The sequence below is a fragment of the Dama dama genome, chromosome 14, assembly GCF_033118175.1.
Source record: "Dama dama isolate Ldn47 chromosome 14, ASM3311817v1, whole genome shotgun sequence".
Lineage (NCBI taxonomy): Eukaryota > Metazoa > Chordata > Mammalia > Artiodactyla > Cervidae > Dama > Dama dama.
The window spans coordinates 48459713-48525955 of NC_083694.1; the positions used below are offsets into that span (position 1 = coordinate 48459713).

Below are 66243 nucleotides of genomic sequence, written 5' to 3' on the forward strand. Positions count from 1 at the left end.
TGAACAGAAAACACCCACCTTGAGGAGGGAAACTTCTCCTGGGGATGAGGAGCCCTGCGTTTTAGTAAACTTCACTGACTCTAATGCAGGACTGTAGCAACATGTCCTTGTAACGTTACCATTTGCGCTCAATTTGGAAGCAGGGAAAGCAGGAGTTTTGGATGCTCCAACTCCAGGAAACAGCACAGCTTCTCTCTGGACTCTGTTTGTTCTGCTCTCTTTCAGGACAGAAATGGAGGGCTGGCCTCTGGGCCACGGAAACCCGAGGGGGCAGGTGGGGTGGTGGCAGTGAGTGCGGGCCGGGGCCCTGGGCCTGGGTCTGTGAAGAACCTGGTCTGTGGCTCACGTGCCTCTGCTGACCCAGAATGGAGAACTTCCAGTACAGCGTCCAGCTGAGCGACCAGGACTGGGCTGAGTTTTCAGCTGCCGCCGAGGAGTGTGGCCTCCTGCAGGCCGGTCTGGCCTCTGGGGATGAACCCTTGTCTAGCGACACTGACCAAAGGGACAGCAGTGGCAGCAGCCCCCCAGGACCCTCACCCCTTCTCGAGGGGCAGCTGGCTCATGCAGGAAGTAGCTGGCCCAGCTTTGAGGAGGAGGACAAGGCCGCCACCCGGCAGCTGGTCAGCAGGTCTTGGCATGAGCCCATGCTGGCCCCAGAGGCCGGTCAGCAGACGCCCAGCACGTCCGCACGGTCAGAAGCTCGGCTGTCCCTCAGCTCTGGTGCCGCCCCTCTCATCCAGGGCTCATCCCTCCCGGGGCCAGTGTCTTCCAGAGACGAGATGCAGAGGATTCTGCAGGGGCCAGCCCCCCGGGGCCCTGCCCCTACTCCTGTTGGTGAGCCCGCTGGGAGTCCTGAGTCCCCTGGCCGCAGTGCTGCCCCCCAGAGGTCCCCTGGCAGCCCTGGAGCCCCGCCAAGAAGCCCTGGCCGAAAGAAGAGGCGCACTGCAGGCACCAAAGCGGGTGGGCGCTCGGGTGGCCCAGGCCCTGCTGCCACCCAGCTGGGTTCCCCACTGCTCACAGAGGCCAGGCCTGAGGACAGCCTCGGCCCTGCTGGGTCCAGGGGGAAGGGTCTCCCAGCAGGAGCAGCAAAGCAGACAGCAGGAACTGGGCAGATTGAGCTGGGGCCAGAATCTGCAGGAGCCCCCGAGCAGGTGGCCAGACAAGGGCCAGGTGTGGATCTGTCTATGTCTGTCCCCACTACTGAGCAGGGAACAGACCGACTTGGAATGAGCCCCAGAGCTGAGCCATGCTCTGTGTCCATGTCTGACCCAGAGGCTCCTCTAGATGTCACGATTAAGTCAGACGTGGCTCTATCCACACCTGCCTCCGAACCTCTACCCGCTGAGTCTCAGTCTACACCTGCCTTCAAGCTTCAACCCGATGAACTTCAGTCTACACCTGCCTTCAAGCCTCAACCCGATGAACCTCAGTCTACACCCGCCTTCAACGCTCAACCCGATGAACTTCAGTCTACACCTGCCTTCAAGCCTCAACCCGATGAGCCTCAGTCCACACCCACCTTCAGTCCTCAACCCGATGAGCCTCAGTCTACACCCACCTCTGAACCTCAACCTGATGAGCCTCAGTCTACAGCCACCTTCAAGCCTAGACTGGATGTGGACCTGCTTGTGCCGGGGCCAGTGGTCCAGCCAGAGGTGGATTCATCTATGCCTGCCTCAAAGGCTATACCATGCACAGCTCTGCCTCATCTTGTGCTCGAGGCTGGATCTGATGTGGGTGTGTCTACACCACGTGCTCCCACACCCCAGGCTGGGCCTGACATGGTGGAAGCAGAGGTTGTTCCCGTGGCCAAGCTGGGTTTGAGCCCTGTTCGGTCTCTAGAGGGGTGCCAACAGAAGCCCAGAGGGGAGCCCTCAATAGATGCCCCTGGACACCACACTGGGGAGCCCCCTCTAGGCCCCATCCAAGCACCCAAGAAGAAGAAAGTGCGATTCTCCGTGGCTGTGCCCAGCTCCGAAGAGCCAGGGTCAGGAGAGGCCTCAGGCCCACCCTCTCCAGCCACAGCCCCCAGGATGGCAGCTGGGGGCCACAGAGGCTCTGGAGCTTGGGACTCTGTGGCAGTTGGGCCCCGGAGCCCCCAGCCTCGGATTCTGAAGCACCTGCCCCCCCCTGCCCCCTCTGCCTCTGTGGGGACAGGGCCCAGGAGCTACTTTGCGGTGACCCTCCCGGAAGCTTATGACTTCTTCTTTTGTGACACCATTGAGGAGGAAGACGAAGAGAATGAGGGGGCAGCAGAGGCTGCCCAGGCTCCAGCCGAAGTCCAGTGGCCGGATGTGTGTGAGTTCTTCTTCCAAGACAGCCAAGTCCAGAGGTCGAAGCACCAGGAGGGCCGCTCCGAGGCCCCACCCCTACAGGCTGGGCCTGTGCCGGCCCCTCCACCTGGAGACCCCATGCCAATCTCCATCCCTGAGGCCTATGAACACTTCCTTGAGGAGGACAGGTCCGGGGGCACGCTGGGGCCAGCCGCCCTTCTCCAGGTGCAGGCCACAGAGCCCCCCAGGTCAGTCCTCTGGGGAGTGGGGACTGGCGCCCCACCGGAGTCCAGCCCAGCCACAGTGGAACAGCTTACCCTGGCCATCAGGGAAGCAGGTGTGTGTTGCGGGGGCCTCCTGGTCTGTCTAGGACCTGGGAACACACTGTCCAGGGAGTTCAGCCAAGAGGGCCATCGGGGAGGGACAGGCCAGGATCCTGGGTTGTGAGCTGGTGGGGGGGCCTCAGGGATGATCTCTCAGGAGGGGCTCCTCCCCCTGCCCCTCCCCCACTCCCAGGAGACAGTCCAGGTGGGGCAGCCCTAGCCGGGCAGGGGTTGGCTCCTAAGTGGCTGTCACCTTGGGTTCAGCCCCAGACAACTTGGGGCAGCCCCAGCTCCATCTGCACTGCCTGCAGGTCAGGCTCACATTCCCTGTAGAAGATATTTTACAAACCAGGAAACAGCGTGCCAGATGCACTCGCCCAAGTCAGCCTGACTCAACTATGCCACACACTACCCTGGGTCTTGGGACAGAGGTGTCACAGGAAGGACATGACTCAGGATAGATGTGACCAGGGCAGGTGTGTCTGAGTGGGGCAGCAGGAGCTCAGGCCATGCTTCTCTTTCCCAGTGGCGCCCCGGGGTCCCCTCACCTCGTTCACCTTCAGCCAGAAAGACATGTGCATGGTGTTCGTAGCCTTTGCTACCTGGGCTGTGAGAACATCAGACCTGCATGCCCCAGACGCCTGGAAAACAGGTTTGTGGGGCCGGGGTGGGGTGGGCTGTTGTCCAGAAGTCCAGTGGAGGGGCAGTGGTGTCCAGTCCCAGCTTCTGGGCTAGCAGGGATGAGAGGCCATGGGGAGGTGCGGGTTTCTCCCCTGACTGATTTCCTGCGTTGTGGACCCACCCTCGCTCTGCCAGCCTGCCCTCATCCTTCGAGAGTCAGCCTGTGTGGATGGAGGGTGGTGACCAGGCCAGAACAGAGCCGGCACTCAGGAGGTCTGTGCTTCTCTTGCAGTTCTGCTGGCCAACATTGGCACCATCTCTGCCATCCGATATTTCCGCCGGCAGGTGGAGCGGGGGCGCCACAGCCGCAGTCGCAGCCCCAGCCCCAGCTCCAGCCCCAGCCCCTAGGACCCAGGCTTGGCCCAGGAAGACGCAGGACAAGGAAATGTCCACAGGTGCTCAGGACAAGGCACTGCCCTTAGGCCTTGCCCTCTGACTGTTTGCGTTCTGCAGTGTCTAAGAAGGAGACTGCGTCCTTGGTCCCGGCTCCCCTGGACTCCACTGAGGGTCTGACCAGTGGCCGAGGCCAAGGCTGTGCTCCACACTTGGGAGCGGGGAGATTCTGGAAGGCTGGGTAGGTAGGGGCTGAGCAGGAAGCTGGTTAGTAAGGTGGCCAGGTTAGCAATAAAAAACACAAGGCGTCCAATGAAACTTGAATCTGAGACACTCAGGATGAGTCCCACTTATGCTAAGGAACTGTTTGTGGTTTATCTGAAACCGGAATTAACTGGAATCCTCATCCTATGTGGTTATGCTTCTGGAGGGAGGGCCACGACAAGGCACTGGAAGTTAGAGGGGTTCAGAGAAGCAGAAAGGCCCCAGCAGGAGATCCGGGCAGGGGGAAAGGGCAAGGAGGCAGAGGGCCTCAAGGCTGGGGGGTGGGGCGGTGTCCCAGCCTCTGCACTATTTACAAGAGGCTGGGCCGGTGGTGGCCTCTGAGGCTTCTCCGACCCTGGAGTCCCAAGCGTCTGGTCAAGGCCTCCTTGGCTCCTGCCCGAGACGGTGAGCAGGTACCCAGAGGGATAGGGGTCTGTAGGCAGGGCCTGGAGCCCCACCTCTGGGGCGCCCTGGAGGAGCTACAGAGACAGAAGGCAAGGGTATTGGGTGGAGGGACTGGACACCTGGCTTCGCCCAGGGCTGAGAGGAGCTGGAGACGGGACAGGAAAGCAGGCGGGGCACAGGCAGTGGTGGAGCAAGGGGGGCTGGGTGGGTGTCCAGCCCTGGAAGCAGCACATGCAGGGTCCCCAGGACGCAGGAGACTACTGGCTGCTGAGGACAGGACGCATGGACACACAGCACCAATAAAACCTCCTCTTTCCTTCCTGTTTGGTCTCTTGCCAGTTTCTCCTGACCAGTTCATCCCACTCACACGCACCCAGGCCACCCTCCTCCCTCTGCTCATCATGTCTCAGACCTTGCTGACCTCCGACCCTTGTGCCCTCTGATTTCACATACTCTGACCCTCGCTAACCTGACTTTCTCAGCCCTCCAACTTTTATGCTTGTGCCATCCTTCTTCTTCCAGGTGAAGCTGCTGCCCCACGTCCCCTCCCTCATTCCTTCCCTGAGAGGCAGGCTGAGGTGTGGCCCCTCTGGGTGTCCAGTCACCTCGGCCAAGGTGTCCAGAGCCCAGGGTAACTCAGGGTTCTTGAGGATCCCTCCACCTGCTGGGGTCAGACCCAGACTCAACACTGCCTGTGGCCCCACAGACAAGTCCCAGGTCCTATTGCGGCCCCTCCTCCAGGGTCAATGCAGGCAGGTGGTCCCCAGAAGCAGCTGCTGGGGGCCATCAGATCCACTGGATGAGCCCCCGTTCAGGCTCTGGTGTTCCTTGAGGCCCCTGCCACTGGGAGGGTGACAGAGCTTCATCCTGGACACTGCTGTAGCCCCTGGGGGGGCCGCCATCTGGTGGGGAGGGCAGACATGCATGTGTCTTCAGGAGGTGACACCCCAAACTCTCCCAGAAGGGGGCAGGGCCCTCACTCACCTGGAGGAGGTGGTGAGGGGTCAGGCGAAGCTTCTTTCTCAGGGGAGACCTGGGGACCCCAACCACAGGTCTGAGAGATGGGCCCCAGGAAAGGGGGCTTGGAGACCAGTCCACAAATCTGCCTGACCCCACCCCCTCCTTTTCCTTTTGGCCCCCACTTCTTCCCTACTGCTCCCTTCCTCCCACCAAGCCCAGTCCCTGGTTTCCACCCACCCCCCTCTTCCCCTGTTTCCATCTCTCCTGCTCCCTCAGGGTCCCAGAAGGCTCCGTGCGGTTTCCTCTCCCCCACAGAACCCCATGCCCAGGGTGGGAGCTGCTACTCACACGCTGAGGGGGGTCTGGGGGCCGGGGCCCCCAGCCCTTGCTGGAGGCACGATGGTGCCGAGAAGCTCGGGCCCGCGGAGCTGCCTTCTCGGAGAGGAAGTGGGGGCCGGAGAGTCCACAGCTGGAGTCAGAGACAGGCATGGACACGGGGACCGAGCGGAACGGGCTGGAGGGCTCAGGTCCAAGCGAGCTCTGCATCACGCTGAGGAACTGTGGGGAGAGCACTGGTGACCAAGGCCCCCGAGAGGCCCCTGCCCCAGAACCCCCTCAGCCTCCCACAGTGGCCTGAGCAGACCTCAGGCTTCGGGTACCCTCTCAGCCTCAGGCTGTGGGCACACCAGCTCTTTCTGTCACCCATTAGGGGACTGACCTCATCCAGGCTCTGGACGTCTGTGATCTTGCGGTGGGAAGTGGCAGGTGGCGTGTAGGGGTCAGCGTAGAGCGGGGAGTGGGGTGTCTCCAGAGAATGGTCTGGGGCCTCAGGGCTGCTGTCCAGGCTCAACTACCGGCAAGAGACAGGAGACACAGCTTCCTGGGGCTGGAAGCAGCCAGGCCCTTCCTTCTCTGTGCCAGAGGCCTCTGGTGGTTTCAGGACTGAGGAGGCCAGGGAAGTGGAGGGTGGGAGGGAGTGGAGGGTCATGCCCAGAGCTGGGGTCAACATGCTGGCCCACCTTGGTCAGGTCCAGGCGTAGCAGGGCGGCTGGGCCAGGCTTCTCAGCCCGGGGCTTGTTCCTGGGTGATCGGCTGCTGCCGCCCCGTCTCAGCTTTGCCCTGTGCCCACCGACGCTGGTGCAGCCAGGGTTGGCTTGCTCCTGTGGGGACCAAGGACCTTCCAGAAGGTTTCCTGGGGCCCTCTCCCACACAACGGTCTGAAGCTACACAGAGTCCCTTCCCCTGAGGAACTAGGGTCCTACTTGCCATGAGGTTCCCAACACAAATTTGCCTCATGGTCCCCTGCCCCCTCTGCCCATTACCCGCCCCCCCCCGACCCAGATACTCACCGATGGGGGCTGGGCCGGGCAGCCTGCAGTGGATGCTGCTGAGGACTCAGGGAGGGAGTGGGTGGTGCAAGTGGAGGGGGGCGCCGGGCACCCTGAGTCCCAGCTGGTCCGTGCATCAGAGGAGAGTGAGCCTCGGCCACTGACCACAACCTGGGCAGCCGGTGAGGGGTAGGGGTGAGCCAGGTGGCAGGAACCCCTTCCCACCTCCCCGTGCCCAGGCCCACCCATCTGTTTTACTGCGGCCCGGCAGCACCTGCCCTGCTGACTCCTTACCTGTGTGGATGCCCGCAGCCCTGGGAGGCTCTCAGGGCCGGGTGGTGGGGAGGCCCTGTCCCCGTGGCAGACTGTCTGCAGGCAGAGGAGCCAGTGGCTGTAGTCCTCATAGCTGGCACACACCACACGGATGGTGTTGATGAGACGGCCTGGTGCATGGATGCTGTGAGGGGGCCTGGCAGGCAGGGTGCTCCCTGCAAGGCCCTGGTGCAGAGCTGGGTGCCCACCCGGGGGCCACAGCCCCTCTCCCAGGCCTGGCTCTCACCCACCTTCAATCAGGAAAGAGCGGATCTGCTTCTCCCTCTCTTCCAGGTTGATGTGGATGGCGCTGAGCGGGAGCTCCCCCTGCAGGGCGTCAGCGGGACAGGGCCTGACCCACCACCCTGGCGAGCCCTCCCGAGTTGGGTGGGCAAGTGGACGCCAGGCAGAGGGCAAAGCAGGGCTGAGGCCAACACCTTGAGGGAGGCCAGGCACATCCTGTCTGTCCTAGAGGGGTGTCTTCACACAGGCTCCAGGTGGGGCTTTCTCCAGCCAATGTCTGACTCAGGACTGGTCGGGGACTGGTCCCCTGGGCCACCCACTAAGATGGGGGTGGGTGGGAAGGGATCACGAGGAAGCCCCCTGTGTTTCTCGATGACTGAAGGCCAGGATCACCTCCAGAGTAGGAGGTACCCTAATGCACAGGATAGACCCTCACGCCATGCCCACACCCACGCACGCACACACACAGAAACTTCAGGCACCAGGAAGATGCCTCCTCAGAGGTACAGGCCTTCCTCCTGGAAGTGCCCCCTTCCTCATGGGGCACTGTGGGCCCCATGCCACCCCCAGGTGACTGGCCTGCTGGTGGCTGTGGATTTGCTAGCATGATACAGGGTGCTGAGGCAAGGTGCCCACCCTCCTTGCCCACATCAGGCTGAGACCAGACTGACCAGGACAGCAGGCTGGGTGGGTGGGGCCACCTGTTCCAGCAGGCCCCGACATACAGGTTCCTCCTGAGCTGCTGCCCCCTCCCACCCCCACGTGCAGGGCGCCTCCCTGGGGCGGGTTGCAGTGGGGAGGGACCTACCTTAAAGCAAAGCCCATCTGCTTCCTCGGAGAAGATGGCCAGGGAAGTTGGGTACAGGACAAGAAGCCGGTCCCACTGCTCCTGTAGGGAGGTCACAGGGCACAGTGGGGTCTCCGCTGGCATGCGCCCAGGGCCTGGCCCCCCCTGGAGCCTGCACCCCGCCCCCACCTCCTCCCACCTCTGTGCCCCCACCTGTAAGGGCAGATGCTGCAGTTTGACCCTTGAGGCACAGATGGCACTGCCCATCACCTGGTGCCCTGATGCTGTCCGCAGCCGGGTTAGCCTGTGCTGCAGAGTCCGGGGGAGTGCGTCCTCAGTGGGGCCCTGGGAGGAAAGGGTCAGGGGCAGGTGGAGGAGGTGGAAGGGGAAAGGGGTGCAGGCTTCCCAGCACTGACCTGCAGGGGCTCTGGGGAGCAGCGAGGCACCCCTCCCACAAGGGCTATCTGCTTCTCCAGGTGGTAGAGCCAGTGGTCCAGCTCGGCCTGGCTGGGGCAGAGCACGAGAAGTGGGGCGGGCAGTGGGCCTGTGGGGGAGGGACAGAGCTTAGGGCTTAGCCCACTGAGCCAGGGGCCCACAGGAGAGGCCCCTCAAGGGTTGGCAGGAGCCACTGATGACCACATGCACAGCTCTGGAGGCCCCCAGTCTACTGTCTTCCACCTCAGCCTGGCACCGCACATGTACCCATCAGAGGAAAAGCCAGGACCCCGCAACGTGCTCAGAGTCCCGCCAAGGTCCCAGGCTGGGTCAACAGCCAGGCTCACTGAGGAGTCTTAGAGCTGTCGCCTTGTCCCAAGGGCAAGGTCAGCACAAGGCAGTACCACCCGTGCCCCCACACACCTGTGATCTGGAAGGCGTGCTCTCTAGACCCCTCGAGGGGGCAGACACTCAGCTCCATCAGTGGTAACAGCCCCTGCCAGAGCAGAGTGGGAGAGAAGGGCTAGGGCCCCTCTGCCTCCCAAGGGTCTGCTCTCCCCTTCCCCCAGCAGCTCCCTCTGCCCATCTCCCCGCACCTGGAAAGTGAGTCCTTCGGGACCATGGGCCTGGAAGTAGAGGTGGGAGGGGAACAGCTCCAGGTAGCAGTCGCTGACATTCTAGGGGAGAGAGGGGCCAGCGTCTGAGGACTCGGTGGCAGGCTCCAGGGTGGCGCCCCCCCAAAGCACGCCCTCCTCCAGCCCGGCCCCCACCTGGCTGTGCTGGAAACGCAGCTGGACCTTGGCGTAGTGCACAACCTTGCCCAGACTCCTCACTGCTGCCCTTCGCCGCCCCTCCTTGAACACACTCAGGAAAGGCTGCTCCAGGATTTCTTGCTGGCTCTGCAAGCCTGGGATGTTCTAGGGTGGGGGAAGAGCTCAGAGGAGGGGGCCTGACTGGTGACCAGCAGCCTTGGCCCACAGTCTCACCATACATAGGTTAAGAACACACACACAGCATCACATGTGTGCAGAGCCCTGTACACACACAGTCTCTTCACGTGACAACAGTGCAGAACACACACACACACACACAGCCTCTGCTGGTGACAGAACTCTGTGGTCTAGTGATGGAGCCAGCAACCTTTCAACTCATCGGAAATTCAACTCTTAGCTTCACTATTTCCTAACTGTGTTCCCTTATTTTGGTTACTGTGCTATTAAAAGTCCCTTCAGTCATGTCTGACTCTTTGCGACCCTATGGATTGTAGCCTGCCAGGCTCCTCTGTCTATGGGATTCTCCAGGCAAGAATACTAGAGTGGGTTGCCATGCCATCCTCCAGGCGGTCTTCCCAGCCCAGGGATCCAACCCGCATCTCCTACAGCTCCTGCATTGCAGATGGATTCTTTACTGCTGAGCCACCAGGGAAGTCTTATTTTGGTTACTCAACCTTCCAAATCCTGTTGGTCAGAGGGGTTTTCAGGTGTTCGAGTGAGACAATGCTCAAAACCCACTCACACCTCAGCATCAGCAGGTACTGGCTTAAAACTTGGCTCTACGGAGTAAGGTTAGGGTTCATGGGGTCACAAAGAGTTCGACACAACTGAGTGACTGAACAACAAACTGAGAAGGGGGTGCTGATTTGCAGTATTTGCATTTGCCTGGTGTAAGTATTCTCATCACAGCCTGCTAAGCGCCACACTGCCGCATCCTCCATCTCCCTCTCCGCAGAGGCCAAGGTCCTGGCAATGGCCAAGGGGTCCTCTCTCCTCACTTCAGGCATCCACTTATCTCAGGATCTTTGCTCCTGCTGCCCTCTCTGACTGGACCACTCAGCCCAGCCCCTTCTCTCCTAGCCCAGCGCTTGGCTCAGGCCCCTTCTTTTGAGCTCCTGTCTGGGTGCTCTTCCAACACTCCAGCCTCACTGACCCCTGCCCCTTGGTCCTCCTTTACATTTCGCCTTAGTGCTAGCCACATCTGATGTACTGTCTTGTCCTTCTTTATCTTGTCATCTGGCTTTGTCATGGATGCGAATGACATGAGAACAGGGCCTTTGTCTATTTGCCCCTTTGCTGGACCAGGACCAAGGACAGTACTGCTGTACTAGGTGTAAGCCCTCAGTGTACTAGGGCTTCAACGCCTGTCTGCTGAAGGGAGGGAGGGTCAGCGCCCACCAACAGCTGACTCTGGCATGTAGAGAATCCTCTATAGGAAGGGGTTTGATGATCAGAAAGGGAGCCAGATCAGGACAGGTGCCCAACTGGGGCTCGAGGGGCTGAAGTCTGGGGATCAGGGCACACTGGGGAGCTGGCAGGGGCTGCTGTGCCTTGGCCCAGCTGAGCCACCCCTTGGGCAAGCCCAGGAATGTGAACAGACAGACTCAGAGCTTCCGGGCCTCTCTGTCTCTGGGTGGGGCCTCCTGTACCCACACCCAGTGTGGGGAACGATGCTGGGATGGGACCCATGAAAAACAGGCCACGGAGCAGGACGGGCCACACCGCTGGCCGGTGGCCTGGGCTCAGGCTTGGGGCCATGGGAGCAGAGCCCACCTCCTGACAGGGAAGGGGCGTGCCGGCTCCTCCCCTGGCCCCACCCCCCGAGGTTCAGCAAGCCCAGTCCCCTCTCTAGCGGCCATGTCCTGGCACATCTGAGATGTGGCCACATGGAGGGATTCCGGCCAGGGCCTTGTCAGAAGCGCCCTGTCCACTTCTCTGAGGTAGCCTGGTTTCTGAAGGCAGCACAGGGAGCCCAGGGAACCCCAGGGAGCAGGAGAGGGGACCGGCCCAGGCTTCCCAGCCTGACAGGAACACTTGGAAAGGTTGCCTGGGAGCTGACACCAGCAGCTGTGAGGATGGGTGCTGGCCAGTGCGTGCTTGGGAGCCCTCCTTGCTGTGTGGCGTGGGGGTACAGGATGACGCAGTGGTGGACCCCAAGGGGACGTCTCTTGGAGAAACCAGGGCCAAGGGTAGTGGAGAGGCTGGCTCATTGATTACAAGAAGTCCCTTACTCTCTTGGAGCGACAGTGGGGGGTGGTGATTCACAGCCCCATTGCCCGCCTGACACCCATGCCCACACGGCTGCACAGACACACGTGCTTGTCCAGCTTCAACGTGCCCACACACGCTGTCCTGCACCAGGGCATGGGGTGGGGGCTGGACACCAGGGCCCCAGGCAGGGCTGGCACGTGGCTGGGCACGGAGGCCCCGCCCTGCCGCTCCACTGACTCAGTGCCGGGGCTCAGTTTCGCTCTCCGCTCAGACTCTCGGCCTATGAGCTCCCCAGGGCGGGGCTGCACCTACTTCCTCGCTGTGCTCTGGACTTGACTCTCCTGGGACCGACAGGGAAGACCCTGGGCCCAGTACAGATGGGACACACACGCAGTCACACGCAGACCACCGCTACCACACCCCTCCAAGCCAGGGCACGCTACCCAGTTGCTCACCGTCCCTGGGATGTAGTGGAAGATCTTGTCAGCAGTGGTGTTCCCGTCCGCACCAGCCTCGGTGCCAAACAGGCCAGCCAGCTTCCGTGCGCCATCCTCTCTGGGGACAAGGGAGGGGGGCGCTCACAGCCTGGCCCCTGAGGCAGATTGAGGGAGACCCTGTGACCAAGGGGCCATGGCCATACCCCGCCCCCCTCACCTATTTCCCTTCAGCGAGGGCTTTCTGGAAAAGGAGGCCCGGAGCCTCCTAGGGGCCTGAGGGACGCAGTGGCTGTTCCCCATGGGTGGCAGTGGCAGCTGACCTGAGTAGAGCAGGTAGACAGGTCTGGGTCCTTCAGTCCCCAGCCTCCTGCCCCACCCCCGGGGCGGGGCTCTGGGCCAGCCAGCCCTGCACCTAAGGGCTGGGGAGGCGGAGTCTTTCTAGGAGGGAACTGGCCCCTACCAGAGGCTGAGCTGAGCCTTTCAGCTCCCTGCCCAGGGTCCTCCACACATCAGCCAGCCTGGGGCATAGGGAAGGGGAGGAGAGATTCCCCCCACTCACAGCCCAGTCAAAAGCCCCCAGTCTGTACAGGACAGGGCTCAAAGGCCATTGCATCAGACTGGAGGTTGCCTAGGGTCAGAGAGCCGGAATGGAGTTCCCTGAGTCCAGCGACCCCCCTCCAGACATGTGAGCGCACATCCTGTTTCCACGTAAATGCCAGCCTCTGAGTCACCAGTGACTGTACGGGACGTGTGCTCACTCTCAGCTGTTGAAGCGGGACTCTGCAACTGGGGAAGGAGGAACTAGGACCCTCCTGCAGCCTCCTTTCTGCCTCCATCCAACCCTAACCCCAGGTCAAGATAAATGGTCCTGAGGCTTAACCAGAATCCAGATTCCAAGAGAGGGCATAACCCTCCCAGGTGTACCTGGGACGGGTGAGATCAGGGGGTATGCCATGCAGAGCCTGGGTAAGACATGGGCCAGCACAGCCCTGCCCCTGGACGTGATGGCGCTGTCTCAAAGCCCCAGATGCCAACACGGAGCCTCGGCTCGGGCACACAGCCACCCCAGGCCCCTCCAGTCACCCCAGACATGACCCTGAGAAGCAGAGATGGACACTCAGCCACAGGCCCGCAGAGCCCAAGAAACATGTTTATTGTTCAAGTGGCTCATATTGCTGTGTGGGGTTGGCAGCGGACAGTGCCCAGCTCAGTGCAGGATCCAGAAATGACACCACAGCCATGGGAAGGAAGCCCAATTTGTGCCCTCCCTGGGAGAGTGTCTGGCTGGGCGAGGCAAGGGTGGTGTGCAAAGCACAGGCTGGGGGGTCTGCACCTGACTCAGAAAGCCCCCCCCATAACTGCTCTGCATCACCCCTAGGTCCCTCCAGGTCTGCAGAGTCCAAGTTGGCTCCTCACCCACGGGGAATGCCAGTGTCCACCCCATTGCTCCCCCAGGGCCCTCAGTAGGGTGGGAGGACACCCAGGAGAGCAGCTTGGCCCCAGAGATAGGACACTTCAAGAGTAAACAAAGAAACGGGTAGCTGCAGCCTGCTCAACATCAATCAATAAATTAATGAGTGAATAAATAAATGGCACACACAAACACTGAGAAAGAAACACAGTAACACCCGGGCTAGACGCACGGTGGACAGACGGCGCCGGATGTCCCTGGTGGGGGCCAAGCCCCGCCCCACGAGCAGGGGAGGGAGGTGCTGGGCCCTGGGGGCTTAAGGCACGAGGGAGGCCGCCGGCTGGCCTCTGTGCAGCCGTGCCACTGGGTCAGAGGCTGGTGGACGACACGGACAGCGTGGGCGAAGAGGGCGGAGGGAAGTTGAGCAGCTCCAGCACCGCCACGCCCACGCTGCTACGCCGCGTGAACATGCAGGACGCGGCCACCCACTTGTTGGTCCTCGGGTTGTACTTCTCGATGGAGTTGAGGCTGGAACTGCCGTCGTTGCCCCCCACAGCGTACAGCCATCCATCCATGGCCACCAGGTCGTGTGTGCTCCTGGGGGCAGGGTGGAAGGAGAGGAGCAGGAGGTGAGGGTGGGGGGCTGAACAGGGGGCAGGGCCAGGGCTGTGGCCACTGGAGAAGCCTGGGGGTGCTGCCTGGGGAGGCGTCTTTGGGGCGGGGCCTTGGTGATGCGGGGTGCGGGGCCCTGAAAGGGGAGACTCAGGAGAGACGTGGGGGACAAGCTGTGCAGGGGTGAGGCCCTGTCAGTTGGGGGAACAGAGGACAATGGTGGTGACAGTTCTGGGGGCCCATGCACCTTCTGATGTTCATGGGCGCCACACTCTCCCAGGCGCCTGCCTTGGGGCTGTATCTCTCCACAGAGTTGAGGCAGCTGGTTCCATCATTGCCACCAGCCACGTAGAGGGCCCCCTCCAGCACCGCCACACCTGCTGAGCTGCGCCGGCTCAGCATGGAGGCCACGGGCGTCCAGGAGTTCACCTGAGGTGGAGGGATGGGCTGGGGGCAGACCCACCACCAGCCTCCCTCCACCTCCACCTGCAGACCTCTACCCCAGGGTGGGGAGTCTGTGAGACAACGTGGACATCGAGGGATGACCCTCTAGGTGGTAGGGGTGGCCAGAGTGTTGACCTCAAACACCTCTGGGGAACGGGGACATGTGATTGGGGAATTTCACACCTGGGGCTCATACTTCTCCACGGTGGCCAGGTGTGATGAGCTGTCATAACCACCCACAGCATACAGGTTTCCATCTGCAGGGAATCAACACACTCATGGCGCACCTGTTATGTGTGCGAGTCCCTGGGGCTGGGTGCTACACAATGCAGTCACCCACCAAGCATGGCCACGCGCACGTATCGCCTCCGTGTGCTCATGGCGGCGATGGATGTCCATGTTCCCGTCAGGGGGTCATAGCGCTCAGCACTGCAGACACCAGGACTGCGGCTGACCTTGAGCAGTGGAGGAAAGGCAGTCCCGGCCCCAGGACCTGCCCTCCCTTGAAGAATGACTAAAATTCCGTGCTAGGCAGTCATGGAGGCTGACCCCACAATCCCACTGGAGCTGGAAGCAGGGCCATGCTGGGTGGACATGGGCCACAGGCTGCCTGGACAATGCTGGGCAGCCCCTGCCCTGGGGGAAGGACCCCAGAGGAAAGAACATGCCACTGGGCTGGCCAAGGTATTGGGGACCCTGGTGACCTCAGGCAGGGTGCCCCTTGTCTCCTCTCAGGCAGGACCCCTGCAGTCCTGATGCAGCCACAGCTGCTGAGCCAACTCTGAAAGGCCACCCGGCCCTGACCCCAGCCACTACCTGTTGAGGCAAGAGGCCCCATCGTAGCCACCAGCTGCGTACAGGAGCCCGTGCAGGGCAGCCACACCCAGGCAGCTGCGCCTCGTGCCCATGGACACCTCTGGCTGCCAGGTGTTGGTCACGGGGTCGTAGGACTCTACGGTGGCCAGATCTGAAGTCCCATCGTAACTAGGGGAGGGTCCATTGCTGGTCAGGGCTGGCCCAGTGGGCACACGCCAAACCCCTGACCTGAGACCAGCCTCTAGTCTTACCCGCCCACAGCATACAGCCGGTTCCCCACTGCCGCCACGCCCACCCGGGCTCGGCGTGTGGACATGGAGGCCACCACATGCCAGCGGTCAGTGCGCGTGTCGTATGCTTCACAGTCCCCGTGGATGGCGAACAGGCTCCCACCACCTAGGGATGGGGAGGTGACGGGGCAGGACGAGGGCCCAGGGAGGTAGTTGGCTAGAAGGCTCTATCACATCTCAAGATTGAGGGCCTGGAGGCTCCCAGGGCGAGTGGGGCGGGGACTGGTGAGTGGGTCACACCATGGGGGATGGAAGAGCAGATGTGGGGTGAGTGCAGGATGGAACTGGCACAGGGTTGGGGAGTAGGGCTTGTGCTGGGCTCATGGGTAGGGACAAGGGGCAGGGCTTGGGGGACAGGATAGGATGGGACAGGTGGGCATACCCACAGCAAAGAGCACAGGGCCAGCGCCTTCACAGCGCCGGGGCCGGGTGCGGCTTGTGCCCAGGACGCCCCTCTGCTCGGGCAGCAGGTGGAACTTGAGGGCCTCGATGAGTAGGTCTTTGCAGTCTGGGTGGTGCCGCACCAGGCTCTCAGCGTCCACATGGCCCAGCAGGAAGTCCCGGCTCAGCAGGGGCAGGCGGACACACTTCATCAGCTGGGGTGTGGATGCTATAGTCAGGTAGCAGGCCCTGCCCTGAGACCCTCTCAGGTACCCTGGAACCTTCTTGAGACACATGCCTGCATCACTCCTGTGGGGTTTGTGGGCACAGAAGAGCCCAGGCACAGCTGGGTCCTCAGCCATTGCATCCCCTCCTGAGCACCGGGGGCCCTGCCCCCCCCACCCCTCGGGCCTGGCCTCACCCGAGGAACGTGCTGCCTCCGGGCATCCACATCATGCTTGACCCAGCTCAGGACGGCACGGTAGACGTCCTCCTCTGAAGGCACGTTCAGGCTGTCGCTAGAGACCAGTTCCAGCACCTGGGGGTGGGGACCCTCAGACCTGAGATCTGGGGAGGATCTTAGGGCCCATGGAGCCCTGAAGGTGCCTGGGAGGGAGAGTCCAAGGGGCCCAGTGTTCCTATGAGGACGGGCCAAGCAGGGTCAGGAGCCACAGGTCCAGTTCCTGGGGACCAATTCCAGGGTCGTTCTGGGGATGTGGAACCAGGGACTACTGGGGTAGTAGGTAGAATGTGATCAAGACGAGAGAGCGTCAGGAATCAATGGTGAGTGCTTGGGTGGAGTTAGATAATGGTGGTTGTGCCCAAGGGACAGTGGTTGGGTTGGAATGTGGGTCAGAAACTGGGGATAAAGGTTGAGAGACAAAGGACCAGGTCTTTAGGGTGCAGATGATGGAGCCAGGGACCAAGGCTGGCTCTGGGGTCCAGGAACTGGGTCAGGGTCAGAATCTGGGTCAAGGTCCAGGCTGTTCCCCAGCTACCACGTTACCTGCTTCAGCGGCAACAGCATGAACTCCTCGGTCTTGGCCACGTCCACGAAGTGCTGCAGCACGTACCTGTGTGCCGCCTTGAGCAGGTCACCGCAGGAGTGCGTGTCGGCGAAGCCCCGGATGCCCAGGCAGTTGGAGGGGTCCAGCTGGCTCAGCAGGAACTTGCAGCAGGCGTCTCGGACGCCATTCAGCTGCAGGAGGCTGGCGGCTGGGAGCAGAGTCTGTGAGGCAAGGTGAGAGAGAGGGCCAGGGGAACAGGGGCAGAGAAACAGACGTGAAGACTGAAGGAGTGGCCACACTACAAGAGGAGGCTGGGGGTATGGGGTGAGCGGAGGCACCGGCACCGCGGCGGCACGGGCCGTGAGGCTGAGGCCGCCACACCTGCACGTTGCCTTCTCCCACCACAATTTCGGCTGTATATGCAAACTGCACCAGCTGGTCCAGGGCCTGAGGGTCGATGTCGTGCAGTGTCACGTGTGTTTGACGGCTCTCACTCATCTCATCTGGGGAAGGGGGTGGGTATGGGACAGCGAGTCAGGCTGAGGCCCACTCCAGAGCTGCAGAGCCCCCCAGCACCCGGACCTGATGGGCTGTACTTGCTTGTGAACATGGCGTGGAAGTAGGGACTGCAGGAGGCTAGCACCACCTTGTGTGCCCGGATCTCCTTGGCGGCTACATGCAGGACGATGTCACACAGGAGGCCGCGCTGTCGCATGCGGCTCATGGCCACGAAGGCATCGTGGTAGTGCCGCTTGGAGTTGTGGGACACAGCGTGGCCCTCACGGCTCAGCAGCTGCATTGTGCCTTCCATGGGGGCTGTGGGCCGGGCCTGCCGGGGCCGGGCACGCTCTGCCTCAGGGCTGCGTGTGAGCAGTGACCCGTCAGGGTGCACTCTGCATAGAACTGCTCACCCACCCTAGAGACTTTGGTCAGGGCCTGGGTGCCCAGGAGGCCCCCTTCTCCCCAAGAAGCCCAAACCAAGTTTCCATGAAGGACCCATGCCCCTGGGGACCCCATGTGCTCTCCAGGCAGCCACCCACTCTGCTGCCTCACGGCCAGGGAGCCTCCTCGGAGTCCAGCCAGACTCTGCTCCAACCTGCTCCCCGCTGGAGATCGGCTCCCACGCCAGACCCGGGTCGTTGAACCTGTACAGCTTCCTCTAACACGATCCCTGCTCAGGCACATACTTCCCTCCCGCCAGCAGCACCCCCAGCTCCCTAGGCCCTCCTTTGGGACTAGGCTGTCTGTCCATTGCTGGCCGCCCTTCCCGCGCCCCGGTCGGAGTCCGGTGTCCTCAGCACGGGCTGCGGGAAGTGCACGAGTTGAACTGATGCGTTCTGGCCGGTGGCCCTGAAGCGGACCCCTACACCGACAGGCAATGTAACCTCTTTGACCCTTAACCCCTCATCCTGCAGACAGGCCGCGCGAGTCTTTGAGCGGCACAGCCGGAATTCAAGGGCGGCGGGTGGGGTCAGACCTCCGGGAGCAGCCACCTCGGGATGCCCTGCCCCGCGCCGGCTGTGTGCGCGGATAACGCAGGGGCCCTGGACCCTCCGCGGTCCGACGAACCGGCAGGGCGCCAGGCCGCCCCCTCCCAGCAGCCTGCCAGGTTGGGCGCGCCCCTCCTTCCCTCCTACTCGGCCCAGGCCAGTCACTAACCCTAACCCCTGGCCCACTCACGCTGGCGGCTGCGGCGGCGGCGGCGGCGGCGGAGCCTCCGGCGCGGGCCCGGGGCTGCCGTGCTCCGGACTTTGCGTCCTGCCGGCCGGGCGCTCGCTGCGCGGCTGCATGGGCTCGGCCGCTGGCCCGCCGCCGATCCGCGGAGGACGCACAGACCAGCCGATGCCGGGAGGCTGAAGGGCTGCTCCGCGGTGGCGACCGGCTCGGCGTCCCTCGATCCCGCCGCTTGCCCGCAGCCGCTGTTTCTCGGCGCCGCCCGCCCGGCCTCCCGAGCTCTCCCGCGGTTTCGGGGACGATGCCTAGAGGGCGAATCCTCTCAATGTTTTGGGGCTCCGTCCGCCTCCTCTTCCAGGAAGCCCCCCGGGCCGCGCCCGTCGCCTATATCTGAGAAGCCTCCAAGATCTGCCCGCGTCACCTCGTTCAAGCCTTCCCGTCCCCGGAATCTTCTGGGGGCCGAAAGGCCCAACGTGATTGCCCACGCTGCGTCTGCTTGCCTCTCTCCAACGCCACGCAGGCCCCTTTGCCCGTCTGGCCTCGACTGGACGCTGGCTGAGGAGTGGGAGAGCGGGTGGGGTGCACGCCCTTAGGGCTGTGAGGTCCCCTGTCTTGGGCTCTGGCTGTCCAGGCCCGCGGACCTCTGCCATTAGACGGGTGGAGGGAGGGGAGGGCATAGGTTAAGTTTTCCATCGCCTTCCTTCCCTAAGGCGACCTTCCAGCCTCAGGGTCTTTGCACTGGCAGGCTGTTCCACAGACCAGGCAGAGGAAAAGTGACTGTCCCTGCCCGGGCGGGCCTGGAGACTTAGGCAGATGCCTTAGTAACTGGGGTCCCAGGAGCGGACTCGCTGGACTGAAGTATCAGGCATCCTCTTTCAGGGAGATTTGGCCAAACTGGCTTCAATAACGATGCTTGAATCTTTCCGCTGTCTGCCCGTTCCCGCCCTTCAGTCCCGCCCAGCGCAGGTGCTACGGGACTATCCAGTGAAGTGGTTTCGCAAACTGCTCATCCATAGCATCTCCATTTCTGTTTTCGTTTGTTTTCCGATCTGCGGAAAACTAGATTGTTGGTTTTTTTGTTTTTTTTTTTTTCCATTATTATTGATTTGGAAAAGCTCTTTGTATAAGAGTCCTCTCTGACGCATGGTTCCCCTCACCCTCATGCATTTTTTCCCGCGGTCGATGTACTGACATCCTCACTGGCATGTGTTCACAGAGCTCTGGGAGGCTGTGGGCAGGGCTGGGCGAGGGCGACGCGGGCCCCAATCCCACCTTCCGCCAGGTCGATGTCGTTATTAGTGCCTTTTTTGGAGAAAAAGGTTTGTAAGTGGAACAGCGGGATTCCGCCCTATGCAGTTCTGCCGGGTCCTGGAGCTCTGCAGTCCGTCCCTCAACAGAAGCGTGCGGGAGCCGTGACAGAACCAGGCCTGAGCCGGAAGCTCGAGTCCCGCTTGCCACCCTGGGAGTAGGGGCGCCGCCCGCCTAAAAAAAGAGGTGAACGCGCCCTCCCGCCTAGATGCCGCCACAGCCACCGTTGTAGAACCCTAAAGCCACCTGAAGGGGCGGGGCCAGGGGCGGGGTCGGCCTGCAGGAAGTTCTCCTGGCGCAAGAGCTGCTGGGACCGGAAGTAAGGCGCACGTTGAGGTCCGGCAGTCATGGCGGCGGCGCTGAGCCGCAAGCGGTGAGTTGAGCCTCCTATGTAGCCTCCCGGAGGGTGCTTACGTCCAAAGGGGCTCCCCTTGCGCCTCTCTGTGTCCCTGGGGAGGCCGGACTGGGCACACCGGGCTGGCGGGGAGTCGTGACTCCAACGGCATGGCCCGCAGGCGCCTTGAGGAGCTGACGGTGGATGAGTTTCTGGCCTCGGGCTTTGATTCCGAGTCCGAATCGGAGCCCGAAGGAACCCCAGAGGCGGAGACGCAGGCGGTGCGCGCGGCAGCCCGGGGCCCGGATGGACCAGGTGGGAGTCCCTTGGCCAGGTGAGTGGGAGCATCCTTCATGGGCTGTGTGTAAGCCGACTCCCCTTAATCTTCCTGGCCCGTCCTACCGAGAAGTGTGATAACCCCTCTTGGCGCCTCATAACCGAGGCCTAGGGACTTCTGACTCCTCCCCCAGACCCTTCGGCTTATTTATTCCTCCATCGGTATTTATGGGGCGTCTGTTTTGTGCCAAATCATCCAGATGATGAGCCAACGTTAGAGGATAGTCTTCTTTTCTGGCCTCGGAGAGCTTACCCGGCCTTGGATAAACGACAGTGTGTAGGGTGGTAGAAGCGAAAAGTGCTGCAGACAAGAAGGAAAAGCAGAAGGGGTTAAAAAGAGAAAAGAATAGGAATCCTAGCTGGGAGCGCCTGCGGCAGCGTTCAGTAAAATAGATAAAACTGTTAAGGAGGTGTTAATTTAGCAAAACCTGAGGGAGTAAACTGCAGCGGTAGGGGAAGAATGGCAGCAGGAACAGAAAAGGTCCTGCGGTCAGAGTGCTCACTCAGAGGTGAGCACGGCTGTGGTAGAAATGAGGGGGAAAGTAGAGCAGGAGGTGTATCTGGAGACATGATGATGACGGGGTCTTGCAGACTTTACTTGCCTTTCAGTACAGCTGGAAGTTATCTCAGGGTTTTGAGTAGTGATGTAATGTCATGTAACTGGTAACAGAATAGGTCCTTTAGGTTGCTGTGCTAAGAGCAGCTGTAAAGGGCAGGGATGGACAAGGAAATTGAGAGATGTTGCTGGCTGGAGAGGAGTCATGAGAATTTTGAAAGTATTGATGGTGAGGTCTCATGACAGATTGCATGCTCGATGTGAGAGTCAGAGAGGGTTTACTTTTCACCTAAGTACCTGAAAAGGGGGAGTTTTCAACAACTGAGGTGTTGCTGTTCAGTCGCTAATTCATGTCTGATTCTTCTGCCACCCTGTGGACTGTAGCCCACCAGACTCCTCGGTCCATGAGATTTGCCAGGCAAGAATACTGGAGTGGGTTCTCCAAGAGCAGGGTGTGGGCAGAGCAAGTTTGGAGGAAATCCAAGTTCAGCGTCATATGTGTTGGGATTGAAACAAGTGCATTGAAACATGTAGAGAGACTGTTGAGTGTATGAGTTTGGGTTTTGGAGGGAGAGAGATCTACTGAAAACCTAGTCTGTGGAAATCCCCCTGCCTTGGTTGTTGGCATCTGCTATGGAGGGAGCAGACTAAACCTTGTAGATTCTCTGAGGAAGACAGGAAGCCTCATTTCCCCCCCACTCATTTCCCCTCGGCCTTGGCTGTGGCTGCCAATCAGACTTGAAGACCCCCACCTTCTCAGTCGGCGTAAAGGTGGTGCATCTGAGCACAAGGACCAGCTCTCTCGGCTGAAGGACAAAGACCCTGAGTTCTACAAGTTCCTGCAGGAGAATGACCAGAGCCTGCTGAACTTCAGCGATTCAGACAGCTCTGAGGATGAAGAGGAGCAGCTCCACTCCCTGCCGAACATGCTGGAAGTGAGGCCCTACGCAAAGTTGGTGGGGGACAGGGACATATTTGTGGCCTCTGCATCCCATGCAGCCTGACCCCCTGTGTTTGGCGCAGGAAGCAAGTGAAGAGGAGGAAGAGGAGGAGGAGGAGGAGGACGGGGTCCCCAGAGGACCTGAGGGGAAGAGGAGGGATTCTGTCCCTGTGACCCTCACCATGGTTGAGAAATGGAAGCAGGCAGCAAAGGTGAGAAGTGGCGGGGGTGGGGGGCAGCTGACCCCCCCTTCTCTGAGTCTGCCCTTGCTTCATTTCAGTAATTTGGTGCTGTGCAGGCTCAGGACTTCATTCTCTCATTCAGAGACTAGGGCTTCTGCCTGTACCCTTCTTCTCAGTTTTTCTCCAGGGCTCCCTGAAGTCCACTGTGGAGAGGATGTGGTCTCTCTGTGTCTTTGCTAGTTGGTGGAGGCAGGGCCATTTTGAGGGCCTTGCAGTGGTTTCTGCAGGGAAAATAAAGGACAGAAAGGGAGAACTCCAGATACCACTTGGAGTGGGTCATTGTTCAGATCCGGGACCATCCACCCCTCCCCTGTGGCCCTTCCAGGAGGATTCTGGACTCTCTTTGTTCCCTACATGTGGCTGAGTAACACTGCTCCCACTTTTGCTCTTGGTCTGAAGACATGGGTGAGGGGTGCCTTTCTTTCAAGGCAATTCCTGGAGCTCTAGCTAGCTGCCTTTTGCTTTGCCAAGCACAACTGACGGCACCCCCAACATCTGGGTCCTTCTGCCCCTTTAGCAGCACCTTACACCAAAGTTGTTCCGTGAAGTTGTGCAGGCATTCCGAGCGGCTGTGGCCACCACCCAAGGAGAGGAGGAAGGCGCTGAGACCAGTAAATTCCAGGTCACGGACAGTGCTGGTGAGCTGGGGCAAGGGGACCAGGCAAACAGGCTCTCTATTTGATCCTCTGTTCTGAGAATGTTATTTCTGGACCCCTTGTTGCAGTGTTCAATGCTCTGGTCACCTTCTGCATCAGAGATCTTTTTGGCTGTCTCCAGAAGCTGTTGTTCGGAAAAGCCCCAAAAGACAGCAGCAGGTAAGAGAAAAGAGGACGGCACTGGGACATGGTCAGGGGCCTGCCCTGTGAACAGTAGTGGCACTGGGATCTAGTGGCCCCACCTGACCCAGAAGGATGTTGAGGACAGAGCCAGGCTCTTTGCAGGGCTCTTGGCAGAGGCTGGACACTTGGGGCCCTGTGGGGGTAGCTCTGTCCTTCCTCCTCCCAGCCCAGATTCCTTAAGAGCTACAGAGTGTGTGCTTGACTCTGGTCCACTATCTTCTTGGGTCAGGATTCTCTCTTTTCTTCTTTGGACTAATCAGTCTCGCCTACTCTCCTTGGTTTTTGCTCTGTGGCATGTGTGTGCGTGCGTGTGTGTGCGTGTCTGGCTAAGCAGGGGCCTCATCCATGCGGGTTCCAGGCCTTGACTTCCATATTAGAGGTTGCTTGTGCAGAGAATGCTGTGGAAGGGCTTCAGAGGGCAGAGATGAGTAGCTGACATGACAGGTTGTGGGTTATATTGGGGCTCAGAGGAGTCTGGGAAGCTCCAAGGAGAGGTCTTGCTGTGACCATCTGAACGGGAGGTGGGGGAGGCCAGGATTCGGGGATGGGAATACCTGGGTCTCGTGGTGGTGGTGGGGGCTGGACTGATGGGTCAGGAAGTTGTGGCCGTGTGGAGATGGCTCTGTCTGAGGGGACCAGGGAAGCTGATAGACCCGTGAAGGTGGAGGGAGCCAGGCAGCGAGTGAATGGGCAGCAAATATGCAGTACAGGTGGTGCTGGGTGTGGGCTCCCATGGGGGCCGCTACTCTACGCAGAGCAGTCTCCTTGGAGGATGGTGGGTCTTGGAGGAGGTGGCGCCACCTCCTGGGTTGTGGCTTTAGGTGCCCAGTAGCTGGCATCAGCCAGCAGACTTTTAGGGGCCCCTGTCCTTTATTCTTTCGCATGCTTTAGCAGATAGAATGAACACCTACGTCCTGAGTTCTGTGAGTGTTGAGGGATGATGTCTTTGAGAAACTTGCAGAAGTATCTGCCACTGTTGCTGAAATTAATTTGTAAGTGGCTTGGTTTCTCTAAAGTGTATGTGACCCAGAGAGTTTCCTAGTGGCCTAAGGGGTTAGGATTCTGTACTTTCACTGCCATGGCTCAGGTTCAGTCTCTGGTCAGACCAAAATCCTGTAAGCCAGTGGTCCCAACCTTTTTGACACCAGGGATGGGTTTCATGGAAGACAATTTTTCCACGGAGTGGGGTGGGAGTATGGTTCAGGCAAGAATTTAAGCAATGGGGAGCACAGATGAAGCTTAGATCACTCACCCCTGCTTACCTGCTATGAGGCCTGGTTCCTAACAGGCCATGGACCAGTACTGGTCCATTGCCCAGGGATTGAGGAACCCTCCCAAAAGCCATGAGGCATGGCCAACAACATGACAAAGTAGTAACCCAAAGGAACCCAGCTTGTGGTTCTGGTTTGTGATGCCTGGATCAGACCTGGGACTGCAGAATGGATGCTTGAGCGTGTGGGAGATAGAGGCCAGAGGTCCATCTGGAGATTCTGGGGGAAGTGGCTGGCCCCAGCTCAGACAGGGAGGACGTTTAACCCTCTGGCCATGTGGTGGGGGTTTGAGGCTTGATGGTACCCCACCTGAAGCGTAGCTAGGGGCTACCCTTGAGAGAGTCCTAGTGTGTCTCTTGTGTCTGTCTAGCTGGAGAAGCCCCTGAACGTCTCATGGGGAGGATGGGGGGGTGGGGGCGGTGTCTGTCTCTACAGGGTCCACGTGCCCTTGTGCTTTGGACACTGGCCTCTGCCTCCTAGTGGCCTCCTGAGCTGGGGGATGCCGTTTCTACAGGGTGCTGCAGCCGTCCAGTAGCCCGCTGTGGCCCAAGCTCCGGCTGGATGTCAAGGCTTACCTGAGCTCCGTCATCCAGGTGCAGTTCTGGGAGGTGGGGCCTACCAGTCACGTGGGGGCCTGGCTCCTCACATCCTGGGCCTCGCTGACCTCTCTTTCCTCCCCAGCTGGTGGCCTGTGTGACAGAGGCGACAGTGGCAGTAGCTGTCCTCCAGCACGTGGGCAGCTCTGTGCCCTACTACCTGACCTTTCCCAAGCAGTGCCGCATGCTGCTAAAGGTGCGCTGGGGTGGGCACTGCTGGGCGGTGTGCCACCCCATGGGCTTCTGTGTGAGCACACTCGGGGTAGCAGAGTTACTCAAGGATGGGCTGCCTTGGTGGTGGGCCAGCTTTCTGTCATCCTGTGCATACATGTGTGGATGACAGGTCCGTTTTCACTGTGTGGTCTTCAGGAGGGGTGGCGTGCTGTGTTTTTGCTCCTCCCTGATGGAGCTCTATCTTGTGGCTCCCCCTGGGCGCTGTGGGAAGGGCTGCCTGTGGCTGGGCTCTGGGGGGCCGGGGCAGGTGATGACAGCTTGCCTCCGCAGAGGATGGTGGTCCTGTGGAGCACTGGTGAGGAGACACTGCGGGTGCTGGCCTTCGTGGTCCTCATCAAGGTCTGCCGGCACAGGAAGGATGTCTTCCTGAGCCCCGTCCTCAAGGTAGCGGTGCCCCCAGGTCTTCCCTTGGGGTCTGGGTTGAAAGTCTTGACCTGAGGGCTGGGCAGGCTGCCTTTGTGGTCGGGGCTCATCACAAGCCAAGGGCACTGTGACTCCTTGCCTGACCCCACGGTTATTCATGCTGCAGCTCTCTCCTTCCTGGGTCCCAGGCCTCCCAGTGAGACCCTTCCCCTCTGCGCTGCAGACCCTTCCCAGGGCTGGTGGACTCGAGGAGCAGGACCATGCTGAGGAGAGGGGTCTGCAGCAGACGTGTCTGGGCTGTGGTTCCTGCTGAGGCCAGCTCTGAGGGAAAGGCCCTGGTGTCTGGAGGGGGCTTAGAGCTGCGTGTTGGGAGCGCAGGGCACCAGGAGTTCAGAGGTAGCTCTGACTGAGGTGTTTCCGGCAGCAAATGTATATCACGTACGTGAGGAACTGCAAGTTCACCTCTCCCAGCACCCTGCCCCTCATCAGCTTCATGCAGCGGACCCTGACGGAGCTGCTGGCTCTGGACACCGGCGTGGCCTACCAGCACGCCTTCCTCTACATCCGCCAGCTCGCCATCCACTTGCGCAACGCCATGACAACACGCAGGAAGGTGTGCAGGAGTGGGCCCTGAGCCTCGTGGGAGAGACAGCTCAGCCCCTTGGCGGGGCAGGGGCCGTGCCGGTGGGGGCTGTGGAGTAGATGGAGGGGACCCAGGGACTGACCGCGTGGGTTTCTCTGGCAGGAGACATACCAGTCAGTGTACAACTGGCAGTTCGTGCACTGCCTCTACCTGTGGTGCCGTGCCCTCAGCACCATCTGCCCCAGTGAGGCTCTGCAGCCCTTGATCTACCCGCTCTCCCAGGTTGTCGTCGGCTGCATCAAGTGAGTCGGGGATGGGGCAGGCTACCCTGGGGCCGAAGGAGGGAGGAGCCAGGGTTACGTAGGTGTCCTGGGTGGGTCAAGGCTAGGGTTACACAGGGCCTTCTGGGAACAAGGATACAGGAGGCTGTCCTGGAGGTCAGGATAGGGTCAGGTCACCCAAGGAGGCATCCGGGAAGGCCAGGACCAGCGAATTTTCCAGGAGGGTCTGGCCAGTGCCCCTGGTGACCAGGGCCTCCGGGGTGTGGTGCTGTGACTTGACAGCACCTGAGGAAGGTCTGGGGTTAGGCCGTCTGTGGCCTTGTGCGTACATTCCAGAATCCTTGTCAGCTGGGCTTCTGGTTGCCTGTGACCTTAGTCGAGGATGCAGCACACACATATATTTTGGGGTCACAGGGCAGAGGAGGTGGTGTGCAGTCTGAAGGGAATTTGGGCTTATTTGCCCAAGGCCACTTGCACAGAGCAGATTTTGTGTGATGTGCCACGGTGTGCCTATGAATATTCAGTGTTGGCCTCTGGGAGCAGAGACTGGAGGAGCCATGTGTGGCCAGAAGAGGGCATCGCTGACCTCCTGAAGGGAAGAAAGAAAGGTTTTCACCGGAGGCTTCCACTACCCCACCATGTCATGCCTTGAAATGAAATTGAGTTGATAGGGAGGGTGTGCCCCGGTGTAACTGAGTAAGAAGGCAGGTCCTCACAACTTGGGTGGAGGCCTTTTTCTCTGCCCTTACTTGTCTGAGGCAGGCGTGGCCACTGGCCCTGCCCGTGAAGAACCCTTCCTGAGATTGGAGCCCAGTGGGTGGGGAGAGGTTAGGGCAGCTGGGCCAAGAGGGTCTCTGAGGCTGGGCCTTTGTTTACTCTCTCCTTCCCATGTGCCCAGGTTGGTCCCCACGGCCCGCTTTTACCCACTGCGCATGCACTGCGTGCGCGCCCTGACGCTGCTCTCGGAGAGCACGGGCACCTTCATCCCAGTGCTGCCCTTCATCCTCGAGGTGAGCCTGTGCCCAAGGTTGCCGGGCGGAGATGCCTTCTGTTGCATGTGGCCTGATCACCCCTCACCTTGGTACCGCTGTCCTAAGTGCTGGCTCCTCACCCATAGCATATGGGTATGATATAGCACGTAGGTGTTGTGAGGGTGTTGCTCTGCATGGAGCCTGCCTGTGAGTACTCTGCGTGGTGGGCAAGAGTGGCACTACAGGTGAGGACAACTGCTCTGCAGGGCCGGCCCGAGAACACTGCTTTTAAGCCACAGACTTGGGTTGACCCAGGTGTTTGCCAGTATCACAGCGGCAGAGCTGGGCTGGAATTCCAAAACTGTGTTCCTGTGCTTGTCCTTGCACGTTGTGCATCTGTGTGTACACGTGTGCACACAGCTCAGGTCAGGAAAGGCTTCTGTCCAAACGCTAAAGACCAGGACCAGGCTGTGGGGGTGTGGTTGTAGGTGAGGAAATTGCAGTGATCGTGACCCCGGGCTAGAGGGACCCTTCTTTGTCTCCAAACGCTGGTTCTCAAGGTTTTCTGGTCCATTTGAGAAGGAGGGCAGCAGCAGTATATGAAGGTGTGCCCTGATCCTGCTTCCTCAGCCAGGGACCTGCTCTGTGGCACAGGGACTCTGGGGGACCAGAGATCTGGAACTCAAGCTGATGTGGGGAAAGGCTGTGTTTGGGGACTGAAGGGCTGGCACTGCGTCTTTTTTTTTTTTTGGCACTGCGTCTTGTCCTTGGTTTCAAGAAGGGTCTCCAGGGACCAAGGGTCCCGTCTTGTGCAGGAAGGGCTGACAGGTCCTTGGGACAGATTTTCCAGCAGGTTGACTTCAACAGGAGGCCAGGGCGCATAAGCTCCAGGCCCATCAACTTCGCTGTGATCCTGAAGCTGTCCAAGGTCAACCTGCAGGAGAAGGCATATCGGGTGAGCCCAGCCTCCGGGAGGGGTCCGGGAATGCCCTGGGCAGGGTCATGGCAGGATGTCGGAGGGCATTGTGTGTGGGGTGCCTGGAGGCAGATGAGTGTGGACAGGAGAAGGCTCACTGCCCTCCAGAGTTGAACCTTGTGGGCCTCCTAGGGTTTGGGGGAGCCTGGAGAGCCTGAGCCCCCATCTGCCCTATGCTGACCGCTCCCTCACTGCCTCAGGATGGCCTGGTGGAGCAGCTGTATGACCTCACCCTGGAGTACCTGCACAGTCAGGCCCACAGCATCGCATTCCCTGAGCTGGTGCTGCCCGCTGTCCTGCAGGTGTGTGCCCGCTGCCTCCTGCCTGGATGCTTCCATGGGCCCAGACCCCTCAGCAGACCAGACCGTCTCCTAACGGGCTAGCTCCCTTCATGTGGGGCTGGAGTGAGGCTTTGCAGTCCCAGCCACATGGGATGAGTGGCAGAGCTTGGCCAGTGGCGTCTGCTGACACTGCCTGGCAGCTAGATCCCTGGAGCGCATCCCTGGGTGTGGAGCCTGAGGAGTGGGCTGGTATGGGTGCATCGCGAGGACCCGAGGACCTACCAGCACTTCTCCACCCTGCCACAGCCCAGGGTCCAGACCAGCCATGAGGTTGCTTGCAGGTGCTGGGGCTGAGCAGGCTGGACCTGGCCCCCCAGCTCTGGGTTGGGGGCTAGTCTGAGCGTGTGCTTTTCCAGCTGCTCCTGAGCTGGGTGATGCGATAGGAGAGGTTTGGGGTGGGAGCAAGCCCTGGCTGTCCACCTCAGCTTTTCTTCAGGCAATACTTGGGGAGGTGGGGGGACCCTCCCTCCCCAGAGCTCCTTCTGGGCCACTTCGAGGTCTGTTTACCCTCAGTCTAGGTACTTACCCATCTCAGGGAGGCCTGTGCCTGTCTGGGCCTGGTGGTGACTGGGGCGGGGCTGCCCACACATAGTGTGTGTGCACCTGCTGTGTCTGAGTCCCAGGGATCGTGGTCTAGAAAAGGGTCAGCAAATGTTTTTGGTAAAAAGTCAGATGGTAAATATTTTAAGCTTTGCAGTCACATGGTTTCTCGAAACTGCTTAACTTTCCCACAGAAGGACAAAAAAACTCACAGAAATGCATGAACAAATGTGCCAGTACAGCTTTATTTACAGAGACAGGCAGTGGGTGGGATGTAGCCTAGAGAGTAGATCCATGCTCTCCCCACCACTGCCCACCCCTCTGCCTGGTCCCCAGGCTTGATGCACATTCTCCCATCAGCCCTGCATAGGCCCCCAGGGGCCGGGCTATAGAGGTCACACGGCAACACCCCCTCACCCATGTGCACCAGGGCTCCCCTGTCACAGGAGTGTCCCCCAGGCCTGAAACACAGGAACCCATGACACCGCCCCACCCCCCACCCCTGCCTGTCTGCGGTCACTGCACACGGTACAGAACAGCCTTGTGCCTGGAGCTAGGCTGAGCCTCTTCTTCTGCAGCTGAAATCCTTCCTCCGGGAGTGCAAGGTGGCCAACTACTGCCGTCAGGTGCGCCAGCTGCTCGAGAAGGTGCAGGAGAATGCAGAGCACGTCCGCAGTGCCCGCCAGAGAGTCTCCTTCGGCGTGTCTGATCAGCGTGCAGTGGTCAGCTGGGGGCCAGAGCCCAGGCCCTGGGGGCACCAGTCAGTGTATGGCTGGTATATGGGAGTTTGCCTAGGGTGGGACATGACCCTGGACTTCTGCACAGGATGCCTGGGAGAAGCGAACCCGAGAGCAGGGGACCCCGCTTACCAAGTACTACAGCCAGTGGCGAAAGCTGAGGGACCGCGAGATTCAGCTGGAGATTAGTGGCAAAGAACGAGTATGGCGTGGGTTCTGGGATATGAGCTTGGCTGGGAGGATGTGAGTGGGGGTCGGTGGGTGCTGCCCCCAGCTGCTGCTACTCTGACAGAGCAGATGGTGAGCAGAGCCAGGTAGAGTCTGGGGGCTTCTCCTGTGACCCCCAGGAGGAAAGGCCCCAGGGCTGTGCTGGGGCAGAGCATCTGCTGCCCTTTTTCAGGCCTGATGGGCTGGGACTTTTGTGGGGTGAGTTCTGGGCTGACCTTGTCATGTGGACCTGCAGGGAGGGCTGGAAGAGGTCTATCTCTGTCTTTGGGTCTGGTCCTGAGCAGTGGGTGTGGATGGCGTGACCTGAGGGGATGGCTTCGTGCCAAGTGATATGGCTGTCTTCAGTTGTGCCCTGGTGTCAGTGTGGGCTGCTGTCTGTTCTGGGGTAATGGCTGAAATTGGGGGGAACAGGAAGGTTGGAGCTTCAGTGGCACTTAGTGGCCTGCTTACTGGCCTGGTGAGGCCACTGTCCAGGAATCCTATCCAGTGATGCTGACCGATTGGCCCAAAAGTGGCCAGGCAGGGTCCTCACTTGGAGGGTTGACTGGAGGCTATTGGAGGGGTGTTCGGTGGGGAGGAGGGAGCAGGACTGGGTCTTGGTAAAGCCATCAGTGGGAATGTGAGTTGGGCTCTGGCTGTGGTAGGTGGGCTACCGCCCTCACCTACTGCTCTTGGTCCCTGTCCTTCCAGCTGGAAGACTTGAACTTCCCAGAGGTAAAGCGCCGCAAGGTGGGGGACAGGAAGGATGAGGACAGGGCAGAATTCAAGGACCTCTTCGATCTGGATAGTGATGATCAGGATGATGCCCCGGACTTCACAAAGAGAGGTTTGGCCTGAGTGAGCTTCAGCTTGTGCTGGGGTCATGGGAGCAGGTGCGCCTAGCAGGCTTCCCACCTCATGGAACCACAGGAAGGGCACTTGTCATCACCCCTCTGCTCCTCCTGCCACGTGGCTGGCTTTGAGGTGGGGGCCCTCCTGGAATTGGAACATGGACCCCTAAGCCTTGTGTCACCCCCTCCCACCACAACATTTTGGGGGCAGTTCTGGGTCCTCTCCAGTTGAACAAAGGAGACTGAAGGGAAGGTGTGGTACAAGGCTGTGCCCCTAGCCTCCCTGCTGCTTTAGCGGCCACCTCTGTATTTGCTCGTGGGTCCACTCCCATGGGCGCCTGTGCTTGGTTTTCAGGGATGCCTGGGTCCCCAGGAGCTTGGCAGAAAGTGGAGGAGGAGGATGATGACAGCAGCAGTAGCAACGGGGAGGAGGAAGTCAGCAAGTCAGAGGGTAAGTGGTTCCTAGAGTGAGGGCTGCTATGGTTTTTGAGCCCATCTGTCTGGAGCCCAGGGCTGCCTTGGGGGATCTTGTGGGTGGGCAGAACCATTGGCTCTAAGCTGGGCCCATGCCCCTCCCTGGGGACACCGGGCCAGCTGCTCCATCCTGGCTGGCTCTGGCAGCCGGCAACAGCAGCAGCGATAAATTAATTAGTGCTGTGATTAATTAGTGATGAGTAACCTCTGAGGCTGGCTTCTTCCTGATAAAGCAGAATTTATGTAGCTGTGCTCTCTCCCTGCAGATGGAAGCCCAGACACAGAGGCGGGGCTGGACCCCCAGGAGCTGTGGCAGCTGGCCCAGGGGCCAGAGGACGAGCTGCAGGATCTACAACTCTCTGAGGAGGACTGAGGACTGCCCACCTAGAGTCTTGCGGGGGCTGCTGTGCAGTGTTCCCGCCTCCCCAGGCAGTCAAGCATGCTGCTTCTCCACTGGGGCTGAGCCCAGAGGCCCTGAGGTTAGCGCCCCTGCAGGGTGAAAGGGCAGTAGATGGTGGACAGGCCTTTATTTTTACAACATAAAAGACCAGAAAGTACCAAGTGCCGTCCGGTTCCTGGAGCTGCATCCGTAAACCACCGAGGGGCCCGCTTCCCGCCACAGCCCACGGTGGCGGGCAGGAATGCACCTACCCGATGTGGCGAGCTGATGCAGAAATGTGGTGGGGCCAGTGCCACGCGCCTCTGTGGCTCCTTGGTCTCTGGCTTATTTGCAGCTCCTGGGATGCAGAGTACCGACCCCCAGGGTGTGCACCAGGCTCTGCAGTCACCCCCAGAGTCTGTGGAAACTGAATGTCATGTGTTTAAAATTGTTTTTGCATCCAAAACAAAAAGGGGATAAGCTGTGGGGGGAGTGGCCTTTGCCTGGGAGCAGCTGGCACTGAAGGCCTGGGTCTGACACCAGTTCAGCACAGAGGCTGGGAGGGGTCCGCAGGCCCTGGGAGCAGAGCCATGGTTCCATTCTCTTGCTTGGGTGAGGCGCGGCTGGCAGGGGGATGCACCCCCCCATAGGGGGAGGGGGCCAATGCTGGGGACAGGGGCTGCTCCCCTGAGCTGAGCTCCCGCTCAGGAGCCCGCACCGTCGGTGGCTGCAGTGGCAGAGCCACGGGGAAGCTGGCCATGTAGAAGACGCGGCCCAGGCGCTTGGCCACCTGTGGAGAGACGGCCCGATGGGGCCTGTGAGGCTGCTGGTGTGCAGCCACACGCAGAACCTCCGAGCTGCCCTTGGCTGTCTGGAGACCACTGCCCCCTTCAGGTGCTCACCTGGGCCCGGATCTTGAGAGCAGGCCCCAGCTTCAGCCCCATGGTGGTCAGGAGGTGTTCTTCTGTCAGGAGGGGCAGGGTCTCCCCGTCAATCCCCTGTTCTCTGAAAACCTGGCGAGGGCGAGGGGGCGCGGTATCAGGGCCTGAGTGCTGGGGCTGTGTCCTAGGGTGGCCTCGGCTCTCCAGAGAAAGCAGAGCCAAGAGAAGCTGGTGGTGCAACTTGGGGAAGATGTCAGAGGAAAGAAAACTCTCCTCTGTTGGACATGTGCCCATGCTGGAGGCAGACGTGCTGACAAGGGGAGGGAGGAGCCTTCACCAGTACCTCCCTCCCCCAGTCTTTGAGAAGTCTGGGGTGGGCAGTACAGCAGGGGAATGGGGGGGCTCAGAACCATTCTGGGCAGGTGGCCCCTCACCGGTGCATATTCTCCACAGCCAGACAGGCCCCCCACAAAGCTGCAGACATCGTCCACTGTCCACTTGCTGACGTCCTCTGGGGCTGTGGCCTCCTCCCCATCCACGAAGAGGCCCCCCATGGTGCCTGAGTTGGGGGGAGGGTGTTACCAGGATTCTGGCCAGCTCTTTTCTATGACCCCACCCCTGTCTGCTGACCTTTGCCTGCCTTATTTATTCAGAAATGTTGGATTGATGGCTGAAAGGAACTTTTCTCCCCATGAAGACCCTCCGTGAGACCCTGGGTGGGATGTAGGGGGACTGGGCTTCCTTCCATCCCATGGAAAAATGAAGGCATGGGGGGTGGGTGCTGCCTACCTGTGTGGAAGAAGGGGCTGACGGTGTAGGGTAAGCCCAGGGGCAGTGGAGGGGGCAGCATGGACCCTGAGAGAAGTCCCTTCCCCTCAGAGCTGGCCCCTCCAGGTGGGGCTTGGCCTGGGTGGGGGACCTGGCCTCCAGCAGCCACCGTCTCGGAGTCCTCGCCGTCTGAGTCCTTGGGGGGTTCATCTTCAGAACCGTCTGGTGCCCAGAGTCCAGCTCCCGTTGTCTCTTTGGACTCACTGGGCCGGCCTGAGGCAGGGCTGGGGCCCCCTTTCCGAGGAGCTCGGCGGGCAGGCTCTCGGGGTGGGGTAGGGGGCCCGGGACCCGGGGGACCCTGGGGAGGCAGGGCCAGCAGCGGCGCGGAGCTGTGTCTCAGCACCAACATGGCCCCGCGCCGCTGCAGTTCCTCAGCACCGTCCGGCGGGCGCAGGGTGGCCTCGGGCGCCAGCAGTTGTGGCCGGTGCGCGCTCTCCAGCTCCTTCTGGCGCAAGAGCTCTGCTGACATCTCCAGCCTGGCCGTGGGGACAGCCCGCAGGGCGTCAGGCAGCTCGGCAGAGCCACTTCCCGCCCCCCAACCCCCCCGCCGCTAAAGCACATACCGGGCCAGATTCTGCTTCCGCAGGAGCTCCTGCTGCCGGGCGAACATCTCCGCCTGGGCAGGGGGCAGGAAGCCGTAACCTGGGGGGAAGGGGACAGACCACGAGGCCGGGTGGCCGAGTGGTCCAGGGCCAACCAAGCCCGCCCTGGTCTGTCCTTGGCTTCAACAAGGGCAGGGGTGGGTTCGCCGGGAGCACTGATGGACACCGGTTCGGTGACACATACCCGATGGCCCCACACCAACAGCCCCTCCCCGCGCCCGGGTAACAGAATCGCACACCCGCCTATCGCTCACCTGGGGTCTGGCACAGGGCCGAGGGCACACCCAAAAAGGGGGGCCTGAGGTGGGGGCCCAGAGCGATGTGTGGGGCATTCTGGGGCGACAGCAAGGGGGGCGGTTGCGACAGCTCCCTGTGGGCGGCAGGGCGAAAGCTCCCTGTGGACTGCTGGGCCGCGCGCGCCGCAGGCTCGGGCCCCCTCCTTCCCGGAACTACCGCCCCAGCCCCCGCGGCCCCCGCTCTGGCCGCCTCTGCTAATTGCCGGCCCCGCGGGCGGTCGATGTGCGCCCGCCGCGGCTCCGGTCGTCCCTGCCCCCGCTGGCGGCGCCAATTAATCTCGGCGGCGGCGCGGAGGCGCTGGCCCGGCGGGCGGCGGCGACTGTGGCGGTAATTACCGCGCGGGAGCCCCTGGCCCCACGGCCCTGGCCCCCCTTTTACCGCCCCCGCCCAGCCCAGCCAACCCTGTGCAGACCAGGCGCAATTAGCCGTGGTCCGGGAGGCGGGGGCTGCCGCGAACACTGCCCGGGTGCAAGGGCGGGGCGGGGGGGCGGGTGATCTCCCGGCGGGAGGGGCGGGGAGCAGTTAAAGTCCTCCACCCCCCCCCGCCCCCCGCCCGCCTGGTGTCTCCCGGCCGCTACAAGCCTGGGGGGCTCTTCCGTGCAACCAGCAGCTCCAGTGTCTGAGTCGGTGCTGCTGCGGGGTTCTCCCCTTCCCCAGCCTCCTCCGACCTCGACCTCGGGGCTGCCAGACCTCGTGCTGCTCCCCCTCATCTGCCTCAAGCCCCCTCACCTCCCTGTTGGGGAAGCAAAGCCCTCAGCTGTCTCAGGGGCTCCTGGATTCAGGCCCACAGCTGCTCAACAAAAAGACACCCCACCCAGAGTGGTGGTCATCCCCACAGTCTACCCCACGAATGTTTCCCTGGGCCTCTGCCCGACTCAGGGGGCATTACGTTGTTGCTGCAGAGCAGGCCGCCAACCTAGGCCCGAGCACAGCGCCAGGTCCACTGAGGACCCTGTGGCTGTGTGGCTGGGATGGGGAGATGCGGGCTGTGGACTTGACCTGCAGACACCAGCTGATGGGTCTGCCACCTGCAGCTCTGTAGCCCAGAAGCCAACACAGGAAATGTAGGGGCCTCTCTGAAATGCAGGCACCCTGATACCTCTCTGAGAAGGATGGGGCGCCAGCTGGGCCAGTGCTGTCTCTGTGCTGAGCCAGGCTCTGCTTCCGACGCTGACCTGCTGTGGATGAGGGCAGGTGGACCTCCAGGCCACTGGGGCTCCTCGCGGCTGCTGCGGCCACCTCCTGTCGGACCCTCAGGAGATCTGGGGAGTATAGGCACCAGCAGTGACCCAGAGGCCAGCCCCCACCAGGCTCTCATGTCCCTCACCCTGTTGAGCATAGGACATTGGCCAAGGACGCAGAATGGGAGCTTATTCTCCCAGATCCTGCTGGTTGGTCACTGGGACAGAAAGATGAGCAGGCCCCAGAAGAGGGCAGACACCAGACATCCCTAGGCAAGCTGCCTGGCTGCACCGACTGGTCTTGGGAGGGGGCCCAGGTGAGCATTTATAAGGGATGTGGAGATGTTAGGAACCAAAACATGGTTGGGATGGAGAAAGGGAAAGGCCCGGACAGGGAAGGCTGGTAGTACAGGAACCTTGACTTCGACAGGAACTGACACTGCCAAGAGCCACACTGCAGGGCCCGTGAGGGGAGGGGTCACGCAAAGGCTAGAGTGTGGGGGCAGCGGGGCTGGAGTCCAGGGGCTGGGCCAGGTCTCCAGCCCTCTCCTAGGTAACACCTGGGCTCACTGCGCAGTCTAGGCACTCTGCTCTCCACCCCCAGCCCTCCGTCCTGCTCAGGCCGGGACTTCAGAATTCCCTGCCCCGCAGCCTCCCGCCCCGCAGCCCCCCTGCTGTGCAGGCTCCGCTGCCACCGCCTGTTTATAAATTAATTACCCGAAAAGCGGAGGTGGGTCCTGCCCTGGGCTGGGTGCCAGCCCGCAGAGCCCAGCCGGCGCGGCCGCCCGCATCGATCTCGGCAGGGCCCTGCGCCCCCGCCCGCCCGCGGCCTCGGTTATTTACCGTCGGCTCCCGGCGGGGGCGGCAGGCGGAGGCCTGATTGACAGCCCGGCTCCGCGCCGCTCCTGGCGGCCGGCGCCCCTCCCCCGCACAGCCAGCGGAGCCGGCCCCAGGCAGGGCAAGGAAAGCAATTAAAAAGGAAGATTTTTAAATTATTAACATTTGGTGAATTATTCAGGCTCTCGGTGCCTGACTGCCCTGGGGGACAGTGCCTGTGTAAGGAGAGGAAATCCAGCCCCTTTTCCCAGCAAGTACCCCTCACCCAGCTCCAGCCAGGAAAGGCAAGCTACTCCCCCTGGGCTGGGGTCTGCAAGGTCAGGGTGCAGCTGGACAGGGTGCCAGACGGTGCCCCAGTGGTGGTAGGGGGACTTCCAGGTGTCCGGTCTGGGAGTGGTGTTTCTGGCTGGAGCTCCTCCTGAGCACCAGTCAAAGCTGGGCCACCAAACCTGAACTGTCGCCCATCCTGCTTCTGGACAGACGTCCATGTGGACGTTCAGGGGGCTGACTGCTGCTCTGCTCCTGGCCCCACCCTCCTGAGAAGGGGTCTGGCACTCTCTCACAGAGTCTCTGCTCTGACTGCAGCTGGAGTCAGGAAGGACTACAGTATCCAGACCACACCATTCATATGGGGACGGGGGAGGGGAGGCGGGGACCCACAAGGACCTGTATGTGCTGGAGACATGGGTGGGCCTGGTGAAACCCCCAGCTCCCACTCTCCCTTCAGCTCCCCCAAGCAGCTTCCTCCTCTGTGAAATGGCAGTGAGCAGTGGCCATTTGAGGCCCTGCTGGGAGAGCCTTTGGGAGACTTATTGGTGAGGGACAGCCCTTCCAACCAGATATACCCAAACAGGCCACTGTGTTGGGCACAGGAAGGAGGTGGGCCTCACTGTCCACCTACAAGGGCTTTCAAGGTTTGAGGAGCCAAAAGACCTGCACCCAATCCCAGCCTTGGTGTCAGCAGCCACGCTTTTCAGGGTGAGCAGAGACCTAACAGGACAGGCAGAGTTCAAAGCACATTGTGGACACTCATGATGCCGTGGGGAGGGGCTACATACCATGGCTGGGGAGGCCCAGGTGGTAGAGACGCTGAGGGTCCTCAAAGGTGCTGGCCTCACTCAGGGCAGACACCAGCCGGCGGTAATGATCCTCAGGGGCCATGCTGGGCCCTAGTTCCGGAAGCAACAGAGTCTCTGGGTTGGGCAAACACAGGAGAGGGGGCTTCCCCTTTAGACACTGCTAAGGGAGAGAAACAGGGGCTCCCCTCTTAGAACCTGCTGCTGGCTGACTGTGCCCAGCAGAGGGTCCAGGCTGTCCCCCTCCCTCTCCAGTGGCTGTTCCCTCACCCCCCGGGGTAAAGGCCACACCTTGAGGAGACTTGCTTCGGGCCTTCTTCTCCAAAGGGCAGTCACTGCTGATGTGGGGGGAGCGACCCAGCCTCTTGCCCAACAGGTCACCTGGGAGAGGGCAGAAGGAACCCCGTCCTGCGTTCAGGGCTCGTAGAGGCCAGGACAGGAACAGTTCCAGCCCACCCCAATACTGGCCTCAATTCCTGCCTCGGTGCCGGCCCAGCTCCAGCTCAGCCCAGAACCATAGCTCTCATCACTCAAAGGTGCCTATGGTTCAAGCCTTGCCCAGTCCAGCAGGGTTGGGTCAGAGTGAGGGAATGGGACAGTCCAAACCCTGGGCTCTGGGCTACATGTGTGTGGATGTGATGGGAGATGCATGGTTATGGCCTCAGGCAGCAATTCAGGACCTCACAGGCACCATGCTGCTCCCACCTGCCAGATGAGCCTCCTTTGCAGAGTAAGGAGCCCTCCTCCGCACCTTACCACCCTCTCCTCCTGGAACAGGGGTGACTGACTACCAGCAGTCCAGGGTCGCATGCCAGGGTAACCCAACCTCCTCCTAGAGGCCACAGGCCCTGGAGGTCAGGTGCATCTGCCCCCATCCATTCTTCCTGGGTTCCTCCCCCCAGGCCACATCCGTCACTGCCCCCAGAAAGCCCGAGGACACTACCTGTCCAGCTGGGCTAAGCGCCCAAAGGCACCCCATCACCCGCTGTGCATAGCCCCTCATGTGGCCCAGAGCCCGCCCCACCCCTATCCTAAAGTCCTCTTTCCGATCCCCTGGAGTCAGTCTTTCTCTACCCAAGCCTCTGGCACCCTGACGTCAGGCTCCCTCCTGAGCCCGAGGTCTGGGAGGTCTCTGTGGAACAGCTCAGCAACCGTGTCAGCTTCCAGTCCAAACCCCACACTCCTGGCCCCACTCCCTCCTCATGAGGCCCTCTGGGTGAAGGGGCCACCCCCTCAGTGACCCAGGCCCACCAGGACACCTCAGCAAGGGGAGCTGCTGAGAAACCCTGCGGTCAGCTCCAGAGCCTAATTCCTTTTTCTTATTCCCTTAATCTGTCATTTTTATCAGGCGAGGAAGTGCAGCAGTGGAGTGCCGATCAATCTCCACTTTACAGCTGACAGAATGGTGCTAATAACTTATTGATCTCAGCCACCTCCTGCCACTGGCCTGGGCCCAGTGGCCTAGCCCCAGACCTTGCCCTGAGAGGGATGAGGATGCGGTCCCCACTGCCCAGACAAAGGGTCCTACCTTAGTGACCTGGTAGGATGGGTAGGGGGTGCTCAACCAGCATGAAGCCCCTGAGGAAGGCAAAGAGCCTCCGGCCAGCAGCACCACCAGGGCTGCAGCATCCAGCTGTGCCAGGCCTGGGGAGGGCTGAGTCCACATCTGCTGCCTGCACCCCACCCTGCACATACCCCCCTGGGGACCCAGCGAATACCCCAGGGCTTCCACTTCCCTTGATCCAGTTCTCATTCTCCACAGTGGGAAGACCCCCTCCCCTTCCTTTTGGAGGGGGTGATGGCTCCTCTCTGCCTGGTAGAGGTGCTTGGGAGGGGGTGGCAGGCAGGCCCACAGTGAGACCCATGCCCACTGTCCTAGAGAGGTCCTGCCATGGAGGTCCGGGGCTCACCAGTCCCTGATGAGGGCCGCATATACTCACAGACACACACACACAGTAAGGAGATGTCTGCAGGGCCCACCGCGAGCCCAGTCCTCCCTGACCCCTCCTGCTCAGGTGAACACACGGCTGATACGTGCTCCTGGGGAGGAGGAGGTGAGCAGCGGCCGAGGCCTCCACCCAGGGGCTGGCAGAAAGACATGGAAGCTGATGAGGACTAGAGTCCCAAGAAGAGGGCAGGACCTGGATGAAACCTGGACACAGGACACACATGGCACTTCACACAGATCATGTGTGACCCGTGAAGTGCTCATATGTGGGTCCTGTACCTCCGCAGGAAGACAGTGAGGGCACTTTGACACACATGTGTCACACGGGCGTAAGTGGAAGCCCAAGCTTTTGGCCAGGCCAGGGGCACACACACACACTCAGGCCAGGCACCATGAGGAGGTCTCCGCGTGTGTAGGCAGCAGGGGAGCCCGCTGGCTCCGAATATCTCAATCACTGTGGGACTCTGGAGGCTCACCCGATCGATGGGGCAATTAGATTTTTATCAGCCGCCTGCTCAGAGCCTCTAACTCGGCTCCAGAAGCAGCAGCCCCCCACCTCCCACAGAGGACTACCCAGCCACTGGCACACCTGGAAGGCCTGATGGGGGTACTCAGGGGTCCCAGGATGGACCACCCCCTGCCCAGCCTTCCTGAAAGCTGCAGCCACTGCTGGGAACTTCCTGGGTCTGCCCTGGTCCATAGGGCAGCAAGGGACCCCTGCCAGCTCCTCTTGGCACCCAGAGCCCCCTTCAGCCAAAGCTCAGCAAGCTGCCCCCTCCCTCTGAGCTCTTGTTGCCTCCAGGAGCTAGCCCTCCACAGGGACAGAGCCCCGGGCAAGCACCCTCCTACCCCCGCCCCTCTCCTCTCAGGACGTAGACCCTTCTCTCCCAGGGGCCCTGGCTCTGGGGTCGGTGTGTGCAGAGCACATCCCTGCCCATCCAGGAGCCATGCCCAGGTGTGTGCCTCCATGAGGCCTGCGCTCCCTGACTGTCCTGCCTCCATCCGCCCCTGAGAGCAGGGGGTAGCCGCGGCCTCTGGCCACTCCAAGCCCACCCCAGCAGCAGCCACAGTGGAGCCACCGCCTCCGCCTCCTGTCTGCCCGGCTGGCTGGGATTAACACAATTACCATCACACGGAGCCCCGGGGGACAGCCGGCTTCGCCACCTCCCGCCTCCTCCGCTGGCCTCCCTGGCTGCCCGCCAAGGCTGCTGGGGGTGGCGGCATCCAGAGCCGCTGAGCAGAGACGCAGGGAGGCTGCGAGGCGGCTGTCCTCACGCTGCTCTGCGCAGCCTGGCAGCCCTGCTTCACCCAGCACTGCCCTGGCTCCTCACCTGCGGCTCCCAGGCCTATTTCCACGCTGCCTCTCTGGAATTCACAGCGACTCTGATGCTCAGGCATAACGAGGTGGCGGCTGCGATGCACGCTGGATATGAGGGTGGGAAGGTCGCTGTCCTGGCTGCAGCGAAGCAAGACAGGGAAGGTGAGACCCCTCGGGGCTCCTGGCTGAGCCTGAGTGTGACCATGCATGGCCCAGGGGACGCTGAGTGTGACAACACCTCATGCACACCATTTCTGTGAGCATCTCCATCTCCTCGTGGGTGCTGGAGTCTCACCCTAACCTACGCAGGCCCCACCTGGGACCACCAGGACCTGCTAAGTGTCTGCTAAACACAGCAGCCTTGCACTTAGACCCCACTGCTGCTCCCAGGGAGGGTCTGTGTGGAGTGCAGGGCTGGCCCCATCTGGACTCTGTTCTCTGCAGAGAGACCAGCCACTGTCCTTGCTTCTTGCTCTGGGGGAGCAGCCAGGTCCCACCAGGGATGGCAGAAGGCTACCAGAGAGGACACGTGGACCCAGCGCTTGCTCCTGCGAACATGCTATTGCAACTAAAACTTCCAACCACCCACGGACTCTCAGTTTTTTCAAATACAGAAACCAAGGTTGAGACCAAAACCTGCAGCCAATGAGGTGTGTGCCATCCAGGGGCATACATGGGTGTGCACACACACACTCACACGGACCTGCAGACACACACAGACACAGATGCACACAGTAGTCATCAGTGTGTCTGTGCTAAGGACACTCTGCTCTTCCCATGGCTCCCCACCAAGAACCTTGGGATAAACAGGAATTTAATTTCGTTCTTTCTTTGCTCTTCCTGTTAAATCAGCTCACTGCCTATATCACAGAACCCCAGACAAAAGAGGGAGGGAATGGCCCCCACGGCATTTGCCCTTGGGGTTCTGAGAGCATCTCTGTTAGCACAGAGAAGGGCCCCTGCCACCTTGCAGACGCAGTTGGAGGGGCAGGAAGTCGGTCGGACAGGACAGAAGAGGAGCAGGGAGGGACCCCAGCCCACCCTGCGGCACATCCCTCCCCAGCACCCTTGCTCCCCAGCCCACCTGTAATGGAGCAGCCTTCTGGCTGGGCCACCTCAAGGGGGGCCTCCACCAAGTGACCTGGGAACCAACCCTAAACCTCATTAAATAACCCCCAGGCACCCCGCCCCCCCCTGCCCCCGCTCTGGCCGGGGTGGCCGGAGCAGGCTAATCCAGAGCTGGCCCCTAAGCAGATCAGTTTCAGCACCAAAGCCTCCAGGGCTGGGCTCTAGAGCCGCTGAGAGACCCTGATGCAAGCTCTCTCCCCACCCCCAACCCCTCTCCCTGGAGGAAAGAAGGCCCCCCCCACACCCCGCCATGCAAACAAGAGGGCAGGTGGGGTGGGAGTAAGTACTTTATGGGATTAATTGGCAGCAATTCTCATCCTCTCTATCATCCTCGTCAATGCGGGGGGCGGGGGTAGAAGAGAGAAATGCTGTCCTCAGCATCAGAGAGGGGGAGGGGTGCCTAGTGCCAGGACTGCTGCTGCCACAGAGTTCTCCCTTGAGAGAACCTCCTTTTGGTGTCCCCAGGGCTCTTGCAGGAGGTGGGCCGACCCCCAGAGACTTAAGGTGGGGTCAGGCCCATTCATTTGTTTCCCGTGAATCCTCAGCTGAGTGCTTACACAGGGAGTGGGGCTCAGCGCTCACCACCGCTGTGGCCAATAACTCTTTGAGCTGGTCACTCAGACACTCAGGTGGTGCTGCTGCCGCTCCGCGGAGGTGATGCTGCAGCTCCGCGGAGGTGATGCTGCAGCTCCGCGGAGGTGATGCCTTGTGGGAATCAAGACACAGCCCACACATCAAACCTCCGCTTCCTGCCTTAGGGGCTTGCCCCATGAGCTCCAAGACAGCATGGCCTGGCCCCAGAAAACCTGTGTGGTCACTCGGTTGTTCACTGAACAAATTATGCCAGGTTTTATGTAAAGAACCATGAAGAGGGCTTCCCTGGTGGCTCAGTGGTAAAGAATCTACCTGCCAATGCAGGAGACATAGGTTTGATCCTTGGTCTGGGAAGATCCCACATGCCATAGGCAACGTGTGCCGTAACTACTAAGCCTGTGCTCTGAAGCCCAGGAACTACAACTGCTGAGCCCATATGCAGCAACTACTGAAGCCTGCACAGCCTAGAGCCCATGCTCTGTAGCAGGAGAAGCCACTGTACTGAGAAGCCCGAGCGCTACAACTAGAGAGTAGCCTGTATAACCAAGATCCAGCAGAGCCAGAAATAAGTAAGTAAAATTATTTTTTTTTAAATGTGTGAACCATCAGACTCTTTCTCCCCGTGAGGGGCCCCTCCAGTGCCTGGTATACTGTCCAGCCCTTGTCCATCTCCTGGCCAGCTCAGGGGCCTCAGAAGAGCAGGGCCCACATCTCCTGCCTGCTGCCCTGGATGCACAGGGCTTAAGGGGGAGCTCCAACCAGGCAAGTGGTTACAGCAGACTCAGGCAGACAGAGGGATGGGGGCAAATGCATAGATGAGTAGAACTGAGGGACAGACAGACAGGTGAAGACTGATGGATGAAGTCAGATGACTAGACAGATGAAGATGGACACACAAGGACAGGCACTACTGGATAGACAGAAAGGCTGGAAACAGCAGACAGACAGATGGACAAAGCCTGAAGGACAGACAGCAGACTCGAGACAGAAAGACACACGGACGGGGCCAACAGGAGCCGGGAAGAGACAGAGGCAGAGCTGAGGTGGGGGTGTGTGAAGCAGCTGCGCTGTGGGCTTGCTCAGCCCTCCCTGGCCAGATGCTGGGGTGCCGCAGCAGGGCGATGTGGGGGGCAGATGGGCTGTAAGTCTTCTTGGCTAACCCCCCAATCTCCCCTCCGGTAAAATCCAGACACCATCGCAGCTGTTTTGAGGGTCCGCCACACTCTGGGACCTGGCCTCTTACTGTGTCAGACACCCGGGCCCTCTCCCACGTCCCACGGCCGGCTGGGGTGAGCAGGGGGCTGCAGGTAGGGAAACAGCAGCCTGGGATTCCCCTACAGGCCTTACTGACAAATTTCTCATGTAGCTTCCCAAGTAAAAGGCTCATAAAATGTCATCAACGTTCATGACGGTTCATAAAAATGATCAGTTGAGCCGACAACTTCAAAATGAGGTGGAAATAAGTTTAAAGACGTTTTCATTGTAATTTGGCTCCAGGACCGAGACATTCTCAGAAGTATAAATAATAACACATGTGGCACAGAGCCAGGCTGCGAGAGGGGCCCGAAGGCACTGGATGCCCACTGCCTGCTTGGCTGGGCCTGTCTTGTGCCTTCCCTGGAAGCCCTGGGCTAAGACTTGATCCCACTGACCAGACACCACAGCCAGGGCTCCATCCTACCCTTCTGAGATGGGACTTGGGTCTCCCCAACACCCCCAACCTCCACATCAGGTCTCCCCATTTTTATCTCCTTACTATGGCTTTAATTTACAGCCCCTCCACGGACTGGAGCAAACGCCCAACCTGCTGGATGGGGCCTACAGCAGGACCTTGTCAAAGCATACACCACTACTTCTCTGCTCAAGAGCTTTCAGTAGCTCCCCATTGCCTGAAGGCAAATGCCCAACAGGCCCAGTATCTAAGGCCCTTTAGCACCCAGGTAAGCCAGGCCTGCCAGCTTCCCCTCCTCCCTTTCCACACCCCCTTCCCTCATTCCTCCATGTCTCTGTAGACACCCCCTTTCCCTAGTGAGCTCCTATGTATCCTTCAAGACCCCACTCACACATCACCATTCTCACATTCTGTTAGGTCTCTGGGAGAGTGGGAGGGGGCAGGCATGGCCTTATCTTTGCGCAGATGGGCTCCAATGTGAGAGGGGGAGCACACTCTGGCTTCAGGGCTGGGCCCAGAACCCATCTCTGCTGCTGTCACAGTTTAAGCACAAGTCAACAATAAACCATGGATCAAGGAGAGGAGGAGGCGAGGGAGGCTGGAGGGATTTAGAGTCAGAACCAAAGAACATGGAGCGACAAGGCTCTGTGCTGCGCATGCACAACATGTAAGCGAAGCCTGGCCCAGGCCCGGCCGTACCTGCAGGACGTCTCTCGGAAGGAGATGTTCACGTCCCAGTGGGTGTGGACTCTGCAAGGAGAGAAGCAGAGGGTCAGTGTGGCCTCCAGGACTCAGCATGTGGACAGCAGAACATGTATGTGGCATGCCCTGTGTCTGCCCTGGAGTGCCAGCCTCAAGGGAACTGGGCTGGCTCAGAACCACCTCTAGCATCATCTGGTACCAGCTCAACATGTTGGCGGCTGCCGCCAGGACAGACCCACAAGGCAGGCACCTGCTCCAGGGCTTGCCAGACAAGGAATTGGGAAGGACAGAACTGAGGTCCCACGTCTCTGCCTCTTGTGGTGGTGGAGCCAGCAGAGCCCCCACTTATGCAGGGGTGGGGGCCGTGACTTCCTCTGCATGTGCCACTTGTGTGACTGAACCCTAATTCCTAGTTGCTAGAGCTGCTCCGGGGGTGCTGGGAACCAGGTCGAGGAATGAACCCCATGGCCACCACCACTGGCTCCGATGGTGGCCCTTGGGTCCCAGCTGCTGCCAAGCCGCCTCCTGGAAGTGACAGTCACACAGCAGAGGTAGGAGGGGTCAAGCAAGGAAATAGCCCTGTGCTGTGCCCACCTTCTCACCCACAGCAGTGTCCCTGAGAAGACCCATGGGCTGAGGGAGGGTGGTGGCAGGCCCACGCGGTGCTTTCCATCAGCACAGGTGGGAGCAAGGGCTGGGAGCAGGGCTCTCTGGTGTCCAAGAGGGTTAGGGTAGGAGAAATTAGAATATATTAAAAGCAAGAAAAAGGCCTGGAAATTCTGGGGATACATATGACATGCTGGACAGACAGACAATGGATGGACAGATGAAAGGATGGATGGAAAAAGAGGTGAGTGGGCAGAAGGAGAAGCTTCTGCCAGGAGGGAGGGGAGAAGGGAGGAGGTCAGGAATGGTGGCCCCAAACCTGAGGGAGGCAGTAAGGAGCCAAGGGAGTGGCCACTCCAAAGAGAGTGAGTGTGAGTGTCAGGGGTGCTCCCATGAGGATCCACGCAGCTCCCTCCTCCCTGCCTGGCTGTGGTGGCATGAGACTCTCCTCCAAGAGCCTTTCTCCTTCCTCAGCCCAGCAGCTCTGACCCTCCCTGGCCCTTCCCCACACATGGACCCTCCCTGGCCTGCTCTGGCCATGACTATAGGTGGTGCCTGCTCCTCAATGATGCCACTGAATCCTGGCCTGGCACTCGGCTGCCAGGTGGGGGCAAGGCAGGTTCACAGTGGTCCTGAGGCATATCCCTGGGAGTCCAGGCTTTGTTTCACCTGCGGCAGCTGTCAGTGGCCACGCAGAGGATAGAAGCTAAGCTGGGCCCCTGTCCTCAGGGCAAAGGCTCTCCACCTCTAGGTCTGACCTGGCCTTCCGCTGCCTGGAGACCCCAGTCCTGAAGTCCCCACCCACGCCAGAGCCCGCGTGCCCTCCCCTCCTGGTCCCTGAAGCACCTTCTCTTCATGATATGGACATGCGGCTCGTTCTCCTGCTTCAAGCCCAGCCGCTGCCCACAGGCCGGGCCACTCCCGTCACTGTCGCCATCACTGGCTGAGAAGCTGGGGGTCAGCTCCTTCTTCAGGATCCGGGCAGGGGGCAGGGCAACTGTCCTCTTGTCTGCCAGCCGCCCCCGGTTCTGGACAGGGAGGGAGGAGAGGAAGGTTAGGCCAAACCATGTTGCTCAGCTTCCTGGGCACCCCCACCTACAGCAGAGAGGCCTCCGGCCCTCCAGGACACTCACAACTGGCCAGAGGCCAAAACAAGAGCAGAGAGGCAAGGCTTCCTTCACAAACCCGTTCAGAGACTGCCTTCCACTCCATCCTGGTGGGGGCCCAGGAGTAAGCGTATGGGCACTGCCCTGTCCAGACTCCACACTCAGCCCAGCCCCTCCACAGGTGCTCGGCTTGTGTGTGGACGCTTGCTGGGGACCAACCCGGTGTTCCCAGCCCCTAAAGGGCTGCTAGCACCCGCAGGACGCGTGTGTCCTGACCGCATGCAGTTACCTCTGCACGCATGTCTGCCTGGCAATCCCACTTAGACTCTGTATGAACCCCTACCCATGCCAAGCCCGCTTTCGATGCTCAGTGCCAAATGAAGCCCAGCTCAGGAGTGTCTGAAGCCTGGAGTCTGGGGCTGACCCCTTGTAAATTGCAGACCTTTGGATCACAGGTCACCTGGCAGCCAAGGCCCTTTGTCCTATGCGTCCTGGGGGGATCCATCCCCTTGGTCAGGAACTATGAGATTCAGAGTTTTTCTACGAGGTGCACCTTTCCCCTGCCCTGTACCCGCAGTGTGAGCACGGAGGGCCCAGAGCCTGCACACATGCTGGCAGCTCATGCCAAGGGCCCTGCATAGCATGGCACCCACTGGTGTCTGCAGGTCGCGCCACCCCAGGGAAGAAGAGTTCCTGTTTTCTGGTGGGCTGGAGGCTTTTTCTTATTTAATAACTACTGGTTCAGGATGGTGGCAGGGACCTTGGAATTATTTAATTCTCTCTCATCTTTTCAGTGACTGAGGCCTTCTAGGACTCCTCCCTCCTGTTGCCAAGACATTGTGTCCCCATCATACGCAGGAGCTTGAGGAGGAAGGTATCCAGGGGGCTTTCGCCCCTCCCCACACAGTGTCCCCCTGGATCAGAAGGGCAGCTGTGTGCGGCTGCCACAGCCCTAGTCTCCAGAGGAGAGGTTCTCTTCAGATCCAGACCAGCCCCACCTCCAGACACATGGCCCACCCCAGTCCCAGATTTGGGCAGTGCCCCTGACAGGGTCGGGGAGCCACAGTCTGCCACACCTGCCCTCACAAATCCACCCAGGATGGAGAAGGAAATGGCAACCCACTTCAGTATTCTTGCCTGGAAAAGTCCATGGACAGAGGAGCCTGGCGGGCTGCAGTCTACGGGGTTAAATGACTGAGCATGTGTGCACAAGGGTGGAGGGAGATGGGCTGGTAGCAATAAAGTGGTAGAACTAAAAAAAAAAAAAAGAAAAACAAATCCACCCAGGAGGAGCCCCAAGGTCCTCTCTTCAACACACGTCCAGTGAGAGACTGGGCAGCACTGGGGAAGGTGGGGTGGAGGGAGCAGTGAAGTTGGGGGTAGGCCTGCGAGACGAAAGGGGGTCTCCCCCCACCCTGTGCTTCTAAGACCCTGGCCTTGGCTCCAAGCTAAACCAGTGGCAGCAGAGCTTCAGCGAGGCAGGGAGGTGGAGGGGGTGACCGACCGGCCCCCTGCCTCTTCTGGCCAGGCTCTGGGGGGCAGGGTTTTCAACAGCTCTGGCCTGCCTGGAGTGGGCTTGGCTGCAAAGCCCCTCAGCTCTGCCCTTCTCCAGCCTGCTGTAGGCCAAGGACCAGGACCTCCTTTCCTGCCTTTCTGCTTTAACTAAATATTCTCTGAAGAAAAAGTTTTCAGTGCACTTCCCTTTACTTCTCATCTATGGGACAAGGATGAGAGGGAAGCAGAGCAGTAAGGCTGCCACTTGGGTAAGGCCATACCAGGTACGGGGGCCTGGAACGGCTCTGGTAGTGGGGAGTTAAGGAAGAGGGACCAGGATGAGCAGTCCTGACCTGAACCAAGGACAGGGACACATCTGCCTCCCACACACACCACAGACCTCAGCTGCTGACCCCTGCTCAGCACACAGATTTCAGAATTGGGTGCTAAGCCCCTGTCCCAGCCAAGCACTGGCTCCTCAGACAGCAAGGGTGGGGCATGGAGGCCGCAGCACGCCTATGCTGTGAGCACACTCATATTCTGAGACTGTGGAGTGTGCATGTTTTATCTGTGGACCTGGCCATGGGCAGTAGTGGAAAACAGCCTGTGTGAAAAAGGTGGAGGCTGAAAAGACAAGGGGGTCCATGAAACCTTCCTAAGGGAGAGGCACGGGGATGGCCTGGGAGCGACCAGGCTCTGGAGAGGCAGGCCCAGGTCTGAGCCATCCTTCATGCAGGGCAGGGGCCTGGGAGCCCCTGACAGGTAGGCAGCCCTGGGCTATGGGCCCAACCTGGCCTTCCCGTCAGGAAATGTCTTAGAGAGGACTGATGCTGGGCTCAGGCCACCTGCCCACCCCCTCCTGTGGGAGACCTTCAGAAGGGGATGGTGGGAGAGGCAGGGCTCCTCCCACCAGCAGAGGCCCCAGACCAGCCTGGAGGGTGTCCTCTCTGGCACCAGCTGCTTGAGAAGTGAAGGGGAGTTCAGCTTCCTGCCCCAGGCAGGTGTGGTGGCTTTGGGCAAAGGTAGCTGCCTGTGCACATGCTCTGTCTGGGGGGCTCTGCATGCAGGCTTGCCTGTGAGTACAATGAGCTCAAGCCAGACAGTGTGTGGGGTGGGCAAGTGGGGAGGCTCAGCTGTGTCCCCTTCCTCTGCCCAACCTGTGTGTCTTTACAGGTTTGTTTGTGGCTTCCTGGCTTGCCCACCCCCAAGGCCCACCAGGAATCCAAGACTTCCCCACCCCCTCCCTACCACCAGTCCAAAGTAAACAAGCTGAAGGCTGCCTGCAGGGTCCTTTCAGGCCTTCCTGGCAGAGGGGGTTGCTGAATGGTGCCAGGAGCCGTGGTCCTCATGGGCTCTCCCACAGGAGCTCAGACTGTCCCTCTCAAGACAAGATTTTCAGATGGAGCCTCCAGCCACTGCTGCCTGGAGGGCATGCGAGAGGGAAGGCAGTGCTTCGGGGCAGGCACAGGCCCCAGCTCTCCGGCCCTCCTCACCCCTCCAGGCTAATAAGATCTCAACAGACTTCTACACTGGGTTGGAGGTCCCACACCAGCTTCCAGCTGCAGTTCTCTTGACATCAAGGCCCACACTGCACCTACTGTGCCCCAGACCAGGCTGTATCCTCAGACACTCCTGGACATCCCTGGCCTTGTCCCACAGGGCTCCAGCGCTAGGCATCCAGACATGCAGGTCACTCACATCCAAGCCTGTGGCCACCCCAGAATGTCCATCCAGGCTGGCCGACACTGTCACGTCCTGTAACAAGTGTCCCCTTAGGACCAGCTCCTCTCCCAGGCTGGGCCAGCTGACATGGTGAAACCGCATTCCCCCCACACCCCCCACACACACCTGTAACAAGGCAAAGTCCCCAGGCCTTGATCAGATGACACTGTTCAGGGAGGAGTCCTTCACACCACGGGCTGTCCCCAGGACCTCAGGAGAAGCAGCTCCCGGGCTCCCAAAGAGAGGCTTCAGGATAGGCAGGACCCTGCCCTGAATCAAGGGGGACGGGGTCTGACGCCCCAGCATACCCACCAAAGCGGTCTCCTCTATTTGCCCCTGAGGGCTCCCTCCTGCCCACTGGCAGGGTTGAGGTTAGGACTGATTCTAGAAAACAGAGGCCAAGCTCCGCAGCGGAGAAACAAGACCCTGAAGCCCCAGGTTTTCTCCCACATCTCACCACCGGGGAGGATATTCGACAGCCGGGACAGTCGCAGATCGGAGGATGCACCTGCAGGATCCCCTTGGACATAAGCGTCTTCAGACTTTTCCCTGCGAGGAGAGCCGAGGCAGGACCGGTAAGGGAGCGGGACCGGGCACAGGTCGGGCCGGGCACGCGGGCATGCTTCCGGGGCGCTGCCAGGGGGAAGGCCGGGTTCCCTCCCGCCACGAGTATGAACACCCGCCTCCGTCCAACTTCCGAATCCACACCCGGCCTCGGCGCCCACCCCACCCTCGCAGACGTTGCGGGGATCTGCAGAGCTCGGAATTCGAGATCCGGCGAGCGCCCTCCCCTGACGCAGGGCGGTCTCTCCCCCCACCTCCCCCGCCTCCGCGCGCCCCTCCTCCCGCGCTCCACCCTCTCCTAGCAGGTCCGCGGGAGTCCGGAGCTGGACCGTGGAGGTCAGGCCCGGCGCAGGTGAGCGGCGCGGTCAGGACCCGGGACTGCGCTTGACCCCGCGGAGCCACGAGCCCCAGAGTCGACGAGTGTGATTGGGTCCCTAACTTTCTAACTATCCCCCACCCCCCGCCTGGCGCTCACCCCCTCTCCCTCCGCATGCCCGCTCTGGCGCCCACACGTCGCGGCCTTGGAGCCAGACTCCTGCGGGAGCCCTCGAGACTGCTCCCAGCCCCGCCGCCACTCTGCTCCGCGCGCTCCCGCCCCGACGCGCGCCCCCGCAGCCCCCACCTGCCTGCGCCACCCATGCACCTTGCCGTTCTCTCTACCAGCGCGCGTCCGCACCCGGCCTCACTTGTGCCCCTCTACTCCCTCCAGAACCCGTGGCTCCTCGACCCCGGAGGGGAGTATCCTGCCGAGTCGGCCTCCCGCCCGCTCTCCCGAGTTCCCGTAAACTTCCCCGGAGCCTGAAGGCCCAGGAATCCCGCAAAGACCTTCCGGGCAGAAAGAGCCGCCGGCTCGTGCGGCCAGCGCTGGGGGGACCACGGAGGCCGAGGGCGCTCAGCCCGGGTCCAACAAGGCGACCGTGCTTGGGGGAAGGGGGTGTCCCTGCGGCGGCCCCAGAGTCGCAGCGCCCTCTCTAGGCAGAACTGGAGTTTCCCAGGTGGCAGAACGAGGGGGATCCGGACCCACGGGTCCTCAGGGAGCGGAGGGGAGGGACCGGAGCGGTCCGCGCCCCCACGGCGGCCGCACCTTTGTGGCGGATGCTGCGTTTCCAGTCCTTGGCCGTCTCGCGGCCGCTGACGAACTGGAACTCGTTGGGTGTGAGCCACTCGCCGCGGTGGCGGATGGACGGACCCTTGCTGCCCTGGCAGAGTTTGCGCACGTAGAGCAGCGCGCGATTGGCGCCGCACTCCACCTCGATGCAGGGCTCGCCGTTGTCCAGCAGCGGCTGGAAATCCGGTGCCGCGGCCGCAGTGGCCGAAAAGCGCTCGAGGGCCAGAGGGTCTCTGGGCAGGTGGAGGTGCGGGGCGGCCTCATGCAGGCTCAGGTAGGCGCGAGGGGCACGGAGCGGCGGGGCCAACAGCGCCTCGTAGCCCGCTGTCGCGGCTGGTAGCGAGGCGGCCGGGGGCAGGGCGGCCGCGGCGGGCAGTGGCGCCAGGTAGCCAGGCAGCGGCGGCAGTGGCAACGCTGCCAGGGTCGGGTGGAAGGTGGCCAGAGCCAGAGCGAGGTCTTCACGGCCGGGTAGCTCCTTCTTGACCGCCGGCATGGTGGGTCTGTGTTCCTGCAGCCTGGCCCTCCGCCGCCGGCGCAACTTGTTCCGGCCCGGGCTGGAGTTGGGTCTCGAGGGCCGGGGCTCAGGAGCCTCCTGGCTGCACACCCGCCCTCCCCGCTACTGCGCCCCAGCCGGGCCACCTCGGACCGCTGCCCGTCCGGCTGGCAGGGCCTCTGCCGCTCGAGACATGGTGCTGCCGGAGCTCTATCGATCCCCGATCGACCTGCCCAGCGCCGCAGCTCCAGGGCCCTGGGGCTCCACCGGGCGCTGGGCCACCTGCGCCCGCGCCCCCTGGGGCGGCCCGGCGCCCGGCTCGCTGCTGCGCCCGCGGGGCCGAGCCGGGCAGTGAGGAGTTGTGCAGCCTCCGGCCGCGTGCCCCGCCCCGCCCGAGGGTCCCAGGCCCCCGCCCCGCCCCACCGTCCCAGCCGCGCACCCGCGTACTCCAGCGCGCGCCCGCCCGGCGGGGACTTGGGAGACTCGCGCCGCCGCCGCCGCCACAACTTGGCCCATTTAAACGGCCCTGGCGCGGCGGGCGGGCGGCACGGGCTCCAGTAGGGGGTGCGTGACGGCCGACTGGGCTAAGACGGGGGCGACGCGACCTGGCTGCACCTCCTGCCTTATTCCCGGGTGGGCGTTCTCGTTCGGGAGGAGAGGAGACCGGTGGGGGGGGGGGGGGGGCGGGTAGGAGGTGGTGCGGGGGACGGATGCCAGCGAGTCGCGGCGCACACAGCCGGCGACACTGCTGAGGGAGTCACTGTTTGGGCGCCCCAGTCAGAGTCCCGGAGTCCACGTGGGGCGAGGGCTGGCTCCTTGAGAAAGAGCGTATCCGGGATCGGAATTGCAGCTTTCCTGGCGGGTGCTTGTGAGCCAGCAGCTCTGGGTAGGTGGTAGGAATCAGTGCGGAGGGCGTGAGTGGTCTCCTCGGGCGTCTGCAGGGTGTGCGCTGTGGCTTTGTGGTGTGTGGTCGCGGAAAATGTGTTGGGGAAGGTTTGTGGTCTGTGAATAACAACGATAATTCTATCAATAACTGCCCCCCTTACCATGCACTTCACAAGCCTTAGTTCACCTGATCACCTAATATGAGTTTTTTTTTTTTTTTTTTTTAACACCCAAAGAGTCTTTTATTTTACAGATGAGGAAGGGCGGGATACAAAACGGCCAAGTAACTGTCCTGGTGTCACACGGTTGTTTCAAATCCAGGCTGTCTGCCTCCACAACAAACAGCATGGGGTAGGGCACGGAAGTGGGGCTAGAAGCAATCTGGGTGGAGGGTGGGGTGTGTGGGGAGGAGGAGAGGCAACTGAATGTGGGACTGTGCACTTGAGCATATTTCCGTTACCTGCCACGTGCAAGTCTGAGGATGAGGGACCTCTGCGTCCATGTTCACCTCTTCCTCCAGCCTTGGTCTAGCCCTGCAATGAGGGGGGTTGTCCCCTGGGGTCAACCCATACCTCCCTGCTACAGTTTGGCGTGGTGGCCCTGCGGTGGGATAATTAGGAAGAGAAACTGAGAAACTCGGTGGCTTTGATAGTACTTGGTGAGACCTTGTATTTCTCGGGTGTGCCATTTTGGACAAGCTGGAAAGTAGCCTCAGCTCCCAACTCTGCTCTCAGACCCCTGCCCCTGCCCCTCTGAGATGTACCTGGTGGGGCACCCATATGAGCAGGGGGTGGGTGGGGGTGGGAGTGAGCTGGATCATAGGAGTGCTTGCACCTTCTGCAGGGGTGGGCTGGGAGTGAGGGAACACTCCACCCCTACTCCCCAGGGGCCTCCTACCAGATGCCAGCACTAGCTGGGCATGTGGCTGACTACTGGGGACCCCTGTGCTGATGTACACTGCTCACCTCATTCTCAGCTAAGGTATCAGCCAGCCCCAAGACCAACCTGGGGAGTGAGGTCTGGGCTCAGACCAGGCATGTGTCTGGGAACTTCCACTCCTTTACTTCTTGTATATTTATTTGTGGGGGTTTAAGAGGTGGGTGGCAAGATGGGTGTGAATGTGAGTGACCCCTCCTTACTTCACCACGCTTGGCCCCATTGCTCTCTTTGTAACCTGGACTCCTGCATATACCTGACCCCAGGAGTGACAGCTAGGGAGCTCCTCCCACACCCAGCCTCTGTGATCTATGTCTTGTTCTCAGGTGTGATGATCCATGTCTAATGGATGCAGGAGGCTGTCCTCACCTGAGCGCCAAGACCCACGGGGAGCTGTCATGTTAATCTGTGGTCATAGCTCGATATGGACAGGCCACATGGAATGAGCCTGTTTGGCTACAGCCCTGACCCAGCTGCCAAAAGACAGCCTCCGCCCAGCTCTTCTAAGGTTTGCCTGCACCTGTCCGCTGAGCCTCAGGCCTCTTAACCCCTGACCTTCACACTGTGGTCTGGAGAAGGGAGGCTGAAAGCTCATCTCTAGATCTGAGAAGATACCAGGCAGCTGTCAGGCCTGGCCTCTCCTCTGTCCTGAGTCTGAGCAGGGGTCCTCCCAGGACCACCCTTCACTCATCCCTGGCCTCTTTCGTCACACATGTGTCCACAGTGGTTAGGAGTGGCATGGGGGACCCCACCTGTGGCTGTCAGGGAGAGGCCCAGCTGGCAAGGTGTGGGGCTGACCTACCGGACCCAGCCTAACCTCCATGCTGCCATCTGGCTCCAGCCTTCGTTGGAGGACCAGGGTTCCCTTCTGAAAACACCGTGACGGAGTCCAGAATTCCCTGCAGAACCCCCCTCCTCTCAGGGCCACTCTTGACTCCAAGGAGACATCTTACAGGGGTTCTCCGGGGTCTTGACTGATCAGGGCAGTTCACCCCCGCCCCCACCTATTTCCCCCTGTTCTTGGGAAATAGAGCCTTCTGCCCACGGGGCCTCAGAGCAGCTTTCCCCTGGGGGACCAGGTATCCTCACCCTGGCTGTCATAGCCTTCCCAGAAGGATCTGCTCCCTTCCTCCCGCCTGTCCACTTGTGTCCGTCTGGCGCCTGAGCCCTCACGTTCCTCTGCACTTCTCAGACTGGAATCAGGCAGGCCAGAGGGACAGAATTCTGTCGTTGGGATCCCCGCCACCTGGCCCTCAGGCTTGGCGACCCCGCAGAGAAGGAAGGTGGGGTCGGCGGCTGCAGCTCCTCCTCTGGCCCGAGGAGGTCCCGCCCCCGCCCGCCGGCCTCCGCGGCGCCATCGCTTCTCGAGGTTCCCCCGCGCGGGGCCCTCCGCTGCTGCTGCCGCCCGCCGCAGCCGCCGCCGCAGCCGCCGCCGCCAGGGAGGGAGAGGGGGTCATAAATAACCCGCGGGGCGGCGCGGCCGGCGGTGCAGACGGTGACCCGAGACGTCCCCAGGGAGCGCGGGGGCGGCCCACAGACCCTGATGCCCCCAGCCCAGGCTCTGCCAGCCTTGATCGCCCGGCTGGCGCTGCCCGGCCGGTCCAAAGCTGGCGCTCGCTCCCATCCTGGAATGCCCGCCTTCTTCCCCTCCAGACCACCCTCTCAGAGCCCCCTTTTCATCCATTCCTTCACCAATCAATCACTTATTGAGTACCAGATGTGGTAAAACCCCAGGAAGAGAGACCTAGAGGTGAGGCTGGAAGATACAGAAGAAAGCAGTGGGTCGCTGAGACCACAGGTGCAGGGGTACCATCAGCCTCCAGTTTTCCTGTGCTCACCCCGGGTACCTTAGCGGGTAGGAGAGCAGGCCCAGACCCGCCCAGACAGGAAGGCATGCCAGGACAGATCACAGGGGCCCCACAGGTGTGGGCACAGCCTCACACACATGCCCACACAAGCACCCACAGCAACCAACAGATCCATGCCTTCTCAAAGGCACACAGACAGCAGCCCACACGCGTGTTCACACCCACACGTGTGCTCACACCCACACGCACACACAGCAGCTCCCAAAGCTGCTGGCACAGGACAGGTGCAGACACGGATGCTGACATCCTCAGCTCAAATATGCACAGACGGTGTGTGTGCTAACTTATATGACAGCCAAGATGGAAGACACCACCAGGACCTATGCACGAAACATACATAGACACACGGGCCTGCAGCATGAGTGCCAGATGGATACCGTTGTCATGTCCAAGACAGCTTGTCCAGTTAAAGGGTCTGGTTTGCAGCACCATTCCATCAGGAAGGGGTAGATGGGAGGTCAGAGGTGAGTGGCACAGTGGCTCCCTCAGACACCCCTGCAGAAATGGTCAGAACCTTCAGGAAGCATCTGTTCCTGGTTCCAGGTCAGATACAGGAGGGGCCACCCTGCTGGGACATGCCTCGCTGTTGGCCAGCTGTGAGCTGGCGGCAGGCCACGCTGTCTCTCTTTCAGGAAAGTAGGTGTTTCTGAGGCTGGACTGTCCACTGACCTTTTGTTGTTGTTGTTCAGTCGCTAAGTTGCGTCCAACTCTTTGTGACCCCATGGATTGCAGCATACCAGGCCTCCCTGTTCCTCTCCATGTCCCAGAGTTTGTCCAAGTTCATGTCCTTTGAATCAGTGTTGCTGTCCAAGCATCTCATCCTCTGCTGCCCTCTTCTCCTTTCACCTTCAATCTTTCCCAACATCAAGGTCTTTTCCAATGAGTCAGCTGTTCACATCAGGTGGCCAAAGTATTGGAGCTTCAGCCTGAGCATCAATCCTTCCGATGAGTATTCAGGGTTGATTTCGCTTAGGACTGACTGGTTTGATTTCCTTGCTGTCCAAGAGACTCTCAAGAGTCTTCCCCAGTACCACAATTCGAAAGCATCAGTTCTTCAGCATTCAGCCTTCTTTATGGTCCACTGACCTTAACTTAATGCCATTTAAAGAAGTAAAGAGTTAGTGCCTGGTGTCCCAACTCAGGGCACCCACAGGGTGCACACTGTCGGTTCCATGTGCCATGATATTCACCTGCTGTTTTACACATGCCGACATACGCACAGCTTCTCAGACAGATGAAGTGACCCCAGACACAAGGACAGTGATGCACATGTGCTTGACAAACTACAGAATACACTGGGTGCGCTGATGCCAGCACAGAGGGAGCTGTTGCCTGCTTACATGGGTGGGTGTCTTAGCTGCCACTAGCTCTGCATGCCTGGTCCCTCCCCAGGAGTGAAAACACTCACTTACTGGCATCACTGGGGCACCCTGCTCAGTGCCATAGCCCGGCCTGGGCCTGAGCTGGGCTGCAGAGGCTGAAGCAGGCAGTGGAGAGAGCAGACCCTGCCATGTCCTGAGACTTGGGTCCTCCTGGCCAGCCACTGTGTGACATAGTTCCCTCTGCCCTTATCGTGACCTTGGTTTCCCCATCTAAAAATGAGAGAAGGGCTCAACATCTGTGGGGTCCCCTTTGGCTTAGAGCAGACAGTCAGGGTGAAATGTGGCTGCAGAGGCCCTGGTCAATACTGTGATGAGCCCTGGCATACCCTACGTGTTTTCTCCATAAATGGTCTCAGAGTGCAGGAACTGAAGGTCTCGCCTCGAACATGGGGCCAAGCGAAGGGATTGGAATCCTCCAGGACCCTTAGAGACACTTACTGTGCCATCCTTAAGGCATCAGTTAAGGACTCTGGGGGCAGTAAGAGGGGGCTTATGGAAGAGGGGACCAGGTAGGCTCTCTGCCAGGCTGCTGGGTACAAGCTGAAGCAGAGAGGGCATCCATGCAGGGACCCTGAAGACTGAGAGAAGCTGGAGCTGAGGCGCTGGTTTGGGGGTGGTAGCAGAAGTCACTGCCTCCAGGCCCAGCTCTGCGAGGCTCCCAGGCTGGGCAGGGAGTCCAGACTGGCCCAGCAGTAACCATTTATATGATGGACTTCCTGCGGTATGTGAGCTCCTGGCAACAGCTCCTCAGACACTCATGTGTCAGTGTGTGAGGACTGTTCTCCGGGGCAGTGTCTATGTGACCCACTCCCAGTGCAGCTTGGCCTCCTGGCCTGGGACAGCTCCACCTCTGTTCACTTCTCCCAGCACCTGCCCACCCTACTGTCCCAGAAGCTCCTCCTCACCAGAGCGAGAGAAAAAACTCCGGAGGCTGGGAGACCCTCCCGCAAGAGTCAGAGTGAGCACCCTTGGCAGGTGTTGCAGAGTGGGGGGGAGGTCAGAGCCCAAGGCCAGGTGTGGTCCACTGTTCTGAGGTCTTGGCAAGGCTTGCATCCACTCCTGCATGAAGAAGCAACCTGCATGAAGAAGAGGCATAGACTTTGGAGGAGGTCTCTGAGACAGGCTGTGACTGGCTGAGCCCTCCAGTCCCCTGTCTCACTTTCTTTCCACAAATTGCCTTCTCTGTGCTACATAGAGGGGTCACCAGCATTTTGTTCTCTGGGACCTTAGAGAGCAGAACTCAAGCACAGGGGAAGCAGACTAGAACCTCAAAGAGAAACAGCCAGAGGTACCTGGAAATGGCCTTCACTCTGTCCTGGGTAATGGGCTCCTTGACACCCCCTGTCACTCCCGGCTGCTCTCCAGAGTGCCTGTCTCATGGCCAGTAAGTGGGGCAGGGGTATTGAGGAACCTCATGCAAACCACTGTTGCTTTGGATTCCCATTCATTTTTCTTTCTTTAATGAAACTTGTACCCCAATAGAATTTGGGGTTTCACTGGGCAGCTGGCCATATGTTTTAGGATCTCATCCACCTGTGCCCTGGTGGGACTGCTGCTCTGCCCTGCCTGCACCAGGAGGAGGAGTGGGTGGTCTGAGCCTCTCATACACAGTCTCACCATAGGGTCACCTGGAGAGCCAGCAATCACTTTGTCACCATAGATTTGTCCGTTAGGGACTTTCAGAAGTAGAGAGCTTAGGTGGACAGTGAGTTTTACTGTTTCTCCCCACAGCTCTGGCCCAGGCTGTTGTTCTGAGGTCATAGGTTTAGCCTGACCCCATCCCAGGGCAAGTCTTGGACTCCCATTGCCAATGAGCCCATCTCTCCAGGACAGGTTGAATCAGTAACATCCTGTGGGGTGCTTTGATGTCTTTGTGGGCGCTGTCTGTGATCTGCTGAGCTCTCCATGAGCCCATCTTGTCTTCTGTGCTTATGTCTAGGGTGTCACAGTGGGTGGCCCTGGGACAGACATGCCCCTGGAGTTACGTGCAGGACCCCACATGTGGACCCAGAAGTGGGTTGGCTGAAGGGCACAGCCTGGTACTGGCTGAGATCCTGAGTACAGCCCATGTGCCGAGGCCAGACCATAGACGTGGGAGGGCAGCAGCTCCAGCCTCTGTCCAAGGCTACAACCTGACGCTTTCCTCAGAGCATTTAACAGAGTCCCAGATTGGCACTAGGGGCTTCCCACCTGCAGACTGGGGAAGTGGGAAGACTGCTTGGAGGCCACTGAGAATGGGAGGAGAAGAGGCATTTGGCAGAGCTTGGGCTTATATAGGGTATTTTCACCTCTGTGTAGACGATTGTAGGCACCTCCAAATATGGGGTCCTCATGCCCTGCCAGGTCAGAGGACCCAAGTCTTTGATGGGGTCTTTGACTCTGTGTACATGTCAACATATTCTTCTTCCACAACAGACACATCACCTCCTAGATTAACTGGCCTTGTCAAAATCTGAGAGTTTGCCCCATGTCAGCAGTTGTGTAACTTTGTGTCTGAGATCCAGTGGTATGTGTGGGTTCCTGAGCACCTAAGGCCTCAGAGATGGGACAGATGATTCAAAATTGGTAAAGAGCGAAGCTATTACTTGGGCTGGGTCATCCCATCTTCCAGCCAGGAACGTGGCCCTCAGGAAACTTGTCAGCTTCTGCTCAATGCAATATGCTGTCTAGGTTTGTCATAACTTTCTTCCAAGGAGCAAGCACCTAGACAGCATATTAAAAAGCAGAGACATCACTTTGCCAACTGAGGTCTGTATACTCAAAGCTATGGCTTTTCCAGTAGTCATGTACAGATGTGAGTGTTGGATCATAAAGACAGCTGAGTGCTAAAGAATTGATGGTATCGAACTGTGGTGCTGGAGAAGACTCTTGAGAGTCCCTTGGACAGCAAGGAGATCAAACCAGTCAATCCTAAAGGAAATCAACCCTGAATGTTCACTGGAAGGACTGATGCTGAAGCTGAAGCCCCAGTACTTTGGCCACCTGATTCGAGGAGCTGACTCACTAGAAAAGACCCTGATGCTGGGAAAGATTGAGGGCAGGAGAAGGGGGCAACAGAAGATGAGATAGTTGATTAGCATCACTGATTCAATGGATATGAATTTGGGCAAGCTCCGGGAGATGGTGAAGGACAGGGAAGTCTGGCATGCTACAGTCCATGGGGTCACAAAAAGTAGACATGACTTAGTGACTGAACAACAACTACCTACTTACCTTCAAGACTCACAGCAGCATCCCCTCCTCCAAGAAGCCTCCCAGGATCACCTCCTCTCCTGGTAGGGCCCCACTGTGGCCCCAGAACACCAACATATATCCAGTCGCCCAGGTTTCCTGCTATGCTGCCATGGCCCTGGGCAGGCCCAGGTACTCAGAGGTGCTCCAATCACAGCAAACTCAGAGTGGGTAGGAACACAGTGCTGGTGGCTTGAAAGGGCCAGGTGGAGCTCCTACTGTGCTGATTTGGGTGGCTTCACTGAGTGGTGGTGCTGGCAGGCTGGGCCAGAAGCTGGGCTGGAAGTGTTGGGAGCAGAGGGAGAGAGTGTTGGCAGAGACTGAATTCTTGAAGAAGGACTTGTCCTCCAGGGAGGGACAGGCACGGTCAGCAGACATCATCCCCAATCCTGGGCAGTAGGAGCCCAGGCCCTGCTGGGTGGCCTGAAGGTGTCAAGACCTCCCCATATCCATCTTTGGGATCCTGGTGGTTAGGCGTCTGCATCTTCTAACAGCCAGGCCAGGCCACCATGTCTCTGGAGCTGCATCCTGGATGCTCTTTCTCTGGGCCCCTCCTCCAGCCCTTTGTCCCTCAGGATGCCCAGGCATGTGCAGCTGCCTCCCCCACTCATGAACCTCATTCTGGCTCTGGCCAAGCTCTCGAAGCTCTACCACAGGGGGAGGGGCACTCATGGATACATGCCTGGGTGCACATGGGGTCTCCCTATTGACCTTCCAGTGCCTTGCCTGGGGGTCCAGCTGTGGCTGCTCATTCTGATGCTATGGGGATAGGGGTCTAGGAGATGCCGTACCCATGATGGCAAAAAGCACCATCAGGCCCCTCTGAACAGCATAGGAGGATTTCAGAGACCTCCCTCCCCCACCCCACCTCCACTGCCTGCAGCACTGAGGCCAAGACTAATAAAACACCCACCTCACAGGAGACAGCTTTATCTTGTTGATCGGAAGTCTGCCAGCCCAATTTATGATGGAACATAAGCTCTCTAAATCTGAATTTATGTGCTGTAGTATAACGAGAGGTCAATGAGATTAAAAGTGGGCTCGTGAGAGGACCATAGGCAGCTCACTCCTCGGTGCCGAACAGAAAGCCTCATAGCCCTTGAACCCAAGGGAGGTGAGGGCCCAATCCAGCGGCAGGACAGGAAGAGGGAGGGAAGGGGAGAGGCCAGCCCATGAGGCAGGTGGTGACCGGGGGAGGAGGACCAGGAGGTGGCAGGAGAAGCAGAAGGAAAGGGGCAGAGGCCTGGGGCCGGAGGAAGCAGAGGTGGCCTGGAGTATCAGAGCCTCCTATGAGGAGTGAGGGTCTGGGGTGAAGGAGAAGCATAGGTAGGAGCGGGTCTCCCTCAGGGACCGGGAACCCCCTGGTCTGAGGACAGGTAGGAGGGGGCTCTGAGAGGGCTGAAGGACAGAATTCTGACCCTGGTCCAGGACCCATGGTCTGAGGAGGTCTCGGTGGGCACGTGGCAACTCAGGTCTTGCAGCTTAGGCCCATTCCTTGCCCCCTCCCCAGGCCCCTCTGTCTTTAATACCCACTTGGAGTCAAGGATGATGGTGAGGGAGGGGTGTGCTCTGGTGGGGACCTGGGCCCCGGCCAGAGTGAGGCTGGCTTTTGAGCTCAGGCTAGAGCCTGACTTCAGAATTTATACAAATAAATGAAATGAAAAGTGCTGGCAGCCCTGATCTGATTACAGAGTCATTCATTCTCTGGTCGTTAATAATTTGTGCAATAAAGGATTGCGGCCGCTCAGTGAGGAGGAGGCTGTGGCCCAGCCTTCCCTCGGCGCCGGAGCCGCGGGAACTGGAAACATAAATTATTAGTTTCTTATCGCTCAGCCCGCCATTGCTCATGCTGCCAGGGGCCTGGCAGGAGCCGGTGGCAGTCCTGCCGCCTGCCTGGGCCTGGCTCTCAGCTGCTGCTGGCTGTGGGGACTCTGGGGGGGCCTCCCTCCCCCAACCCTTAATGGCAGGACCCTGGAGCCTCAGCCTTGGAGAGTTTGCAGCCAAGGACAGCTCTGGAGCAGGTGGAGCTATGGGGTTTAGCTCTCATGCCGTGGACCTCAGCCTTCCCCCCAGCCCTCTCTGTGCAGGCCTCTGTCAGTGAAGCCTCGTCACTAGAGGCTGGTAAAGTTGCATGCTTGGACCCTGGTACTTGCCCAGTCAGTGCAGAGGTCACCATCATCAACACAACAGAGGCCCACGCTCCCCTTCCCCACAACATGCCACCCAGGGTGAAGGAAAGAAGGAAAGATTGGTGTCTGGGTTCATATCACCTCTTCGAAGTGTGTCTGTGCCTCCCTGGGTGGAACTCAGGGCGGCACCTGTACGGGGTGTGATGCCTGCAGGCATGGCCCCACTCACTCCCTGCTCATCCTGTCTTCCTGTGTCCAGCACCGGGCTCCTGGTCAGGCAGGTGTGGAACAAGCAAACAGTCTAGATACATGGCTGGTGCTGACGGAGTTGCCCAGCGCTAAGCCATGGCAGGGTTGGGCTGGGTGGAGGTGACCCAGGGCTGTTCCCTGGGCTGTGCGTCTGTGCCCCCAGGTGGAGCTGCTTAGGTGCACAGAGGTGAGGGCTGAATGCAGAGGCCGAAGACCCCAGAGTGCTCCAGCCTGAGTGGTGATTAAAGCAATTATGGTGATTACAGAATTATAGAAATGAGCACCCTCATGAAGCCGGGTTCCCACCCCCCAAGTTGAGGAGGCTGAGGGCAAGGCAAGGTCGGGGAGCTAGGGTGGGGGACACTGGGCTCCAACCATCCTGAATGGAGGATGTGGCAGGATCGGATGTGGGCATGGACATCTCTCTCCTGCTAGATAATGTTATTGGACCGAACACTGACATGCCTCCCCCTCCCAGCTTGCTTGCATGCTGGGAACCAGGGTTACCCGAAGCCTACCTTGAACCCACCAGGTTGGCAGGATGTGGGGGTCAGGGGTGTGCTCTTCAGAGTGCCCAAGGCCACATGCCCAGGGCACTGCACCCACCATTTACTGGCTGTGTGGCCTTGGAAAGACCTTCACCCTTTCTGCTTCTGAATCTGTAAAAAGGGAGCATAAATTAAACAAGATTCGAGTGTATGTTTTAAGCCATACTACTCTGTGCCAGGCATCCCAGGCCTGTGTGGGGTTGGGTATGTGTGCCTGGTGACCTCCACAGGGCCTGGCTGTGAGCCCACACCCCTTGAAGAGATCTTACTTGTTCAGATTTCAGATCCAAGTTTTTACCCTCCTCCCACGACAGATATGCCCCCCTCCCCTGCCTACAGCATTCATTTTTGCTCCAGGCACATTCATTCTGTCCTCCAGCTTCTTGAACACCTAGATATGGTTGTAGAAAAAGCTTCCATGTCCTTGAACACTCATCCTTTCATCACAGTCATTTCTGGGCTGTATCTTCCTGCCTCCGTACATGTCTGCTGACTTTTGATTGGGTGGTCACCACTGTGAGTTTTGTCGGGAGCTGAATATTTCATAAATATCCTTGCACTTTGTTCTGGACACCGGGATGTTACTTGGTAGCATTTTGGTCTCTTTAGGTCTTGCTTTTAAGCTTTGCTGGGAAAACTAGAGCAGCCTTTAGTCTTGGGTCCATTTTGTCCTACTTTACAGTGGCAAGACCCACATGATACTCTGTCTCTTTTTCAGGTTTTCCGGCCTGGCTGTCAGAATGAGCCCACACTTTTCACATCCTGCTTGAGCTCTTGACATGACTTCCTTTGACCCTCTTGGCGGGTCTTTCCTGGCCTCCAGCACATTCCTCACATGCACAGGCAGATCTGTGCCCGGCAGATTCTGGGGCTCCCTCCTCTCCAGGGCTCCATCCTGCAAACTCTTTCTGCCTTGGCTTTGCAGGCCCTCGAGTTCTGTGTCTCCCCTCCGGAGCACCCCTGAACCTGCCTGGGTCCCCTTCTTGCTGCACAGCTGGATACTCTGGGGGCAGCATACTGAGGGGTCCAAGGACTCACCGCGATGGTTCCTGCCTCTTAGGCGTCTGTCCTTGGACATCTAATGTCATGTTTCGAGGGCTGTTGTGTCCTGAATTTTGCCTGGTCTTTGAGTTGTTCTGGCAGGAGGGTAGGTCTGGCTGCTCTGTCTTGTCAGAGTGCCTGTCCCATGAGTTCACAAGGCGCCCCGCACTGGTGCAGGGCCTGGTACAAGGGAGTCTCTTGGCAGGTGTTTTCGGGGTGTCTGGGCCCCATGGCCTGTACAACCTGCTGCACAAAAGACCTCTGTTGCTGTACAACCCTCTGCCCCGTCACCTGCCAACTCACCACAGCCTGGTAAAGGCTGGGACGTCCCAGGGCAAGGGCATCAGAGGGGGCTCCATAGTCAAGGGCCTGGAAGCCATGCTCTCTGCAGCACCCTTAGCCTGTCCTCTGTTGGCCACTTCCAGCTCCAGGCCCTCAGGCCCACCCCTGCTGCCATGGGTGGCTGGTGGCTTTACTAAGTGGACCAGGAGGACATGGGAGGAGGGGGTTGGCTATAGCATGTTAGCTGGGTAAGTGCACCCTGTGTCTGGAGCAGCGAGAGCTAGGAGAGAGGCTGAGTCCACTCTGGGGAGAAGCCAGCGGGCCCAGGACCAGGGCTCCAGCCATCAGTGGGGAAGACTGCACCACCAGCACCCCAGTGCTGAAATTTAATCTTGGAAAACCCTGGTTTATCCACAGGTGCACTCTGTGGACTGTATGAGCAGCAGCCTGGCTATGAACACATACCTGTCACACACGAGACACAGGTAGGGTTGGTGGCACCAGGCTTAGGCTTGGAGTGGCCGCTGTCTGAAACATAGGTGGGTTTGAATCTCAATGTGTCACTGCCGAGGGGCTCCAAGGACAGGGTGCTACTGACAGAGGGAGCTCAGGGAGAATTCTCTCAGGCTGGTCCTCTGGCCACAGGAGCACCCTGGGGCATGGTTCCCAGCGGAGGCAGACGTCTGACCTGCAGGGAGCCCTGGGCCTTGGCTCCCAGCTCTGCAGATGGATGGGCTGTTCCTGAGCAGCGTGGAAGGTGGTGGACCAGAGTGGAGTGGAAGAGAGGGTGCCATCCATATGAGTTTTGGTCATGAAAGGGGCTATGTTTCTTCTGTCTGTGGGGTAGGTAAAATTCATCAAGTGGTAGGTAAAACTCCCAGAGAGAGCATGGAAAAACGGCCTAGTTCAAAATGCCACCCATGTTCCACACAGCAGGCTACAAGTTAGAGCCTCTGGGGATGCTCTCTGGTGGGAGGATGCTGCTTCCACCCACCCCTGTGGACCATGAAAGCCAGTGTGACTCCTGGGAGACACTGTCCTCAAAGGCAGTGGCTTTGAGAAGCTCGGCACCCAAACAGCACAGACACCACAGACTCTGCCCTGGTGTTTCTTCCAGCTCCGGGCTGGCTCTCAGGTGGGACCCTGCCTTGTCCTATGCTTGCTCCCTTGTTAGAGGCTTAGGCCTCCTTGGCTGGGCAGCTCCCCAGGCCCTGCTGTTTCCCTGCTCCCCTCTTGGGTACTGCTGAAGCATTTGACTTGTTATTTCCCGACTCACTAACTCCACAGCTCCTGAGTTGTTCAGCCAGCACTGAGCCTGCCTCTGTGCCACACAGTGTTGCACCCCCGGGACAAAGTGGGCAGTTCACATAGCCCTTTCTTCCCCGAGTGGGAATCAGAGAAAAGAAACTCTGACCCTCCTCTTGGAGCAGGCCGAGACCCACACGTCAGAGCCCCGCAGGAGCTGAGGGACCATGCACATCCCAGAACATCCCCTCCATCTACTCCTACTCATCTTGTGATGCCAGTTCAAATGCCACTTCCTCTATGAAGCCTTCTGGATATCTCCAGACCGACAAGGACATCGTCACTTGAGCTTGTGAGCACACATGTCTGCATTTCCAGAACTCAGACTCTGACTTGCTAGGAATCCAATAGTCCCACCTGAACTGTGAGCCCCAGAGGGGTCTCCTCTCCTGGCCCCAGCTGGCAGTCAGGAGGCCTTAGAAATACGTGTCATAATGACTCAGCATCTCACAAGCATTATCTCAGGTGCCT

The 66243-nt window shown here is 60.0% G+C and overlaps 5 protein-coding genes across 10 annotated transcripts; 2 read left to right on the forward strand and 3 right to left on the reverse strand.

The window, feature by feature from the left end:
* Positions 1-223: 223 nt before the first annotated feature.
* PERM1 (PPARGC1 and ESRR induced regulator, muscle 1) lies at positions 224-4425 on the forward strand. The gene is made up of 3 exons (XM_061160664.1): positions 224-2610; positions 3123-3248; positions 3510-4425. Exons 1-3 carry the CDS (start codon positions 366-368, stop codon positions 3623-3625), a joined length of 2487 nt encoding a protein of 828 aa, XP_061016647.1. The 5' UTR covers positions 224-365; the 3' UTR covers positions 3626-4425.
* Positions 4426-4579: 154 nt separating this feature from the next.
* On the reverse strand, positions 4580-13209 carry PLEKHN1 (pleckstrin homology domain containing N1). The gene is made up of 17 exons (XM_061159788.1): positions 13205-13209; positions 12086-12115; positions 11784-11883; positions 9115-9261; positions 8941-9021; positions 8768-8840; positions 8326-8453; positions 8123-8254; positions 7931-8011; positions 7131-7206; positions 6862-7010; positions 6589-6738; positions 6259-6399; positions 5958-6089; positions 5588-5797; positions 5264-5312; positions 4580-5181 (listed from the first exon to the last, which is right to left on the reverse strand). The coding sequence occupies exons 1-17, from the start codon at positions 13207-13209 to the stop codon at positions 5066-5068; spliced, it is 1800 nt and encodes a 599-aa protein (XP_061015771.1). The 3' UTR covers positions 4580-5065.
* Positions 12896-18618, reverse strand: KLHL17 (kelch like family member 17). Its single transcript, XM_061160670.1, has 12 exons — positions 18407-18618; positions 17327-17586; positions 17108-17229; positions 16726-16947; positions 16141-16257; positions 15721-15934; positions 15300-15444; positions 15049-15216; positions 14573-14661; positions 14416-14489; positions 14036-14217; positions 12896-13773 (listed from the first exon to the last, which is right to left on the reverse strand). Exons 1-12 carry the CDS (start codon positions 18514-18516, stop codon positions 13545-13547), a joined length of 1932 nt encoding a protein of 643 aa, XP_061016653.1. The 5' UTR covers positions 18517-18618; the 3' UTR covers positions 12896-13544.
* Positions 18619-19925: 1307 nt separating this feature from the next.
* On the forward strand, positions 19926-31937 carry NOC2L (NOC2 like nucleolar associated transcriptional repressor). Of its 4 annotated transcripts, none has more exons than XM_061160665.1 (19): positions 19926-20081; positions 20224-20376; positions 21671-21869; positions 21958-22086; positions 22634-22754; positions 22841-22931; positions 24741-24819; positions 24908-25018; positions 25327-25440; positions 25844-26032; positions 26165-26304; positions 27182-27293; positions 28096-28209; positions 28431-28532; positions 29690-29833; positions 29937-30050; positions 30767-30902; positions 31262-31357; positions 31647-31937. In XM_061160665.1, exons 1-19 carry the CDS (start codon positions 20056-20058, stop codon positions 31751-31753), a joined length of 2277 nt encoding a protein of 758 aa, XP_061016648.1. In that variant the 5' UTR covers positions 19926-20055; the 3' UTR covers positions 31754-31937. The 4 variants fall into 4 exon arrangements, with proteins under 4 accessions (XP_061016648.1, XP_061016649.1, XP_061016650.1 ...); XM_061160666.1 differs by having other exon boundaries at positions 22637-22754; XM_061160667.1 differs by having other exon boundaries at positions 21695-21869.
* SAMD11 (sterile alpha motif domain containing 11) lies at positions 30897-52180 on the reverse strand. Of its 3 annotated transcripts, XM_061160661.1 has the most exons (15): positions 51400-52180; positions 50209-50300; positions 46276-46457; positions 44821-44871; positions 40741-40865; positions 37753-37842; positions 37444-37578; positions 35467-35629; positions 34325-34440; positions 34032-34110; positions 33430-33944; positions 33075-33199; positions 32662-32772; positions 32032-32186; positions 30897-31051 (listed from the first exon to the last, which is right to left on the reverse strand). In XM_061160661.1, the coding sequence occupies exons 1-15, from the start codon at positions 51914-51916 to the stop codon at positions 30955-30957; spliced, it is 2553 nt and encodes an 850-aa protein (XP_061016644.1). In that variant the 5' UTR covers positions 51917-52180; the 3' UTR covers positions 30897-30954. The 3 variants fall into 3 exon arrangements, with proteins under 3 accessions (XP_061016644.1, XP_061016646.1, XP_061016645.1); XM_061160663.1 differs by lacking the exon at positions 30897-31051 and having other exon boundaries at positions 31893-32186; XM_061160662.1 differs by lacking the exon at positions 30897-31051 and having other exon boundaries at positions 32047-32549.
* Positions 52181-66243: the final 14063 nt, after the last annotated feature.

What these genes read in the sequence shown, in the direction of transcription:
- PLEKHN1 (XM_061159788.1), bottom strand. An exon ending in TCCACTACATCCCAGGGACG is followed by an intron (nt 9,262 to 11,783) that starts GTGAGCAACTGG and finishes CCCCCACCCTAG; the next exon opens with AACATCCCAGGCTTGCAGAG. An exon ending in GCCCGGCCCAGCCCCCATCG is followed by an intron (nt 6,400 to 6,588) that starts GTGAGTATCTGG and finishes TGGTCCCCACAG; the next exon opens with GAGCAAGCCAACCCTGGCTG.
- KLHL17 (XM_061160670.1), bottom strand. Translation starts at nt 18,516, where the DNA reads ATGCAGCCGCGCAGCGAGCGCCCGGCCGGCAGGACGCAAAGTCCGGAG. An exon ending in CTTCCACGCCATGTTCACAA is followed by an intron (nt 17,230 to 17,326) that starts GCAAGTACAGCC and finishes CCCCTTCCCCAG; the next exon opens with ATGAGATGAGTGAGAGCCGT. An exon ending in GGAGGCAGCACGTTCCTCGG is followed by an intron (nt 15,935 to 16,140) that starts GTGAGGCCAGGC and finishes TCCACACCCCAG; the next exon opens with CTGATGAAGTGTGTCCGCCT.
- SAMD11 (XM_061160661.1), bottom strand. Translation starts at nt 51,916, where the DNA reads ATGCCGGCGGTCAAGAAGGAGCTACCCGGCCGTGAAGACCTCGCTCTG. An exon ending in GGCCCTGTGCCAGACCCCAG is followed by an intron (nt 34,111 to 34,324) that starts GTGAGCGATAGG and finishes CCTTCCCCCCAG; the next exon opens with GTTACGGCTTCCTGCCCCCT. An exon ending in GCATCAGCTCGCCACATCGG is followed by an intron (nt 31,052 to 32,031) that starts GTAGGTGCATTC and finishes TTCCAATTCCAG; the next exon opens with GAGGGCCCCCACCTCAAAGC.
- NOC2L (XM_061160665.1), top strand. Translation starts at nt 20,056, where the DNA reads ATGGCGGCGGCGCTGAGCCGCAAGCG. An exon ending in CCCTGCCGAACATGCTGGAA is followed by an intron (nt 21,870 to 21,957) that starts GTGAGGCCCTAC and finishes TGTTTGGCGCAG; the next exon opens with GAAGCAAGTGAAGAGGAGGA. An exon ending in GGAAGTCAGCAAGTCAGAGG is followed by an intron (nt 31,358 to 31,646) that starts GTAAGTGGTTCC and finishes CTCTCCCTGCAG; the next exon opens with ATGGAAGCCCAGACACAGAG.
- PERM1 (XM_061160664.1), top strand. Translation starts at nt 366, where the DNA reads ATGGAGAACTTCCAGTACAGCGTCCAGCTGAGCGACCAGGACTGGGCT. An exon ending in CCTGGCCATCAGGGAAGCAG is followed by an intron (nt 2,611 to 3,122) that starts GTGTGTGTTGCG and finishes TCTCTTTCCCAG; the next exon opens with TGGCGCCCCGGGGTCCCCTC. An exon ending in CCCAGACGCCTGGAAAACAG is followed by an intron (nt 3,249 to 3,509) that starts GTTTGTGGGGCC and finishes CTTCTCTTGCAG; the next exon opens with TTCTGCTGGCCAACATTGGC.